Genomic DNA, 72,089 nt, shown 5'->3' on the forward strand with positions numbered 1-72,089 from the left:
ATTAATTTTTAGTAATTGTATATTTTGATGCATTGAAAATATAATGATATCTATTGAAGCATATATATGAATTTATAGATATGCAATGCTTTTACATTCATTAATTACATAATTTAATTAATATATATATATATATTATACAAAAATTGAGGATAAAAAATAATATAAAATTTATAAGTCATTCAATATTTCTCATCTAAACCAATCCCAGTTATAAAATATTTATTTATGTTCCAAAAAAATCATTCAGAGGAATTATATTATATATACATTAGGAATTTAAATATATTAATTTATTATATATATTACTAGAATATGTATATGTTGATTAATAATTTGCAATAGCAATATTTTTCATAATTGAAAAAATCCCTTATCAAATCCTAGAAATACGTTAGTCTTTATGATTTTTCATCTTGTATAATGACAATTTTAACTTTCTGCTAAAATATTAATTACATATTAATTATTAATAGCTGTATGCTGCAAATTGTTTTTACAACTGATTATATAATTTTGAATTAAGTATTAAATTATTTGTAAGGTGTTCACGTGGTATAATATATACATCAACCTTGGAACATATTTCTTGATAAATTAAAAATCTACTATTTTGTTTATTTTTAATCGTGTGATGCCGGTTTTGCATTTATAAAAATAAAACAATATGGATGTCAATAGAATTGTTTTTTCCCAACGTACTATCAAAATCTTGTTTCAAAACATTACGGGATATTTAAGTAATTAACAACTATTTATTGATAGTTTAGTGAATTTAACTATAACTGTACAAATACTGATATTAATGTTTCAAAGTCTAATTCATAAAAATCAGTCTATTGTACTATTTTGATAATTACAAATTGGAAGTAAAGGAGATTGCTAATATTAAAAATTCATGTCAGAAATATTTCACATGCATATATGATAAAAAATAAATAAACATAACAATTATGTAAATATAATTTGAAAATTGTGGCATATGAGTTTTATATGGGTTTTTATATTGAATTTTAATAATAGTTAAAAGATTTGACTAGCTTGATTCTCATTTAGATTTTTCAATAAAATTTCGAATGCAAACATTTATTAAAGGTACGTATGTGTAACTTTGAAAAGTATTATTTGATTACTTTGTAGTCTATTAGAAGATTGTCTAAAAATACAATACAATTTTCTATTGTATTTACAGGCTGTAATTTGTGACTGCAAATTTATAAATTATATATTAAATATTGTAATAATAAATATAAAGGTATAATTTTTTAAATAACAATCACACTTAAGCTACATAAAATGAGTAAAATTGGTGGTTCATTAATTGATCAGAGCAGATAAATTTCATTTTATCTAATATTTGTCAGTGATATACTGCAGAAGTTATTGGTATTAAAAAGTGGATTAAAAAGAATAAAATTCAGAAATTGAAATTTTTTATAAAATAAAATATTAATGATTAAAATTGGTATTTTATTATTAATTTTGACAAGTCATTTTTATAAATTAATTTCAGTTGAATTCAGTTCTTTTAAAATCTATTTTAACTAATGTTCCAATAATTAAACATAAAAAGAATTCACTTTAATACGTAAAAATGATATTATATTGTAGATAGTGAAGATTTCAGTTGAATATATCTACAATTAATCGACATAATGAAATCAAGTTAATTTATTGCAACATTGTTTAATGTATTAAATTAATGTTTATTTTGTTTCTAAGTTCTTACTTTAACTAATACCTACTGTTTATTATTGCTTGTACTGGTGTATAAAAAAATTCTGGTGAATTAATTGTATATTAAGTCTTATGTTTTTATGTGTTTACTACATATTGTTTAATTATTTTAAGATATACGAAATTATTCTACTACAATTTATAAAATGCTATATAATTTTTTAATAATGGTGCAATTAATACCGCATTCTTTGGTTTGTATTTTATGAACATTGTTGCTTTACTTTAATAAAATAACCAATTTATCAAATTATAAAAATCAATTTATGTGCTGCTCAATAAAATATTTTTTTAATGTTTTACATTTTATTATAATCTTATGAATATACAGTATTTCACCAAGCCTGTATAGTATGAATCCAATTAGTTATTTCAATATAATAACATGACTTGTTAACGACGGTTGCTAACTTTAGACCATTCACCGGTTTCTTCATTTAATTGACCTGGGGATTTTTTATTTTCCTTACTAACATTTGTATCCTGCACTAAATCTTCTTTTCTGAAAATATAAAAAATAAATTAATTCAATTTCTAGTAAAATACTTTAAAAAGTGGCTATTATTTTAAATATATTTCTATGTTTAATATTAAGAATTAAAATTATTTTTAAAAATTACTATAATAAAACATTCTTTTTTATCAATATTTTGCTTATTAAAATTATGTATTAATATTTCTTTTAGTATAATTTACAAAACAGTAAAATAATACAGAAAGTCCTTTATTAATACTTCATTATATTTATATATTACACCTAATATGGATATACTTTTTACGCTTACAAATAAAAAAAATTTCATTTGTAGAAATATATACAGATTAATTGTTACATCTGCTTATGGGTCATTTTAAAATTAAAGTAAATTTTAAACAGAATTAAATAAATTAGGAAAGAATAAACAGGAAAATTTACTTTTCTGAATCTCTTAGAGAAGCATCTTTTGGAATCTCTTTTGATGAATTTGAGCTATTACGCCAATTTTCAACAGTTGGTCGTGATTCAGTTTGATAAAATGCTCGTCGTTCTGTCCCTCTTTCACGGTCTTCTCGACCTCGCTGGAAGTCTGGACGACGTACATCACGATTTTCATGCCACGAACTCGGAGTACTCTGTGAATTTTTAGTTTAATACTTATGATTTTATATTACTCCACATTAGAAGTCTAATTTATCTTATGTGTAAAGATATATTAAATCAAGTATTATTACATTATTACCAATTACAAACATTGAAATCATGAAACAAAAAACTTCTATTTAAATTAACGTTTCACTCATTTTCATACAGACATCTTCAAGACTGAAATATTTATATTTTCGATAATTTTGTATTTGTTTGAAATATTTTTCTAGATTCAACTAGATTTTTAATACTTTGAACAAAAAAGGTCAATTTTTAATTTTAACGGATTAGAACTCAATGAAATTTTATATTATAATTTAAACAAATCTTACAGGATATCCTTTATCAAATTTACGTTGATCTTTGTCAGCAGAGAATTCTCTGCGATCACTACTAGCCTTCCAATTCTCATCTTTTTCAGCATTTGCTTTTGAAATATTTTCTTTTGGAGCACCATCTTTTGAGCCGCGCCATGGAATATCACTTGCTATAATGAATTTAATAAATACTATGAAAACTAGATAATTGAAGTTGTACAGAAATAAAGTAAATGATAATTAAAACCTTTAAGCTCATAAATTATTCATAAAAATAAAATAAATTGAGAAGTTAATTTTTACAACAAAATAAAAACATTATTTATGCAACCTATATATAATAAATTCTAATTATAATAATTATACAGCTTTTATTTACAAATGTATTTACATTTAATATACAAGTATCATAATTTAATTTTTTTTAATATACTAGTATTAAGTGTATCAGTATAAGCACTTTATATTTTATGAATATTTTTAAAGTTTTAATTCATAATTTTGGTATTCATTCTAACACCTAAAATCAAAAATTGTAAACTTTAAAGTATATATCTTTATCTATATAATACTGATTTTAAATTAAATTAATTCAAATAATTAAATAGAAAGATAAAGAAAAATTAATTTAAAAAATAATTCATTTATTCTAAATGAAAAGTTAACACTTGATGCTGTTTTATTTTTTAGATAATTATTTAGATAATTTTTCATTTTAAAGCCTTATAATATTATCTTCATACATTATATTTATAAATACTTGATTCAAATAACTTTTCCAATTTTCTAAACTAATTTTAAAAAATCGTTTCAATTTATTACATACATTTATTTTTTATTATATTTATTATAATCTACTAATTAGAGGATAATTTTTTTTTATTACTGAAAAAATAAGTACGTTTCTTGTTCAAAAAAGAAATTTTTTAGATCAAATAAATGAAACGATTTATGAACAAAACAGTATAACGATTAGTCAGAAAAATTTTTTCTGTACAAATTTCAATATTAATTGTTTCAATATTGATTGTTATATATAAAAAATCTTGATGAGATTGATTTTATCAAATTAATAGTTCTTAAAAATTTACAATTAATATTTCATTTCGAAATTCAATATTTTTATTCTAAAATAGAAATATTTTCATTATATTAGGATCCTAATTAAATTACTTAAATTCAAATTATTTTTATTAATAATAAAAACATAATTTTAGATTCTTATTTTTTATAAGTTGATGAAACACAATATTACAAAATTAAATAAATCGTGTAAATAAATCTTTAAGATTATTATTATTATAATATACAAAAATTGTGCATTATAAGGTTGTTTAAAAAACAAATAAAATTTCACATTTCCAAAGTTAGCTAATAATTATTTATAAATGCAAAATTGCGAATAATTATGAATAAGTAATTAAATAAAAATACTAGAACTAAATTAAAAAGACTTACTCCTTTTCCTCCAATTCGTGTACTGCATAGGTCTATCCACACTTTTAATTCTTTCTTCTTCTAATTTACGTTCTATTTCTAATTCCTTTTTTCTAATTATTTCTCCTTGTTTCTCGAGTTTTGCTAAACGTTCGGCTTCCTTTGCCTCCTCCTTTGCGCGTCGAATCTTTTCTTCTTCTTCCCGTTTCGCTCTTTCTTCTTCCATACGTTTTCTTTCTTCTTCTTGACGGAGATGCAATTCTTCTAAATATTTCTTTTCAGCTGCTTCTGCTGCCTCTTTTTCCCATTGTAATTTTCGTTCGACCTTCCGTTGAAGTTTACGTTTTAATAAACGTTTGATACGTTCTTGATTTAACATAGATTCGAAATCTCGCAGCTTTTCTAAATATATACTCTTACGTTCAGCAAGAATTTTTTCAAGGAAAGTATTAGCATCAGCTTTCATTCTTGTTAAACGTTCACGAGTTGCAACAGCCTGATTACGTTCTTCTACTGCAGCTTGAATTCTTTCACACTCTTGCTGTTCCCAACGTTGTTTAGCAAGTTCCAACTTTTCTTCCATTGCTTTTTCTAGTAATGGAATTTCTTCTAATCTCTTTGCCCTTTCCAGGTAATCTACTTTTTTCTCTTGCGATTTAAGTTTTTGTTGCATCTCTTTTCTTTCTTTTTGTAATTCTTCTGCTTCACGAGCTGCTATTTGTTCCGCGTCTAATTTTTTAATTTCATCTTCATCTAATTTTTTCAAGACCTTTTGCCCATGACTTGTTTGAGAAATTTGTTGCATTTTTTCTTTCAACGTTCTATCTTTAATTTGTTGGATTTCAGATTGTTGGCGTTTACGTTCACGTTCTTCGCGTTCTTGCTCAAGACGTTTCTGTTCTGCCAGTAATTGTTGACGCAATAATTCTTCCTGACGTCGCATTTCTTCTTCTTCCCGAACAAAATTCATGTGTTCAATATATTCTTTTCGCTCTTCAATTATTTTATGTCTACCAAGAATACGCTGATGTTCCTTCACCTTTGTTTCATGATAATGATTTACCATCATAGTTCTTAATTTTTCTCGTTCCTGTTTTTTTTTGTTAGGATTTATTATATTATTTGCACGATGCAAAACAGTAGCCATATTAACTAATTGACAACGAATTTGTTCTGATGGCATGGCTTGTAATACTGGCCCATCAGGATTATCCTCTCTTTGTGCTTCAGATAAATCAACTCCAAAATGTATACATTTTTTTCCATGATCTATTCGTATTTGCATATCATTATATCGAACACAGTCAACTAACAGACGTTCCAAGTGAAAATCAGTTGTAAATTTTGCAAGTTGAAGTAATCTCATGAATTGAATAGTTTGATATACTTGTGAAATCTATAAAAGATAATTGGTGAAATATAATTTAATGAATTATTTTTTTTATAACAAAAAAAGTTATAATTATTAAGATCAATATTTTATTGTAATGTTTATCATTATTCGTTTCTAACAAATGTTCTTATATTTAATTATATATTTTACATGAAATATTGCAAAAAAAGAAATTTAAATTAATCGTTTTTTAGGAGAAAAGTAAAAATCTTGTTTGGTAATCGAAAATCAATATGCTTTAAATACATTTTCTTATTGACTTTATTAATATGTAAAATTTTCAATATTACATATAACATAAATATCAATTAAATTAGCATAAATAAGATTAATAAATTTTACTAAAATTGGTTGATAAGTTTAAATTTAAAATTGTTTGTCTTAAATACAAATTTATTTGACTTTTCATAAATGTTTAATATTGGTAATGTACTGCCATAATTTTATATTATAATAAATTTTTACTTGTAAAAACATGAACCAAATACCTGATGTACTAAACGAACAAGTGTTACATCCTGCAATGCGGGAATGTATTGAATAAGTGGACCGGTTTCATCTTGTTGTAAGCCTTGAACAACTGAATGTACTCTTTCACAAAGCTCAAGTGGATGAAATTCTATTTCTAGCCAATTATATAAATCCTGAAGTTGTGGTGAAGCTAATGCTACAACATTAAGACGTACAATGTCTTTAAGTAACAAAGCTCTAGAAGGAGGTTGTAACAATCCTAAAAGAATTGCTAACTTCTGAGCTTTTTCTTGTGGACTCTTATCAGTTTCAATAAATCGATCAAATTCAGGGTGAGCAGAGGGTAAAGGAATGGACAATGTTGCTAAAAGAACTCTATTAGCCATACGTTGTTGTTCCTCGGAAGACATATTTTTTTTCATATCACGAGAAAGTTGAAATAATTTAAACAATGCAGCTGCATGAAATAAGTAATTTCCAGCTTTCCAAAAAACCATTGCTAACTTTTGATAATAATTGGCCATTGTTTTTGGTACAGACATTTTTTTTGATAAATTCATTAATCCATGAATATCTTCAATAGCTTTGTAAGCTTCTTGCCATAATTCCATTTGAATAGCAGAGTCAAGTTGATTTAATCTTGTTTCTAAATTTAACTGCTGTGTTTCAATTTTGTTGATTGAAACATTTGATACCATTTGGGGCAATTTACTAATTTCTTCTAAATGTTTACGAAATTTTTCACATAACTTACGAAATTCCGTTTTTCGATTATATTCCAAACAAAATTGAAAAGCCATTCTAGCTATATCATGATATAATGTTTCAACATGGGCATTTGTTCTTAATAATTCAAGACACTGACAATAAGATTCCCATAAAAATTTAACCCATGGTGTTAAAATTGTTCTATCACTTCGGTCTTGTGCATCTTCTCCACTAACAGCAGATAATAAAATACTTTCAGGTGTAGCTAAATTATCAAGATCATCAATATCAATTACTGCTTGCTGACTTTGTTTCCTAGCAGCATCTGTTTTTTCTTCAGCCATTCGTAAATAACCTCGAATAACATTTTCTAAACTACCTACATTGACTGACTGAAACATGTTTCGATACTGAAAAAGACCTTCCTTTGCAATATGAGATTTTTTTAATTCCACACATAGATCTAAATATTTGAACATTATAGGCTCTAAAACTGATTCTGACCAACTGTATGTCCATTTTTTATTTCGAAACACTTCTTGTAAAGTATCTAAAGCTCTAGCTGGCTTACCAACTTCAATAAATTCTGAAAACGAAAATACATTTATGAAATAAAATTAATTTTTTTTTACATATTTGAAGTACTTGTATAAGCACCATAAAGTACAATTTCAAATTGAATAAAAATATTATAGTATATTAAAAAAGATATTTTTTGTTCTACTTTAACAATGAAGTACATTGTAAAAGTATTACAACAATACTTAAAGTAATTTTTAATTTAAAAAACGGTAAAGTGAATAATAAACTACAATCAATAATTAAAAAATATATTGGTAATTATGAGAACATAGAATATAATTGCATGCATTTTTTTATTTGAAATTGTGTAAAATATGTACATAGATTTCAACATTTATTATTATTAAAATTTAGAAAATCAGAATACTTAGTAATTATTGAATTGATTTAATATGTTAAATACTAAATTTTTATTTCGTTAATAATTGTAAATAAAACAATAAAATTAAACTTAATGTTACTATTGAATAATAGACTTCACTGAAAAATTTTTTTATAAATATCGCAGAACATATTAAAATATTATATTATTAAACTTATAATAATTAGCTTTTCTAAAAATATTTGTGACATTTGCATTAAATTTTATTAAATTAAATGATTTTAATAATTTTTATTAACTTTTCAAAAATCAGTATTTACACAAATACATCCATATTTCATATAAAATTATAAGGCAGATTTAATTTCAATAATTAAATATTTGTTAAATTCAACAAAAATGAAATTATTATATTTATAATATTTTATATACCATAAATATAATAAATTCTAATTTTAAATTACACAGATATAACATTCAATGTTAAAAAATAAATAATGAATTTACGGCTAATATGCGAAAAGAAACTTTTAGCAAATATCTATATTTTTTAAATTTAATAAAATTAAAAATGATATTTATTTTTACTAGTTCTAATTAAAATATTACAAAAATTATAATAAAAATTTCTGTAGAATAAATTATAAATACAATTATCATTTTACAATTAAAACAAAATTAGAAAGTATTTTTCAATTATAATTTAAATACAGACAAAACTTTAATATAAGAATTTTCTTAACATATATGAATTATTATTTACAATAAGTAGTAATTATTATATTTTATTTACAAAATAATTTATAAAATTAAAAATTAATAAATATGATAATAGCAACAATAAGCGTCTTATATGAAAAGAAAATGTTTTTAGGAACAAAATATGTTATTTATTAAATATTTTAATTATTGTATAAAAAGTCATGTATTCATTAAAAACAAATTATTCATATATAATTAAATAATATATTGAATAATATCTTCATCAATATATACCAAGAATTTCATTTAAAATAAATTTGAAAACTATTGATACTTACAACAAATTTGTGTAAATTTCTACCTAAAAGTACTTTTATAACTTATATTGAATAACTATTTTATTAAAATATTAAGTTTTTAAATTTAATTGGATATATATACATAAATGCATGACATTGTATTTTAAAAATTGTATTATATATACAATGTATATAAAATAATTTAAAAAGTAGAATATTCATCATAATCTAACATACATGTATTTAATCTATAAAAATATAAATGTTAACTCTTATCTTAAATATTAAAAAATAAATAAAATAAAAACAAGCTGCTACTATAATAAAATTACAAATTTACTATTATAATTAATTAAAATACTAAAGTTAAAATTAAAAACGAAAAATATAAATAATAATATTAAATATATATATTGTTTGAATATCTGTATGTACGAATGCAGATTTAACTTAAATTTTAATAGTTCCAATGTAGATACTAAATTTTACATACCATTAGCTCGTTTTAAAGCATTTTCAGGTCTTTGGACATATCTTGCCATTTTAGAAAAAATAAATTAAATTGTCAAATAAAAACAGCAGTCACTTTCTATAATAAAAGTTCATTGTTATTTCAAATCAAAATTAGAATTCATTAAATTACCCACATACAATAAGATATAAAATTGATGAATCGTTTACCTTTGCGTATAAATAATATTAAAATGTCTCGTGGCGAACTCCTACACTCCCTGAACTTACAATTCCATGAGAAATAAGATTATATACCAACTAGAGTAGAGACAAAATATAAAATAATATAGAAACAGCGGTAATAAAAGTCTTGACACGAAATTAGTTACACACAAGAATATACGCTTATAAGTATGTCCTCAAATATTGAAAATGCATTATTTAAGTCATGCGCAATATAAATATGAAAATCGTTAATTGTTTTATATTATATTTTTAAACAATATAGTATATTAGTTATAAAAAAATTACACACTAGATTAATAAACTAATTTTTGTATTATTTTTAATATCATATTTTAATAGATATTACCAAAAATATATTTTTAATGTACATATATCATAACTAAAACTAAACGAAAACTATTTTATTATAATTTAGGAAAACTATTCAAATAAATAATTCATTCATTATTGCAATATAGTGACACAGTATATTAAAAATAGCAATAATATATTTGTATTTTTAATTGGTTTTTAATAAACTTGAAATTGTGTAAAATTTATAAAATTTGTTTAAAAATTAATATTACTTATCAAAATAATATAATTTTATCAATGTAATAAGATGTTATATTAAAAATGAAGAATTTGTAAGCACTTATAAACAAATATAAAATAAATAAATGACATCATTCGTTAAAAACAAAGATAAAATATAACAATGACAATTTTCTGTGTAAAATAAATTCACAAATTTAGTACTTAAAATATAGTGAATATAAAAAAATTTAATCTTATACCACTAATATATAATTTTCAGAATTATTTGAATTTACAATAAATTAAGGGATATTATGACAAAGAACTTTATTCGAAAATAATATAAATATCAAAAAATTGTCCGAATAATTTTTATTTCTTTAATTTCTTCAATTTTTATATTTGAAACTATTGTCGCGAAAACTGATAGTTTTTTCAACATTAATTGTAATTTTCTAAGTCCAAAACGGACAATAAAACAGTGAAATTTCATTATATATGATTAAAAATATATTAAAATCTTCTTAATATAAATTTCATTATTAATATTATTCAAAACTGTCAAAACTTTTATTTTCACCAATTGAAATTTATTATTAAAATTGCATAGTTCTAACTGAGCATAAGATAAAAGAAAGAGATAAGAGTGATTCCAAACAGAGCATACTCAATGACGATTATGAAATTTTTTAAGCTCATTCACCAACAACGGTAATACATCCAGATATTCTCAAAAATACTTGTTTTCCATTGTATATCTAATCAAGGTCCTGTACCAAAATCTCTTAATGACACAATTTGTTTCATAACTCCTTAATTTAAACAAAAATATCGACTAACCCTTTTCAAATAAGTTGACTCCTTTCTGTGTCTTCCCCAAAATTTCATGTACTCTTTAATTAAGTTACCTTTTTCATATAATATTTTAGTGTTAATAAATCTATTCAATAATTATTCTTTTAATGAGTACCACATTTTCTTTTTGATCTAGTTCACATTTGATCACATTCTTATTGATCTAGTTATAGACTAAATATAAAATAAATTTCATTTTAGTTGTGAATATAAACTACACTACTTATTCCATTTTTTTTTCTTTTATGTGAAATCTTTTTTCCTTATTAGTATATATAAATTTTGAATTATTTTATGGGAAGCACAAGGAAAGACCTTTATTGCAGAAAGAAAAAATTTGGTTAAAGATTACTTTTATAAAAAAATATATTTCTTACAGAGATTATATTTGATAGAATAACAAATAAAATTTGATTTTCAAATATTTTTAAAATTATAAAAATGATTTTTCTTAATATCTGTTTTAGCAAATGCATAACAAAATTGAAAAATTAATCGACTAATAATTTACTATTTTACCCACATTTTTTGGTGGTGTGTGTTTAACAAAATTATATACAATAATTATAGTCTATATACCAGAACATTAAAAGTAATTGTATTTAAGCATGCAATACCTATAAATAGTTCAAATTGTTATTAGTTCATTTATAAAATTTTAGCATAAATTTTGAAAATAAATTTAATCTATCAAAATATATAAATATTTTAATCATTTTTCAAAACTCAGTAATATAATTAATTTTACTTACTACTTTATAAAAACACAACTCTTTTTAATTTAAACGTTATACTATGATATATTTTTGGTAAAAATATTTCTTATTAAAGATTTCTTATGATAGATCGATAAAATACTTAATTAATATACTCTACGAAAATATATTTTAAAAACTCCATTTTTATTAAAAACCAAGCATTTTTTCAAGTAAATAAATAGAATAGAAACATTGATTAGAGACAAACTTATGCAAATGGATTTCAATATAGTTATCTTACAAATAATTATACCTAATAAATCATCTAACATGAAGACTTATTCAAATATTTTAATCTAAAATTTTAAAACAGATGGATAGATTTACCGAATTTTGTATAAAAAATACTAACTTATTTTACTTTTATACAATGTCATATATATATATATATATATATAAATTACTAAAAAAACTTAATTTTTCTATCTTATAAATCATTTTTTAAATGATATAAAATTAACAAAATTATATTATTTATTACATTTATTTAAAGTAAACATTAAAATTAATCATAAAATCTAGAAAAGTAATTTGAAGTTAAGAGAGCTTTTTTTCTAATCGTATATTTTCAATGATTGCCTAATATTTCGTAGCCATAGATCCAGCTGGATTTTAATTTCAACACGCATGAGCCAAATTAATCACCGTATATCTATAGTGACACTTCTGATTGGTTTTTCTTTACTAAACATATCGCCGATTACTTTTTCGTTTTCTTTCAATAAATGTTTACATTTAATCAAAATAGATGTCAACTTTCAATTTATTTATTAATTAGATATTTTAATGTATAAATAGAAAAATATTGCAATTAGATTCTTTTTCAATTTAGATATATATTTAAATTTGTATTAATATGATAAAAGATATCGACAAATTTTTAAGTGATTTAGAAAAAGGAGAATTAGAAGTAAGTTTGGAGTTTTTAATTTAATTGGATTTTATATATTTATAATTTTTATTCTATATACCCTATAAATAATATGCTGGATATGAAAATAATACTATTTTGGTTAGGTTTTCTTTTAACGTCACTTAGCATTAGGACGATATGTTTTGAAAATAAAATTTCATTTAGAATATAACTTTATATTTTTAATAATAAAGCAGAATTATAATATTTATATTTGAACTGTATTAATAATATATGTATATTTCATTGTTACTGTTTAAAAAAAAAAAAAAAAAAAAAAAACAAAACATTTTTAGTTAAGAAATCGTATAAAAAGTATTTAAAAATAAAATCAAATTTATAATCTTTGTGTTTATCAATTTTCCTATAATTAAAAATATATTGAAATTTTATATTATATTAACATATGTAAAGAATATTAAAATTTTAGAAATTCATGGTGTTAACTTTTTCATAAATTTTATTCGATTATTGTTCAAATCATGATTTTTTATTGAATAATATATTTTGATATAGTCCCTGTTTATGTCATGTATTGAGATTATGCAGTTTGAATTTTTATTTTAGAATTAAATATGTATTTATAAATAAAATCTGTTATAGCAATAAAAATTTTATATTTAAAAAATTATTTTAATAATTATATAATTAAATTGTAAATATAACAATATAGATAGATATTATTTAGGTAATAATATAATATAATATAGATTGTAAAAGATTGTAATATAAAAACCTAATGTTCCATTATTAACAAATACTTTTAAAAGTTATAATTATAATTCTCAATAAATAAATTTAAATGTATTATTTTAATATAAATATACTTATAATTATGGATTTATAAAAATTCATTATTTATCATACATGATTCAAAATTATTTAATATATCAACATGTAATGATTTGTATTATAACTTATGTATATTAAAGCAATTCCTAATAATCTTAATACTTACGACACTGTTGAAATATTTGTACTAAAAATATTATATAAAACTTATGAAAAATATAATTGTACAAAAAAGAAATGTTTTATTAAAAATCTAAATTAAATGCTATTGAACTACTATATATTAAATATATATTACATAACTCTTATTTGCATTATTATTTGTTATGACGTAAGATTTATGTTTATCATTTAAAGCTGAAGTATTCAAAGTGCTCTTCGTGTAATAAATTTTCTTTTCAAAACAAAGTAAATTATTAATAGAAAAAATTAACTCAGTATATGTTCCTGTTAATTAAATATAATTATATCATACTACGATATAATCATTTAGATTAAAAATATGTGTATACAATGTTTATATAATTAAAAATATTTACAGTGTGAATTTCAATCTGATAGTGTTGTCTTTTATTTCTTTTATGACATCTGTTACTATCTTACACCACCAGATATTAAAAGATTCATTCTTATCATTTTATGCTTTATTATTATTTTATATAAATGCCATATATATTTAAAACTTAATTATTTATAAATTAGAGTGTTGTAATCATTTTGTAATTGAATAGTACAATAATTATTTTAGATATTACTTTAAAATATAATTTGCTTTTATTAAGTCATGTAGAAAACCTTATTCTCTGAAGAATAATACAATTTTTCTTAAACTTGCTTATTTTCTATTGACTAATATAAATTCAGTTTTATGTGAAAATCTACAAACTTTATGATCATAAAAATTAATCTGTCTTGACTCACCATCAAAGTAATGACTTGCTTCAATTAATTTGTTTTATATTAAAATTATATATTGAAACCTCTTTTTATATTATGTTTTTATCGTTTAAAAGTTATTACAAATTTCTGTGTAAGAATTTATTAATATAATGTTCCTATATAGATAAACTTATTAAAAATAAAAAATATATTGAAAGTATATTATAATATTGTAACTGAAGTGGATATTGCAAATAGATGAAAACTGATCAAAATTATGTAACTGACTTGACTAAAAATAATTAAAATATTAGAAAGGCTTTGTACATAAAATTTAAATTTGAAACATGTTTTGATTTAGCACCTTAAATTACTTAATTCACTAATAAATTGAAGACTATTAAGATGGTTTAAAATACTTATGATCATACACATTTCTTGAGAATATATGATTTAGATAGCTATTTCCTAAATTATCTAAACTGCTGAAAAGTAGCAACTCATAATTACTTTATCAACTATGTTAGTTTATTATAGTTGTATGAGAATTAAATTATAGTTTAAATGTTTAAATATTCTTTAGTTATGAAAATTACTAATATAAATATTCAATATTTTATTTAATACAAAATATTTCTAACAAGATGTATGATTTAGCATATTTATAAAAAAAACTTCAGTTATTACAAATATGTTTATTTAATGATGTTTTGTTTTATAATCTTCATTGTTGTACATTATAATTTACATTATATTACATTAAAATACATTTTAAATAAATAAATAACAGTATTAAAATAAATATCATATGTATCTTCAAACAATGATTAACAAAGTGTCTAAAATTATACTTTTTTCACAGACTGCAGATGGACTGCCCCATTCTCAGATGTACTCCCAATTACTTGCTATATATCTATTTCAAAATGAATTGTAAGTGTATCCAAATTTCTATTAATAAAAGTGTCAATTTAAAAAGAAAGATCTTAAATTACTCCTTCAAAATAAAGTTTTGCACAAAGAAAATTATATAAATAAAGAAATTGGAGGAATAATAATTAATAAGTTTTTATAAATATGATACGAAATAAATATGTATTTGAATGTACAGTATAATATGTATATTATAAAAATCATATTTCTTTTTTCAATATTTTTTTATCTAATTATTGCTGTAATTTTGAGAGTTATTTAAGGTATTTTGAGAATTAAACAAAAATTTAATAAGCCAAATCTATGTACAATACATTTATTTTAATTATATTAATTTTAAATTTTTATTTTATTAATTTTAAATATCAATCTGTTAATTAATTTTTTAATTAAAAAATATAAATTATATTGTCGAAGAAAAATAATATATTAAATGGTTTAAAAATTAAAAAATTCAACTCATTTAAAAGACTATTAAAAAGCAGAGTTATTAATGCAATATAACATGCAAATTTAACCAAAATTAAAATAGCATTTTTTATTATTAATTAGCCCATTTATCTTTATATTTAATTTATGATTTTAATAACAATAATGTAAGTGCTAATAAACTCACATATTTACTTCTGAACATTCTTTAAAAAATAAGATCTATATTGAATTATCTGCTTTAACTAAAAAATTTTAAATTAAAATGTAATGTATAAAGTAATATTTTTATTAAAATTTTTATAAAACTACTTATAAATTTGTGAATAATTAATCAAATTTATTCATGTTTCACTATATTTTAAAAACATTGCTAAAACAATAGTCAATAGATCATTTCAAAATTAAAAATAAAAGTTTTACTGAAAAGAATATAAATCTCATGTTATATTTCGATTTGAAATTTATATACTTAAACAAATTTTTTAAATTTGTGTCATTTTTGAATATGTAAAAGATGTAATTTTTTAAGTTACTTTTATATTAAAAAAGTAATTAAACCGACATTGTGAAAAATATATTCATTGCGCAAGTGGAACTAAAATTGAATTTAAACAGTTTTTAATGATTGTAGATGTTACGCTAAATATTTATGGAAAAGAATTCCAATAAATATAAAAAATAGTTGTTCTGATGTAAGAAGTATTTGGACTGTAGCACAAAAAATGTGGCAACGTGATTGGCCTGCAGTTCATATTGCTTTAAATGTTGAATGGAATAAGAATGTAGCAGACATAATGAATGCATTAAAAGGTAAATTTTTTTTCCCCTGAACAATGATACTAGATATATGGAATAATATAAATATTAGTAAAAAAATAAGATGCATTAATTATACTTATAGATGTATAAATTATTTTATATTTAAGGGGATAACTTAAATCATTTTAATTATTTTATTCTAATTTTTTCATAAATAAAAGATAAATTTATTAGTATTTTTGATGAGATATATTATATTAATTGTATTAACATTCCTAAATGAATGTTAGTGCATTCCATTTAATAGTGCACGCTATTCATTTTGTAATAAAAAAATTAACACGAAAAAAACATTGCGCTGCCAAATAATAGAATAAAATCTTGTTTATCTGGCATCATTTTCAATTGATAAATTGAAAACAATAACGATATAATCATTTACAATTACAAAAATTTAAATCTTATATTAAAATATATTATGTTTTAAATGTAGAAGCTTCTACTAAATTTTAGAGAAAAGCTCTGCCATGCAATGGAGAACTCCAAATTTATTATTTCAATTCTTCAATATTATTCAATTTCATTATTTAGTTTAGTATAAAAAATAAATACCAAATATATTAATTTGGTATAACAATCTTGTTTTAGTGTATTTTTTCTTCTATGGTACTTAAATTACGTACGGGATTTTTGTGGTTATAACTTTATGAATTAATATACTTTAAAATTGATTTTTTTTAATTAATTTGAATGAACCTGTTAACTCTGTTTTAAAAAAAGAAGAACCAATGACAGTCATCATGATTGGTATATGCCGTTCAGATTATTCGTTATTAGAACGAAAACCAGATTATGATTTTCGTGATAAAAACAGTATTATTTTCCACCTTATTTATTCCACCACATTATCACCATAAGGGTGATCATTATTATTTAAATATATCTTCATATTAACAAACTTAATATAATTATGTTTTATCTCTAATATTCTAGTACATTGATGAATGCTGGAAATATAAACTTATATAAATTTATATAAAATTATGATTTAATACTTCATTTTCTTCAGGATGATAATTGTTGTACATACATACCAAATATAAATATTTAAGTTTATGAACTAGTACATGTATTGTGGCTTAAATTATTGAGTACTGAAGTGCTGACTTAATGTATCAAAACATTTGTCTAAAGCAGAGAATGAGAAAAATTGATTAAGAAACTAGAGGTATGAATTTATTTTAAAAATAGCAAAATAATATCAGAGCTTGAAGTTATATCATAAATTGTTCTATAGTAATTTATGCAAAACTAATATTCAAAATATTTTAAGTACTATCATATTACAAATTATTTGAATTAAAGAATTCAGAAATAGATTAATTTACAAATTAAATAAAAAATCTGAGATAAACTGAAACAAAGATAAATTTGTATATTAAAAAGATATTTATGTTATTATTTTAAACTATTTTATATCGCCATATTTTATGTAACGAGACTGACTTTTTTGTAATATATATAAGTAAACAATTTGTAAAAGATAACCATAACATCGAAATGTGCCATAATTGAAAAGGAGAAAATTCTAAAGAAAATTTTAATTATTACATTGAAAAATATGAAGAATGTGATAATTTAAAAACTTGTATACTCTAAATAAGACAAAATGCTATGACCGCTTATATAAAAACAAATAATTCTTATCAGGGTTAAAAAGGCCATCTACAATATCTTAAATCGTTAACACAAGAATAAATTCTTAGCAAAAACGATGAATCTATATATTCTAATAAGAATATAAATGTAACAAAAAAGCTAATAATTAAGAACTGAAACTACTACATGCATATGAAAATTAATTCTTTTATACTTGTAATCTATTAATTCAGTTCTATAAATTCGAAGATGAATTTGAGAATTGCAACAGTAATTATACAGTTAACAAATAAACAGATTCTTATGACCAAACAAATTTATCCTGTTACAATAAAAACTATTATGCGATCTATAATTTTAATGTTATCCTAAAATCCGAAAAAAGAATAGGAATTTATAAAAATCAAGCTACGATGTAATTCAATCGATGAAAACGGATAAATAATTAATGAAAGTAAATTTTGAAATAAATTAAAAAGATTTTCACACAATTATGCAATTTAAATAAATTTGAATAATGTCAAATGCATCTAAGATAATTCTGCAAAAATAACAGTTCACATAAGGAAGATTAATAATATGCATAATTATGAGCAATAATATTAAATGATGTATTAACAAATAACTAAGCATCGTTCATGGGATAACCGGTAAATGTATAATATATGAAACGAGTAAAATAATTTTAATATTTATTTTTTTACCAAATTACGAATTGAAAGCTAAAAAAATACATGAAATTATTTTTATATTTATTTTCTCATTAATGATTCAGTTTTAAGAGGTAAATAATAAATTCTATATTTTTAATCAATAAAATGCTTCAATTAAACGATGAAAATTTTACTCGATCTGTAAAAAGTTTATTTCCTTAATGTATTTATCAATATTGCTGTAATAAAAAGTGTATATGCTTTCAGAGCGAATTCGAGAACGTGCTATTATTCTTATTAGTGAAGCTTATTCATCCCTTGATATTACTACACTTGCAAAAATGATTGGACTATCGCCAGAAGAATCTCGAAAAATAGCCATAGAAAAAGGTTGGCATGTTGTTGGAACAATAATAAAGCCACATAAAATTTATAAACAACAGACGTCGTCTACTGTAGAAGCAATAACTGAAGAACAATTATATAAATTAACACAGTTTGTATCTTTTTTAGAAAATTAAATTCAAAATTAAGGCCTAAAAATCTTTCTTTATGACATATCATTAATTTATGTAAATAAAAATAATTGTTATATTTCATAATTTCGTCCTTTTGTTTTGAAATAAAAAATGTTTGTATACTTTGTTGGTTTTAATAATTATATGATTAATAAAATAATGTTCTTATTCTTTAGAAAATAAATACTTATTTTAGGTTTAAACAAATATTTTATATTTATTTAAAGTATTTTTAAAATATATAAAATGCATTAATGAAATATTTTAGAATCATTAAAAATTTTTAATTTCGATAAAGATTATTACTTCTCAAAATACTGCTCGTTATTATTTGGAATAATAGACATCTGTATCATTAAAAATTTTAAATTTAAAATAAATTACTAAGTATATTAATGAATGAAATAAAATTTGAATGATACTTCATAGAAGAAATATTTTTATTTTAATAATTGTGTAAATTTAATCAAATGAATAAAACTGAATAGTATTTAATATTAATTTATATATATTAATAAAAAAGTCATTAAATTTCATTGTCAAGTTATATAAAATAATTAGACCTTATGATATAAAAATATTTATTGTTAAGATACTTTTTTTTAATATAATGTAAAACAATATCACTGACTTTCTTGCATAGCTACAGAACATTTAACTTACACAAATAATGATATTCACTTTATGGTTTAGATGTATTACAAATTTACCAAATAGCGATTATTGAAGCCATCAATCAATGACAATATAAGACAAAATTTTAATTCTGAGAAAAAGTTAATGGTTTCAACCGTAAATAAAAAATCATTGCGATTTTGGTGAAGGATATCAAATTTAAATTTCTGAACTTTCTTTTTGAATAAAAGTATTAACTTGTGTTTTAACCTCTGATGTTTTAATTATGTTGAAACAGTACTTATCACGAATAATAAAAAAAAATAAGTATGATGTATTGCCTGAATTACGAAACAATGTTGCTTCAACAATAGCGAAATGGCTTCTTTTTGTATGGTAATGAGAAAAGTGAAATGGGTCAAATTGATACCCAAATATTTAGATTAACATTGCTAAATTTTTATTCTTTTTAGATTTTTTTTTAATAAATGTCTTAATTTCCATATTTTTATAACTAGTTTAATAGTGAGCACACTTCAACCTATACTACATAAAGCAAAATAATATTAACTTACGTTGGTTAGTATTTTGTATATTTTAATTTTTTTTAAATTAATCGATATAACAGGAAACTATTTTTCACTTTTATAAAGAAAGGCTTAGATTAACTAGTTAAATTAAAAAAGTTTAGTTGATATATTATTCTTAGCACTTACCTTTTAGATCATTAATAATTTATTTATTACAGTGGAATGAAAAAAAAACAAATTAAAAATGAATTGCACATTAACTTTACATAATAAAAGTAAATGCAAAAATTCCTTACCTATAAGTACACTTATTTTATATTTTTATAATTCGGTAGTAAATTATTGTTGATAAATATCAAGTTTTACTCTATACTAAGTAGGCACCAAATATATATTTTCAATATTAACGTTATAGTATTTTTTGCTTTATTTAGACAAATATATATCGAATAGTATTTTTCTTTATATTTAGTAATATTGCAAAAATAGAATCAGGAAACGATAGCATATTGTAAATGTGGCTGTGATTTATTTCTACAAGTGATTGATTTTACATTACAGTTCTTGTAAACTTTTTTATATGTATAATTTGTGTAATTCATTTCAATATATATTCAATTTTTGTTATTTTTAATTGAATTTTATTTGAAGTCAATATAATTATTTAAACATTTTAGTTTTATATGTCAAAAAATCATCGTATTGTAACAGAATATATTTTACACAAAATGAAAATTTCATGAAAAAAACTGAAATTATTTTTTTTATTAGCTAACATTTTATCAAACTTATCCCTAGCTAAAACAATATTTGAAATATGTATTAATTTCTTGGATTATGTTATTTTTGTTATATTGATTATAGTTCTATTTATTTTATATACGATAATAATTTATTTAAAGAAATTAGTTAAGAATTACTATAAAATAATAGTTTGTATTTCCATAAGATATCGTCTATATAAGTATAATAATGTTTAAAAAAATGCGATTAAAATAAATCGTCTTAAGATAAGATCTAGGTATTTATTATATCATGACTACATACGATATAACATTTTCATTTATTTAATTGATTATTAAACTTAGACCAAATAAAACGAACGTAGACAAATTTAATAAAGTAAAATTTCTTTATTTTTTAATAGTTGTATAATTTATGTTATCGTTGAATATAAATTATATTATTATTAAAAGGCAGATAACAATGTACCTGACAAAAATTACAATTTTCTAAAAATAAATAAAATATATAATCAGAATTTTAAGAATCAAATTAATAACACATTTATTTTTAAATATAAATATTAAATTGTATATATAATATGTGTAATATTATAAACAATGTATTAAATGATAATTTTATACAAATAAATATCACGAAAAATTTTTCTGTCTTTTAGAATATTTATTTTACATACATTGCACAATGTTATAATTTTGGCCTATTTACAAAGAATATTTGGTCATTAAAATAAGATTTTTAAAACATTTTAAAAATAATTAAAACTCTCCCAGTCTTTTAAATAAATTCAAAATTATTTAGATTAAAATTACAGATTTTGTACAATTTATTTAGTTTGAAGCTTTCAAAGAAAGCTATTGCACTGTGTTAACGACTTATACTGCTTATTCCAATGTTAATTTGATGATTCAATGAATTTTCATATTCTAACTGTTGATTTGCTTCCTGAAAATATATAAATGATAAAGTACACTTATTTTATAATTACACAACTAAAAGAAAAATAACGCAAATTAGTGACATGTCATTTATTGATCTTTCGTGTTTAAATGATTAAAATGAATTCTATACATTAAAAATAATATTAGGAAAAGAGAAGGGGTTATTTATAAACTTTTTACATACAGGAATATTATTTTATGATTATATGATGATAATATATGATTATACTCAGTGCTCGTATCTTTATAACCTTATATATAAGATCTTATATACCATTAATATTTATTAAAAAAAATTCTAAATAAAATTGTACATATAAATATAAACATTCCCTGATTATAAATAACTGATATTGTTGATACTTTTTCAATACATAATTATTTAAAAATCAACGATATAATTAACTGATTTTTTAGTTAAATATGTATATACAAGTTAGAGAATTAGAACTTATGTTATTAAAAATTTATTTTACCAATATCCAAGGATGATCTAAAACATCCTCTGCACTAAAACGTAATTCCGGTTGCGCTTGTAGCATGTTTGAAATAAGTTCTTTGGCTGAATGTGAAATATTATTCCAATATGGAGAAGTAAATTCGTATTGCCCAGTAAGAATTCGTTCAAATAATTTTTCTTGTAAATTTTCGGTAGATATAAAAGGTGGAAAACCACACAAAAGAATATATAAAATAACTCCAGCGGCCCAAACATCAATCTGAAAAAAAAAATATATTTAAAAAATAATTTATACTTGAATGAATATTATTATTCTTCTTAACTTCAAATAAAAATTTATTGGAATGGATACTTAAATATTAAACATATTATACAAATATCGGTTTTTGTATAATAAAAATTAATTTGCCATACGTACATAATTAGGCTATTGATTAATAAAAAAAAGTTATGCACATTTCCCAATGCGGTTTTATGTATTCAAATATATATGTATATTGACCTTTACATTCTCTTTATTGCTATTTTTATTATTTTATTCTTTCATTTATGTTACTTATTTATGATTTTATACTCGATTCTTTCGTAATTTTCTTGAATCCGTGATATGAACCACTATTTTACAATCTTTTGACAACATTATGTGCTTTGTTCATTCAATAGATAGATACAATTATACCAAAGTTCCAGATTTATTATCAACATAATCATTAAAGGCTAAAAATAGTACATTGCCTATTGAATATATTTTGACATATCATAGTTTTGTTCACAAGTATAAATTTCATATACGTATTAATATGTTTAGAGGCACATGCCAGTGTATATTTTTCATTAAATTCATAATTTCTGATATGTTATTAATTGACTATTGACTGACTCAAATTAATTATTAAATGTAAAGATTTGTTTTTTCAATGTTTCAACATATTTAGCTTTTATTTTAGAATTACATTAATTATTTGCAATATTTTCATAATTTGATATTCAGTATATAAAAACTCACTAATTTTACATTTTATTATTAGATTTGTTTACTTGTATCCTTTTACCTATTTAATTAGATACTCGCAATAACGTAACTCTCAAACTGTTATGATTTAACTTATAATTAATCTGTTATCACTACGGATTACTAAATTCTAGCATATAATTCCATATTTGAGTTTATATAATTTTTTCTCTTCTGCTGTTTTACTTATCTTTTCTACAAATATTACCACATTCTAAACTTCAAATTGTTATTAATATCATTCGATTAGTACTAAATTTATGTTACTTAGTTTTGAATTCTTCCTTCTACCTATTTAGAAGAATATTATTACTCTTTTTTTAGAGTAATATAAATTATCGTTTTTAACACATTCACCAACTTTATTTTTTTGAGTTTTTTGAATTTATCAGTATGTTAGCACCTACTAATTATTTAAATATATATTTATATTAGACTGATTGTGTTTTTCAGAATAATAATGTATTATGAATTTAAATGATTTTATAGAAAAATTGTGGATAATATATATTCCAAACTGTCATGACTATTATAGATAATCCTTTTAATTCAACGATCTTTATAAATATTTTATTTTCTATATTTTTAAATATTTTATTCTTGATACTTCATGGTTTTAGTTTTTCTTATATTCAATCTGATGAATGTCGACGTGGATATAGTCGATAAAAGTATCTATTTCAATATATTTTTATTAAAATTTTTGATACTTGATTTAAAACCCTCAAAAATTGTTTAGAACTTGATTTATGATTAAATATAAAAAACTAGCAGGTATTAATAATCGTCGAATTTCAAGGAAAATGGGAATTTTTTCTGAATTTATATTTACATTCGGATTATAAGGAATTTACAAAATTTGTACCTTTATATTGGAACAATATATTAGTATTGCTCACCAGTAATAATATACTAAACTGTATAAAAAATTAATATTTTAATAAATTCATATCGTTATTCATTTGGAAAAATAAAAAACATGTACAACACCTTTAATATTAATAAATTTCATACAGATATTAATTAAATGTACCAATGTATTATGCAATACCTTTAACCCATATCCTACTCCAGCAAGTATTTCTGGAGCCACGTAAGTGGGAGTGCCGCAAATAGTATACAATGGTTCTTGTACAAATTGAGCAAGTCCAAAATCAGCAAGTTTAAGACAATGTATTCGATGACCATTAATTTGAACTAATAAATTTTCAGGCTTAACATCTCTATGAACTATTTGATGAGAATGCAAATATGCAAGAGCATAACACAAATGACTTATCATTGTACTTGCATCAGCTTCCGAAAATTTTGTTGCTGTAGCTATTGCATCGAACAAATCTCCACCCTGTATTAAAATATGGAAATTATAAAATAATTCATAAACCATATGATGTACTAATTATATAAAATCTTTTAAATATTTTGATTACAATACATACAATATCAATTAAACATGATTAAACTACAGAAAATAGTTGTCATAGATTGTAAATGAAAATGAAAATCTTTATATTCGAACTTAAATACTTCCATTTTTATAATGTTCACTTCGAAAAACTTTAATTTCTTCCAATTTAATAAAATTCATAAGTTTTCAATAAAGTTATTTTCAATAATGGTATAAAAAATTTAATTAACATATTCTTATAAAATGTAAACACCTTCCTAAGTTATATATTTATAACTGGATATGACTATATTAAAGATTTTCTAAAAATCAAACGGGGCCAGAAGAAAATTCTAAAAATGAAAACGGACATTTAAGTTTTCGATCCGATTTATAAGCGATTGATTATTTTAGTCAAATTAATCTCAATAATCGCTGAAATACAATTGTTCTTGATTAAACAAACTTAAATATCTCTTTATTAATAGAAAAATATAACCATTTGAATAATTAAAAAAATTATTTATCATAAAATCGAAAATAAATAAATATCTTTACAAATGTCTATAAAAAAAAATATATTCAACACATCATTTAATTTTTTCTTTAATTCAATCAACTGGAAATTGTATGATATATACATTATATATAATAATTATTCTTAATATACATTTAATATATATATATATATATATATATATATATTTAATTTAATTTCGTTTAATTATATCTATATATTTACAAAGTTTCTGCAAAATTCTGTAATGTCTCTTACCATAGAATTAATAAATTCTATTACTAACGATGTTATTTATTAAGATGAATTGAAAATAGCTTTTATTTTGTAGGCTAACCTATACAGTAAAACTATTGAAGTTTTTTGACAATCGTCTTTTCTAATCCTCTATAATTATAAATATAAATTTTTAATTTTCTGTGTAAAAATTAGCATTAGCAAAATATATTGTATTTAAAATTTGACAAACTAGTTTCAAATATTTTCATATATTCAGCTTTATTTATTAGACATGTAAACATACTTGAAAATAATGTTATAAATATTTTTTAAAAGAATAATTTAGACTTAATGCGATGGTTTAAAAACTTTCTCATATTTATTCATTCATAAACAAAAGTCCACTCCTTTAATTTGCTTGCTTTGTAAGACGATTTCATAGTGATAATATATAAAAGTTCCTACATATGCTTTAGCTGATTTTTATCTTATATCATTTAATAATTCTTTTTTCTTAATAGAAATATTAAATGTTGTCTAAAAGTTTTATTAATTTAATAAATAAATATTAATATCATCAATATGTAAATCAGAAATGCTTAAATAGTTCCTAGGTCCTTTATATTGTTATTCAGCTTAAACTCTAACTCATGCATACTCATAAGTTTATTACATCCATTTAAATTTCTGATTTAACTAACTTTTGAAGGAACATTTATTCATAACAACTTATAAAACATGTAAATCTTTAAAGATAGATATACTTATACATGTAGTAAAAAAACAACTCAAACATTATTTCTATACTAAAATAGGAATGTTACTATTAATATTAATAGTAAGTAAAATAAATAATTAATATTAATATTAATTTACTATTAATATTAATATTACCACTATTCAGGATTATTTGCTATGAAATATTGATAATATTATTAATATACATTTATATTTGTATATTATTATATAAAAATCTATAATTAACCTCGAAGGAACTAAACGTAATTGATAAAATTTACTAGTTTCAAGACCATATAATATTCCTACTAAAACAAATATCTATAATTTTAAGTTTCCAGAAAGATTATAGATTAAATTATTATGAATAAATATAAAAATTAATTAATTAGATAATTGACCAAAATTGTTATTGTAGGAATACCAAAATCATTAATTTTCAATTAATGATTTTATTATAGTAAATAGAATAGAATTGATTTGGAAATATAGTCAGTTTATATTAATAAATAAATGTAAAATTATGAAAAAAATTTCAATTTATTTAAATTTTGAATGTATATTATATTATTATTTTTAATTTTATTATTAATTATATTATTATATTATTAATGAAATATACAAATGTTTGATATAGTATTAGTATAATATAGTAAAAATTTATTTCGTTTTATGTAAATTCAATTAATTTATATATTACACATAATAATTTCTATTCCACTGAATATTTGGTTGAAAATTACAATTAAAAATATGATATTAAATTAATATTATAGTACAATAATAAAACAAATTATAGCGTTCTTCTAAATTTATTTAGAGGATTTAATACTTCCATGACTACGTACATATTATAAAATTGTTTTTGATATTCTTGCGCAAAGCCAAGGAAAACCTGAAGTTTCTTACAATAAGCTAGATAAAAGATAAAGAATTTATAATGATATTTTATATTTCTTACAAGGTATAAAAAAATACCCAATCGTACAATAAATGTAGGTATATAAAATAATAAAATCAATATTTAAAAAATTTTAATGTATAATTCACACAAATAAATATTCTGTTCTTTAACAGTTTTAAACTTTTTATGAAATTTCAAATAAAATTAAAAGTCAATATCTTCGGAATTTATTGGAATTGAATTTGAACTATTATAATATTTACTAATCTTAAACATAAAGTAATACAATTTATATAAAAAAACTCCTAAATAAATTAGACTTGCAAAATATAATGAAACATATCTTACACGATATGAAAAAAAATCTACAATCATAAATTTTTTAATTCTTTAATTTTTGAAACAATCAGTGCCAAATTAATAACTTAATAAATTCGACTAAAATCGCATATATAGATAAAATCTATTTTAACATAAATACTTAATCTCAATTTGGGGGCTACCTAGAAAAATGTCCAAAGTTACATAATCATTCTTGTACATATAATGAATTTCAACTGTAACAACTTATTACAAACACATTATACAGAAAATTGTAGTATTTAATTTAGATAATTTATAAAACATTAAAAATATTGAAATCATAAATATATATAGAAATATTGTATACCTTCATTAGTTCCATTATTAGAAATAGATGATCATTAGTTTCTTGCTCTTCTATTAAACTAATTATATTTGGATGACAAACTTGACGTAAAATTGCTACTTCTCGTGCCAGCATAGCCTCTTTTCCTTGGCATTTATATTTATCAATAATTTTTAAAGCATAGCAAATTCCAGTAACTCTTAAATATGAAATAAACTCTTATTATTTGACAAGCAACGAATTATATTAAAAAAAATCCATTTAAAACAAGTTAATTTTTACATATTTCAAATTCAAGCTAATATAACTATAAAATGTAATTTTTTTATTACATTTAGTTGTAGGTAAATTTACCATCAATGTATTAAGGGGTGTATTTTAAATCCCTATTAAAAAGATGTTAAACTTTATATATTAAAAGCTTATACCAAAAACAATACATTTGTATATGTTCATATTTGTTTTCTAGAATTTTTTAATAAAGTATAAAAAATATCAAAATAAATAAGCTTTCTATTTTACATATTAAATAAAGTTATTATACAAAATTTTAAAAATCATAAATCAATAAATTATAGAATTTATTAATCTGGTCCAAAATAATATTTAATAAAAATGTATTTTTGACATTAGTTTATAGCATCTTTATCGATGTACCTAACAGATCTTGTTCATAACACGTTTGACATTATCCTCATTATATCTATTGTATAATCAGAATATTAATACGTGCCTAAATTTTCATTTTTAAATTGAAATTAAAAAATAATGTTTTATAACACTTTCTAAAATAATGAATTATCTTAGTATATGAATAGATGATAAAAAAGCATTTGCGTAGATATTCAAACACAAGAATTTTTTATTCTGTTAAATGTTTATAAATGACTAATTTTAACTGTCATTACCAAATATAGAAAAATTATAATATATATATATATATATATACATCTAGCAACTTCAATTATATACAATTATATTAATTCAAGTTAAATTTACAGAATTGGCTGACATAATATTTACAGTAATAGTAACGAAGACAAGTTTTATAGTAAACTGTTTTAGTTGGCAAATTAAAAATACAGTACAAAGCGTAAATTATAACATACAATATAATAAATTAATTGTCGTGGTAGTAGCAAAATCTTACGCCTTGTAACGTATTGTCACAAAATAACTTTATGTTATTCTTAATTCTTTGTTTTACTAATTAAATTTACTCAAATATTATTTGCATAATACTCAAAGTATTATTTTTTATGCTATTTTTCAATTTGATCCAATAATACTTTAATTACGAATTTCTTAAGATTGCTGTAAATTTTTTTATTTAATTCTAATAATTGACACTGAATCATTAGAAAACATGTTGGTGTATTAAATTACTTATAAAAATGTTATATATATTTATATAATTTCTTGTATTGTATGATTTTGTATACTTAATATCTTTAATGTAGGTTGTTAACTAATAAATCTTATAAAATATTTTATTTATTTAAATAAATTTTATAGGTATTATATTATTACAGATTATTATACAAACTTTTATATATTAATATAAATTATGTACATATTTACTAAAATTATAAAAGTATTTATATATGCACATCATTTTAAATAAAAAATAAAGCTTAAAAATCATTAAAATTATTAGTAATAATCACTATCGGTATCTAAAATAAAATAAATTTATCATATATGAAATAAAATTTCATTATATTTTCAAATATTTTAGGGATTTCTATTTTAATGTTACAAAACCCAATAATAAAATTATATGGCAATCATAAATTAAATTTATACGAATTTAAAGGTTTAATTCAATTTATTTTTCTCTTAATATAATACTAGTAACTTTAATTCAATATATCGTTTGAAGTAAAAGTTAAAAAATTGATTGTTAAAAATACTAACTTGTGAGTACATTGTCTAACTACAGCAAAGTTTCCATCTCCAATAACATGTCCAATATTATAATGCAACTTTAGGGAATTAGGAAAATTTAGTGCTGATGGACTTGGTGTTCTAACTTGCAATGTATATGATAATCTTTTATCTATCTTACGAGCTGGCATTTTTGGCATTGGTCCATTGTGCTTTTTAATACATTGACCTCTACGAAACCCTTGAACACATTTTGATTCTTCAAGATCAAGTTCAAAATCTTCATGATTTGGTTTTTCAGGACCGTAAATTATAAAAATGTCTTCATTGCCAAAAAATTGCTCTAACAGTGTTATTTGATTACCAGATAACGCATAAACTTTTCTAGCTGCACCTGAATCTAATTTTATAACTTCCGTTATTGCTTCTAATACATGCTCGATACTTGGAGAGTTTCTTTTATTTAATAAAAGCCTTACAATCTTTCTTGGTTTTATTCCATTTCGTATTAAAGTTATAATTTTTGCTTTAATACATAAAGGACTACTAGTAATTTGTCTTACATTAATTGCCGGTGATGATGGTAATCCAGACATAGAGCTTCCTCTTTTTACAGTCGAAGAAGAATAATCTACTTTCTTAAAAACTTCACCTTGACCTGATACAACATAACTTTTACCGTCTTCTAAATCACTTATATCTTGAACTTTTTTTCCATCCATAGTATATATAATTCGTACACCATTTGGTAAAGTAACATTAGAAATTAATGCTCTTGTCAAATCAGAAATAAGACTATCAAAACTCCTATATCTTTCAGGGGTAACTGCAACAACAACTCCGTTATAAAATTTATCACCATTTCTAAAAAATCGTATTCTTTTGGCTTTTTTCGTTGTTGAAATTTTTATACAATTAAAGGAATGTCGATTACTGTTATTCAACAAATTTTTATTTACAGATGTTACAATATTAGAATGATTTAAATCTTTGTCACCAGAATGATTATCTGACTTAATACACAGCATTGACATTTGATTCATTGTTTCTTCCATCTTTCTAAAGACGTATCTATTAACAATTATAGTCTATTAAAACAATCGTCTAATAATAATGAAAAGTAACAAAAAATAACAAATAAGACTTACCAATACCAGGAGTAAGGCTCCATTTATTGAAGTTTAACACAATTACTTTATTTTGCAGTAATAAAATAGAGTAATATGTTCATTTTAATATTTGTTTTTCAAACTCAAACTAAATTCTATCAATATTGTTTTTATCATTCGTTGAATTTTTTATTGATGTGGTGTAATAAATGGCTAACATATGTTAACACCTGAATATAACAAATAAAATTTTAATAATTTAATAGCATGTTTACATATTTATATTTATATTTACATGAAAAATGTCAAAACTTGGTAAGAATCACAAAGATTTGCTCGATTGACATTCAAAACTACAGCCTATGATTTTTTCTTATTTTTATATGATTATCATATAAAAAATGCAAAACTAAACCTGACACTTGGACTATATCATAAACATGATGACGCCAGGGCCATTCCGTTCTATCAAACAAAACCAAACCAATAACTTTGACTACAGAAACGCGTGGTACTTATCAACAATAAATACTTAAAAACGAATTATATACTGTCAACAATACGTTCGAAATTTTTCATTTTTAAAATGTATTAATGCTAGATGTAAGTCATTGTATTTGGAAGATTATTTTATAGATTATTCCGTAAAGCATTATATTCATTTCCTTAATTAAAACTTATTAGTGTAAACAAATAAGGTAATAATCAAAACGAATATAATTTTTATAAAAGCTTTAAAATATAATAGTAAACTTCCATGGTACTTAACTATATAACAAGCAAATAAAATATAAAATTATTAACAAAATTTTTAAGAATTTTTTCTATCAATTATTACAATGCGAAAAAGTACTTTTAAAGCTAAAAAAATAGAAATAAAATGTGAATTTTAAATATTTACTGTTAGTTCAGGTCATTAAGATCATATATGAAAGTCTTCCTGTATATTATTTTTTTAAGAAAATATACTGCAGAAAAATAAGTTTTGTAGGGCAATTATAAGAAAATAGTACATAACTTTATCAATAATTTGACAGATTTTAATCAATTATAGTATAAACAAATGCACATAAAATAATTACCACCGTTATTATTATTATTATGTCCTGTAAACTATAATTAAAAATGTAACCACAATATCCATAAGGTTTATTGTAAAAGTTAATAGTATCAATAATTTTAATAGAATGGATTATTTATATATGTAAATAATACACGACTATTTTTAGATAAAAGTAATGCAATAAAACTGTTTAATATTTTTTGAATTGTTACATTATTAAAATTGAAATTTGATGATATAATACAATGCACATTTTTAATTTTTATATTTACTAACTTATTAATATAACATTTATATATCTATACATGCATAATTGAATATTTTTCGTTCTATTACATTAGAGCACGGCTCAGAATTGAAAATTTTTTAAATTATATTCTCATGACTTTAAGCAAAATAATCTATATATTTAAAATAACATACATTTTTAGTATGGTGAAATATTTAAAATATAATATTAACTTTTATTGTTTTTGTAAATGCTTTATGATTGTTTTAGAATTCTACTTTTGGTAACAGAAACCACTTATATTACTTACTTTATTTATAGGGAGGATTTAACTTCGTCAATAACAACCAATTTTCGGCTAAACAGCTGATAAATGATTTTATGTTATAAATCAATAAAATCCTTGAATCCATACAGATATATTAAGATTGATTCTTCCTTTCTCAATAATTGAGCATATTCCTCGATTGATTTGTGTGCTATAATTATGTGTTATACTATAATTACTTTTTTCGTTTGTAAATCATTTTTACAAATGCTTATGGATGTGATTCATACATATATGCACAACAAACTCTTTATCATTTAAACCAACATTAAATAGTTGCTTTGCAAGTGTTGATCAGTAATTAATTTTGTATATATTTTTAATATGTGCACAATTAAAAATTTCACTATGTTCAAAGTTCAAAAACATTAACTGTAAAGAGTATTAATTAATTATAAGCCACAATTAGCTATTTGAGTAACTAATTTATTAATTTTACATTTTTAGCATATTATTATATTATTTAGTATCACATCATATCATATGTAAACCACTAATAAATGGAGACTTATTGAAATACTAATTAATTAATAGAATCTTTGATTTCTATAATTGCAATTAATTTTATATAATTTAATTTTGTTATACTTAAATTTATATTATATTTTATATTTTACAAACATAATTCCTTATTAATTTTGTAAAATAAATAATGCCTTGAGCTTTTTCTTTAACAAAATCCATATATTTTTTTTAATCCTCTAAAAACACAATTTGTTTCAATACTAATTTTCTTTAATAATTTATAATTATTTATCACTTAAACATAATTTTTAATATTTATATTTAACAACTATAAAAAACATTTTATTTTGATAACTATACTGACCTAATGTATAATAAACCTTGTTAAAAGAACTACTAATATCTAAAATTTATTTAAAAAGCTTTTTAGTTATTGATTAAGTGACTAAATTAAAATAAGTTCAAAAATATATTGTACAAGTTTTAAACTGAATTCCTTAAATTTATGAAAATGTTAATACACGAAATATAAAATTGTAACTGCAGTATATTAAATGTAATAAGAAATAAAATTAAAGATTAACCATACAATATTAAGAAGTTAATTAAGATTACTACGAACTTGCCATTTCCTATAATTTATGGATAATTTACGGACAACAACCATTGAAGGTAAAGTATATATTTACGAAAACCTTTAAATAACATTTTAGGTTTTATACAATGTCATATGTTAATTTGTAAATGAAAATAAAAATATTGACAATAAGATCTAATATAATTTTTCAAAGGTTACAATATTTGCTTAGTGGTACATTTATAAAAAAACTTTATAAAATTAATTAAAAAGTAATTCTTGTTATGGAATTGGTTAGAGTTGGATTAAATGGCATAAAAGGTTTTCCATTTTATTGGATTATCTATAGTCAATTTTTCAATAGCTTATTTCTAAAGCTCATATTTTTTATTACAACAGAGACTGTTTATGAAATCAATATGAAGAATGCAGCCAAAAGACAATACTTAGTCACGATTGGCGAAAGAATGGAGTAATAAACCCTAATGATGCAATATGGAAAAATACGGCTTTTCATGGCTTTATAGTTTAATCACAATATATATCATTGGTTAATGTTCTGAAAAAGTGGTTAATTTCTTTCAAATACTGTAAATGAATTAAGAGAAATTAGTCAGAGAAATTATTATAATTATTAAAGTTTAAACAAAATTATTAAAATGTTTAAGTATTCTGAAAGTTTACATTATCTTAAATATAATTATATTGACAACAGTAATTAAAAAACATTTAAAGAGATATTGATTAGATTTTCATCCATGTGACAATTATACGATACTCAATAAAGCATGCGTAATACATATAAAAATGGATAAGTACATGTTTTGACAATGTGAGAAAAAAAATTGAAGGAAAGGCAAAATTTCTGTAGATAATACAGTATGCGAAATGTTCGGTTGAAAATAAATTCATAGTGCTTGACAATATGAAAGCCACCATATAGTTTTGTTAACTATAAATATAAGCCAACAAGTTCTAACAAAATTTTCAATACCCACTCATGATTAGTTGACCAGATATAATCTTTTCACTTATTATGTAGATAGCTTTATTAAAATCAGCAATGAAAGTCTCAATGCTATTTTATAGGCAATAATTCAAGAATTTAATTCCTGTGATTAAATCATATTAGGTCTTAATATAAATATTTCTATTTCCATTTACAATAAAGGTTTCACATCTGTATTGAAAATAATGAAGCTATCAAGTATTAATATTTGTCCAAACTGCATTTGTTATAAATCTGTAACAAATTTTTAGTTTAAAATAAAATAGAATATAATTTATTCAGAATATAATTTAACTATTAAAGATATTAATGAATTTAATAATAATTCAAATAATTTATAAAATATAATTTTCAAATGCATATATAACAAAACTCCATTATGCAATTCATTTTATATAGATTTTATAAAGATTTATACTAAATGAATAAAATATTTAAATTTTAATATTTTTCTTTATACATTTACTTACCCACCCATGTGCTACCATTTTGTAATTCATAGTATGGCATAGTCTTAGATTGGCAATATAACAAACTACAAGTATAGTGAAAACTACAAATTTGTTAATTAGTTCACATAAAGCATTGGAATATACCAATTTTTTTTATAAATAATGTTTCTTAAGCTATTAAATAATAACTCAAAATAAAACTTCAGGTAAGACAGGATTACATTCAATATATGATGTTGGTAAAGTTATCTATTTTGTATCATACGATAATATATAAGAATATAAATTTGAACTTAAAGGAAATCAATATTATGTATATAATGTAAAGTTATAAAATAAATATTAAAAGCTAGAATTATAAAAAAAATTGATATAAGTATAATAAATATGTTTTTTTCTGTACATATCTTTATTTTTGGTTTAGTTAGATTTTAATGAATATTAATAAATTAAAATATCTAGAATTAAATAAAAATTGCTTAAAAAAATTTATATTGTCAATGTTGAATATTTGTAATAATGTTATATACTTAATTTTGTATATTGCTCCTATATCATTAATTTGATAAATATAAAAGCAACAATTTATATAATTTGTTTACAATATAAGTGGTTTCTGTATTATTTATTACAAAATTACTATTTGTTAATAAGAATATTTTAAATGAATGCATATTTTATACATCACAAATATTTTAAAATTAACATAAATAAACATTCTAATATATAAAAATTATTTCTTAAACAAAAATTGCTTTAAAATTGCTTATTTTGTAATACTGAAATTTAAACAAATATTTATAATTAACAGTTGTTAAAATGTTTTAATCCTATACTTAAAATTATTTGAAATTCAATTTTATTTAAAATTTAAATTTTTTCAAAGGGACTATTATACAATTATAAAAACTGTTATACAATACTTAAATATTAAAAAAGACTATTTGATTTTATATTTTAACTAAGCATATTACATAATTAATGGTATTAAATATGATTTTAGTTTTTAATTTTTTGTCATAACTAATTTATATATTGTTATAAAAAATAAGTAAAAAATATTGGTAATGACTTTTAATATAGGTATATATATATATTATTTTAACAACTTTCAGAATCTATCAAGTATAAATTGGAATTTATCAAGTTATAATTTTTATTTTGATTAAAATATAAAATACTTTTTAAACCTTCAGCTCAAAAATTAACATAAAAAATTAAAGATTTAAATCTTGTCAGTTCATTAAACTTATTAATAATACAAATATGACTACTATATTATTAATATCCAAATCACTAGTAGTTAGAAAATTCAATAATAATAGTTTTTATTGACTTACCCAAAACAAATATTTTTGAATCCAAACAATTTGTTCTTGTTTTCAAATAAAATTACAACAAATATTCTTATAAAAACATTTCCTTTAAAAAAATAAAATAAAATATAATTAATTATAAAACATAAGTAATTTCTAAAATTATTACCGACTCATTTGATGTTATTTTTCTAAAAGACTTGATATTGACATTGATTATAACCTATAATAGTTACAATATAAAAAATATATTTATAATATTAATAATGTACATATTAAAAATCAAATATTTAATAAAAACAGACTTTTAATGTATTTAAAAAAAAAAATTAATTAGAAATTTTTAAGACATTTTCTTTTAAATAATCCAAAGATTACGTACAAACAATACGTGTCTATAATTAAGATCTGTATACAATGAAAGCAAATTTTGTTTTTAAATTACGATATATTGTGATGAAATACACGGTTAGAAACCCGCGTGTCTTAATCTGGAAGTTATGTAAATTTTGTCTATTGATAAGCTCTGAGAATTGGTTAATTTGTAAACATTGATTTAAAATTTAAAATAAACGAAAAAATTAAGTAGAAAAATGGAATCCAAACGAACTAAGTAATGGCTTAAAATATTTGACTATTATGTATTTTTATCAGTTCTATATTATATTATTATGAATATTAAAAAATTATTGAAAATTTTACATGTAAAAAAAGAAATCTTTAATAATAACTTGTCAATGCATGTTTGCACGTGTATGCATTGGAATCGATTATTAAAAAATTCATACGATTTCGTAAAATTTTTAATGAAATATTTAATATAAGAATCATTTCGTTCTAGGACATTAAACAAATTAATACGAATAATATTAAAAAGTAAGTATTAATAGATAGATAAAAATGATCTAATCAATTATAAATTTTAAATGTCGCAAATTTCTAACGATCTACATTATTTTTGAATTTGAAATTTTTTTTTGTTGAACTCATAGTAAATAATTCTGTTAAATACAACACTTTATTATTTGATTTTCTTAAAAAACTTTGTGTTTAATATTATTATTATTTTAAATATGTATTTGTATTAGACCCTATAATATGTTAGCTTAGTATAAAGTGATGGATTATTCCAATATGAGTACTATAAAAAGTTTAGACTGAAAATATATTTTAAATGCATTAAATTCTAAGGGATATAAATAAAATTACAAAAACAAAACGATATTCAATTATTTTAAAATTATAATAATAGATGGTCTTTACTTCTGCGTTTTAGATTATAATATTTTTTCTTATTCGAATAAAGTTTCATTAGAAAAAATGATGTCTTTATTCATGGTTTCATGCTACAAATGTATAAACGAGGCAGTTCTTGAATGATTGGAGGACGCAAGTGTTTCTACCTAATAAATTGTTGATAATAACTACGTATTACTCAAATCATCTCAGATAAAAAATATTCTTACATTGTAAACATTCAATTTTTATATTAATGTAATATTTTATTATTCTTAATAATATTTCTCTAAAAAATTGTTATATAAAAATTAATTTTCATTAAAATTTATTCTAACAATTGATTTGAATACTGGCGAGATAATTATTCTTGTGTTGCTAAATATATTTGTTATGTAAGTTAAAATTCTATTAAATATTTAAATTTCTTTAATTACAGTACATTATGCAAATTATGATTTATTATTATTGGTCGTTAAAATATTAATTTCTATATTTGTGTAGTATAATTCCATTGTTTCCAAAGTAATTTTGTATATAAAAATATTGGGCTTCGTACAAAATGCAATTCGCCGGTTCGACGGATACAATTTGATGCCGTTGACAACTCAGAGACCACGGGTGTTGTGTGGTAGCAATGACAGGTCACAAGTGCTACTATTATTGCTATTACTACTACTATTAGTTATTATTATTACTTGTAGAATTAAATTCTTGGATTGAAGTGATGCGTTGCGGAGACAACTGTACAGTATTCTATGGCGTAACAGTATACGAATGGCGAATGGCGCGCAGTTTCGTTCGTCGACACTAGCGCCTTTTGAACGAGCACGTGTGTGGTTGAGGTTATGAATGCAGCTTTATGATTGAAAGATATCGCAAAGTGGCGCGAAACTGGATTGTCGACACTGGCGCTGGGTTTTGCTTACTTTCGTAAGCTTCCGATTGAACTAAGGTGAGGTTTGCCAAAATGAGACGCCCCTGGCGGGCGCGAAACTTGATGACGCGTACTGGAATTTATTCTACACTATCGTTTTAAGAGTAGCTTCCTCGTTCTTAGTACTTGTCGATATAATACTCTGAATCTCAATATATATAATTATTGTAGTAGATACTACTTACAAAGACTAATCTTTGACTCGTCTTCGGACTCTGATAAGCGGATCGTCGCAGCTCCCTTGAAACAAGTAACTACGGTTTCTTGATCTGCGTTAGTGGGCATACGGGTTTATGACGTAGTTCTTCCGGGGTAGTAACTACTGTTCCAGTAACCGTGTTAATAGACAATCCGAAGAAGTGTAAGTCGTTCCCGAAATAGCGCTAAATGGACTTTCACTAAAACTTAACTGAGTATGAAATGTCTCAAAGTTTTAATATATTGAAAGAGTATTACTAAAAGAGAGATATCAAAAAAAGGAGAGATACTTCAAAAAAGAGTAATATCACGAGAATACTACTAAAGAAAAAACTATCAAGAGTAAATATCAAGACAGTTAAATATCACGAGTGATAAGTATTAAGAGAGTTAAATATCGAGAGTAAATAAGTATTGAAAATTGCGCCCCTTAAATACATTTGCTGACCATGAATTTTATTTGAAGCCCTTCCCTTATTTTCTGCCCAATCAGAGACTCCTCCCTTATAGTATCCCTTATAGCAGCGCCTCTTTTGGCTTCAGAGTTAATTAAGGGCCTAGTCGTCTCTGGGTCTTCATGATGAGCAGATCTCTCGTTGCTGTTGCCGCATGAGACAGCATGTCGGCAGCGGAAAGGGGGGGGGGGCATCGCTGACACATCTGGTGACAGCATTGCAACTTGTTGACAGCGGGAAGGGGAAGGAAGGTCCGCTGGCAGTAATGCTTGATGTAGTTACCGAGCGGAATGAAAATGCAGATGTCTAAGCTATAGGTTTTCCCGTGTATATGGTATTGTTTTTCCAGATGTTTTATGACACTAGTGCTTGATAATTTTGAGCAAGCGAAGTTTTGAAATCCAAATACTAATTTTACGATGTTACTTGCCAGATGTTTTATTGCACTGACAAAAAATAAAAAAATGTTCTCACATTCTCGAGCATTCCGCCCGCCATCAGCACTTCTAGTGATGAGTATTCTTCATTTTCCGAGATTGGGAGAACTGCTAGCTTGTGTATGGGCCGTTTGATGATCATTTTTGCTGTTTTACAGTGACTACTCTGGTTAAGCCGTCCTTGCCGAGGTGGATATTTATTACCCTTGCCAAAGGTCATTTACATGGTGGAAATCGGTTATCGGTGATAAGTACTAGTGAACCAACCTTTATGTTGTTTTGTGGATGGTGCCATTTAAATATTGATTGCTGTCGTTGTAAATAATGAGATGACCAGTGTGACCAGAATTGCTGGACACGTTGAATAAATTGCCAACGGCGCAATCCTGATATTGACAATTCGTCTAAAGATGGTTCAGGTATTGTATTAAGTGGACATCCGATTAGAAAATGACCTGGAGTTAAGGCAGCGTAATCATCTGGATCGTCACTCAAGGGCTCTAGTGGTCTTGAGTTTCAAATTGCCTCAATTTGTGTCAAGAAAGTCGTAAGTTCTTCAAACGTAAGTAGCGTTTCTCCAATTGTGCGCCGTAAATGAAATTTTGTAGACTTCACTATTGCTTCCCATTTTCCTCCCATGTGAGACGCAGCTAGTGGGTTAAAATTCCATCGAACATTGTCTTGTGAGGCTTTATAGCGCTGCAATTTTATGATGCTCTTCTGATCTCCGTGAGAATAGCCTTTTTAATTCCTTGTTTGCTCCTGCAAACATGGTGCCACAAACTGAATGCAACGTGTATGGGATGCTTCTGCGAGAAGAGAATCTCCGATAGGCGGCTATGAATCCATCTGTTGAATAGTCGCTGAACACTTCAAGGTGTACAGCAAATATGGCGAAACATACAAAAACACAAATCCATGTTTTTTGGGTCTTTGCGTCTCTGTCCTTCCATGTTTTTATGGTTATAGGACCAGCTTAATCGACACCCGTATACGCAAATGATCTCGATGGTGTTACTCGCGACAGCGGTAATTGTTCCATCATCTGCTGAGCACAGATTCCTCTCTGTGGTGCACATATGGCGCATCGCAGAGTGTAAGATTTTACCGCTTGTCGGCCTCCAAGAATCCAATACTGCGGTCGTGTATGCGCTAGCGTGAGTTGGGTGCCTCCATGCAGTGTCCTTTGATGAGCCTGGGCTATTACAAGATCCGTAACTCGTGATTGGCGTGGCAAAATTGCAGGGTGTTTTGGTTCGTTAGCGAGAGAAGAATTCATTAGCCGTCCTCCTACTCGGATGATTCCTTGCGAATCGATATAAGCTGTTAAGCGTTGGAATGGATGTCCATTTTGCAGTTTATGTTTTGACGCAAACATCTTGATTTCATGGGAAAAATAAACAGCCTGTGTTGCCTTTATCCAGAAATTTCGTGCATTTTCTAACTCCTATGAATTTACGGGCATGTCGAGAGAAGGCTCACGCCTTTTCCTTAGACGTTGAATGAATCCAATACATGCAGCTGTGATTCTCAATATCTGATGTAGTTTTAGATACTTATTAATTACATCCCAGTGATAGTCAATGGGTTGTATGGTAGCTGCAAGAGAAATGCCAGGACGTGCTTCTTGTTCACACGCTTCGTCATTCTGTGTTGGCTGCTTAGCCCACGATTTTGGTGACTGCATCCATGGTGGTCCCGTCCACCATAAATTATGATCCTTGAGTTGTGCGGTGGTCAATCCTCGCGACGCACAGGCAGCAGAGTTGGAGGGTCCGGGAACATAGTTTCATTGAGAATCGGATGTGATCTCTTGAATTTGTGCTACTCGATTTCTCACAAAGTCCTTCCAACGTGATGCGTGGGATTTTATCCATGCGAGGGTTACTCTCGAGTCTGTCCACAAGTATGTAGCGGTTACCTTCATGTTTAGGGTATTCTTAACATAATGCGTGAGTTTTGATAGTAGCAGTGCTGCTGCTAGTTCCAGCTTGGGAATGGTAAGTCTCTTTAACGGGGCTACCTTCGTCTTGGAGCATACGAAGGCAACTTTGTAGGCTGGATTGTGGACGACAAGATAGATGACTGCTGACATGGCCAATTGAGAAGTATCAGGGAAACCATGTAGTTCGACAGTTGATGTCTTCTCTGTGTTGAACCATCGTGGTATCTTGATATTGTTTAACTCTGACAGATTCTTTTTGATGGTGCTCCATCTATTGAGATTTGGTATGGCAGTAGATAGTCCCATTTGATAGTGTATAGCCATAATTCTTGCAGCATCATTTTGGCTCTTATTACCACGGGTGAGACGAAACCTAGTGGATCAAAGATTTAGCGATCTTTGACAGAATTATTCGCTTTGTTATCTGGTTTGTCCATGGACACTGTTGTTGTAAATGTGAAATTATCATGTTGTGGATTCCATTGCAATCCGAGAATTTTGGTCGTGCAGTCATCGAATATAATAGTTTCTGGCTCTTGACTGGGTTCTGCCCGCGTGATAGTGAGGACGGTCCTGTACGTCGAATGCCATTTTGTTAAAGGGAAACCGCCCGCCTTGCAGAGGTTTGTTCTTCTGCGACTGATTGTCAGTAAACGAAGGTCTGCTGTAATGCAGTGCTATCTAAACGAATACTCAATATGGTCTTGGCAGCCTCACCTGTTAGTGTTTTTTGTAAATAATCGAGTTTTTGTGAATCGTTATATCTTTTGTTATCAATAACTATGGAGACAAAGATCTCGAAACATAGGCCATTCTGAAATTTGCCTGAGAATTTTGAGATGGGAGTATCGGGGAAGCAATGCATATCTATGCCAGGCCTAATTCCAGGTGACCATTCATAATGTGGTTTTTTGCATTGTGACGATTCTCTTGCTTCCTTTAGTTTAGCTATTAAGTGATCAACTTGAAGCTTATATCCACGTAGAGATTGAATTCATCTAGTTGGATATTAGTTGTGAAATATTCATGCGAATCCAGTGTAGTTGACCATGTTGACCATGTATCTAAACCTAATGAACAGCAGTAATAAAAGTATTGATACCTTTCATTCGAAATTCCAAATCTTATAATTATTTATTAATTTATTAAATTCATCTATGGCTAGTTTTAACGTTGATGACTTCTATAATTACTTTGAACGCTTCTTTAAATCACTCAAGTTATGTTTGTGAAGCATTTCTAATTTGAAATTAATTTTTATGTTTTCATTTTGTACAGTGTATATCAAATTATTAAATAATAATACAAAAATTATTATTTTTGTAATTGTATTTAATATATATTTTTATAGATTCCCAGAATTTAAAGTCAAGTCAAGTGAATTGTTTTCTTAGCTCTGTGATATATTCAATACTATTAAAGATAATATACTTGTTAATTTTAATTCGTTTACGGCTGTACTTTGGAATATACTATAGTGTAATTTAATTTCTATTCTGTGATATCTTTTATTATTATGTATATCCAATAATTATTTGGAACCTTTTAATGTTTATAATTAAATTGTGAAAAATTGAGAAGATGTTATTATTTTCGCTCATGAATATTCAATACTTGTATTCATTTATGAATCATACCAAAATTATATTAAGAACTCTAAAAAAAATTTATATAAGTATAAATTTTATTATACCAGATACAATGTGCGAATACACATTAAAAATCATTTTTATTTAAGTTAGTACTTATTTAGCTACTCAATTGCAGCTTATACTACGTATTTACGAATATGAAAGTCTCGGCTCTTAATAAAAAAATTCAATATTCATAGTAATTTATTATATATTTTACAATAACCTACTTACTAATATTCTATTGAAAAGTTTTCAAAGAAATTATACGTAAATGTGTAAATTGAATAATGCAATAAATATGTTAATTGTGAAATTTTTAATACAACATATGACAATATTCTTTAAAAAAAATTTCATTTTTATTACTTTAAAATTTTTACTATTGTATATTGCATATACAATTTGGCACTGTATAATTATTGTATTGCAATAATGTAATGTTATTATATGGTACATTCTATAGTATGTACATACAACTCTTTCCTCTTCTCAAATATGTAAATAATATAAAAAAATTTCAAATATTATACAAAATATTTTACATATAAAAATTATTTATTGATTTTATTTTTCTATTATATTCAAATAATTATAAAAGATTATATTACAATTTATTTCTATTTCATATATTTTCAGCTATCAACAAGGTACATTTGCGCAGGAAAAACAGTTTGATCACTATGTACTTAAGTAGTTTATGAACCACAATTTTTATAGAATGGCTGTTATTCTTCACTAAGCAGAAACATTTTTCGATATAAATATTTTATCCCTTTTAAGTACTGTTTGTAGGCATAAAATAATAATAGATAGTATAAACGTGAAAAATTTACTTTGTTTAATTATTATTGTTTTAAATAAAAGCAACCCTCGTGACATAGTGTAAAACCAATTTTTTACTTAAAATAATTTTAGTGTTTCATCAGACGTTTAATAAGATTAATTACCACATAAAATCTATTAGTTTATCATTAGTGTAAGTATTTGTTATTGATATCTAAGAAGCTTTTTATTTAATACATTTATTGTAATTTACAAATTACAAATAAATATATCTTTTTATTGATGAGTTTAAAATAAATAATCTAATCTGAACAAATAAAAAATTGTTTAAAAATATATTTTCGAACAATAATCAATATATATATATATAAATAATTGTAACAAATTAATAATAAAAATTCAATAATGATTCTTAAAAAATAAATAATTATTTGTTTGTAAATAAAATATTTTTGTTTTACATAATTTTTAGAAAAAAAAAGAAATATTTATCATTTATTATATGAATACTTATTTTGATTCCATTTCAATTGCAAATTGATAAAGTTAAATTATAAATCAATAAATTGTTCTTATCTATAAATTATAAGCAAAGATCTATTTTTTTAAAACTTGTATTATTTTATGCCCAAATTAATTTTATAAATTTAAAAGTCCATCTTATAGTTTTTCTATATTAATTTTATAAGCTGATTATTATACATAAACTATTTCTGTAATAAATTAATACCTAATATTATAAAATTGCTAATAAAAAATATTACTTCAATTTACATATATAAAAAAAACTCATTTAAAAATACATTATATAAAATTGTATAATCAACTATTCTTGACATAAAATTTTAAGTAGCAAAAATATTTAGTGTAAACTTATATTTTACTGATTTCATACTCATATTTTACTAATAAGTAGCTAATGGTAAAATTTTTTTAGATTAGAATATGGAAAATATTACACATTATTCATTATGTTCTTATACATTTGGTATAATATAGAATACATTAGGATAGTTTCAGTTTTCAAAAAACCTTTGAGACTAACATTAATGAATTTTAATTTGCTTTAAAATGTAGTTTATAAATATATAGGTAGGCAAAATAATTTTTTTATAAGATGTATAAATATATAAATTTAATTATAAAAATTATATTAGGACTCACTAGTTACTAATTTTGAATATCTTTAAAGAAACATTTTTTGTTTGTGAGGAGAGTGTGTGTATGAGAGTGCGTATGTGCATACATATATGACATACGCATGCATAAATGCAAATGAATTTTTATTAAATTTTACATTGTACGCTAATTAATTTATAAATTAATAATATTTTGACATTTTATGTTATAAGTGTATGATTTTTATTATCATTTGTTAATATAAGTTTTATCTTAAATCATAGTTAACAGTTAGAATAATATTTATTTTTAATAATAATGCGAATTTGTCTCATTATTGGGAGCAATCACGCGTCAAAATATGCATATTGTGGATTCATCAATCTATAATTAAATACAATTTTTTTAATATTAGGAAACATGTTAATTGATTTTTTTGTTAAAATTAGATATTTATTATTTTCTTTTTCATATAACAAAACAACACTAATATTAAATATGTTATTTATAAATAATTGAATTAATCGAATATTTTTAATTAAAATTTAAAATTAAAGAATTTATTTGTATTTAATTTTGAAATTTTAATAATCAAGTGCTAAAATGAAAATATAAATTTTTACATTTTTAATTTTTAAGTTAATATAAATAAACTATTTCTAAATAAATGAAATGTAAAATGTAAAATTTACGAAAATTATGTAAAATGTAAAATTCTTTGTCAACTTATTGCTATTAGATTTTAGTTAGTAATTTTCTCATTTAAATTCATATTTGTTTTCTATATACATCGTTTCTATATAATTTATCATTACTTACATGCAAATAAACTATTTTCATAAATATTATATTTGATAAATTAAAATGTACTATAACTTAGTATACTGCTATAATGGTGCTAATTAATTGAATTATATCATATATTTTTAGGAACTGTTTTACAATATATAAAGGAGGTTTAAATATTTAAAAAATGCAACATCAGTACTGGATAACCAAACAAACACTATCCCGAAAATTAGGTCGTAAAGAAGATGAATGCATTGTATCATCTGATGCACAACTAGATGCTAAATTAGAACTCTTTCGAAACATCCAAATGTCTTGTACTCTTATACAAAGAATAATCGATAAATATCAAGAATCTATTTGTTGTAAGTATCAATATCAGCAATATTAATAATCGGTAAGTAAGAAATTAATATTTGACTTTTGAAATAGTATCTATGATTATATATGGAAAAATTACAGTTGAAATAAAATACCTGAATTGAAGCTATTTAAACTCTTCATTTTTTATGCCTATATTGCGATTTTGCCTTTCATTCCATTTTATGGAGTTTTAAATATAATTTTATATTGTCATGTTTAATTATTTAACTTTTAAGAAGATACGAATATTTCACTTGTGTATGCTTATTCATTTTTTCAAAACATAATTCATAGTTTTTACAGATTCTAATTTCAAAACAACAGTAAAGTAATCGTCCCGTTTAATATGTCTATTTATTATTATACTAAATTTAATTTGTAAATGGAATCCAAAGAATAACATGCTATTGACTCACATATTTAAATATCTTTCAATAAAATTAATTATTAAATACCAAATATTGTAAATAAGTAATAAGTCGTGTTATACAAGTGTAATACAATCTTGTGAATGAAAAATGTTCTATGAATATTATAGAAGAAAGTTTAAAATAAAATTTATTTTGATAGTAAACTCATATTTAGTATTTGAAAATGTGATAAATAAGTTGTGATTTAAATAGTTGATAAATTGTCACATCTGATATAGTATAGTCTTATTCTTAAAATTTCTATAAATTGTTACGCAAAGTTACAAAGTATGTTCTAGAAAGCAAAAGAACTCTCATTTACTCTGTCACTGAGGAGTTTTCATGATGGTTTGAGGACGTTTGAATTATATGCAATAGTTTTCCTTTTTTTGCATTTATTTCATATATTTTAGTTATATTATTTATATCTACATTTAAAAATTTTGGTCAAATTTTTATGTTTATTTGGCATAGAATAAATACTTAATTGTGCAGTAAAATTCAATATTTTTATATCACGCAAATTTTAATTATTTTTATTTATATTATTACATCATAATCTAAGGTATTTTTAGTAACTTTTTTTATATTATTATCTTTATTCATATGTGCAAGATAACCTTCTTAAAATTCTTTTGGCGTTGTTGCCATTGGTCTTTTTAAATAAATAAACATAATAACTATTTAATAAAAATACTATTCAACAAGCAAATTGTTGCTTAATTACAGCAATAGCGATTATCGATCAGATAAACACATGGAATTATTAACTATAAAATTCACTCGAACTACCAAGGTGTTTTTATTTTATACAATAACTTGAGCATTAGTTTTTATAAAAATTTGATCCTAGTAAAAGAATTTTTTTTAATTTTTAAAAAAATCGAATGACCACTTAATATTGGAATAACCACAGAATTTAAATGCAAGATATTATATAGTATACATTATATGTATTTATATGGTATTGTATTAGTTATTATTATGTAGTAGTCCATGAAAATATTGGTAAAATATACTGCAATATAACATGTAACAACCGAACTGAAGAGTGAACCAACATAATCAACAGATAGAAAATATAAAATGAAGTTCCGACAAATGTAGAAAGTAGGTGGTACTATTTACAATATAAATGCGGACATATTTTTTAAATCGGTGTACGTAAATAATATAACTTAATTCATATTTTTATATAAATCAATATTTGAAGCCGTACCACTTTTTAAATTTTATCTATAGTAGTAAATTAATAAATAAACACCTGTAAAAAGAAAAACATCTTCACTCTTAGTTACAAATAGAAAAAAGGAGAAATAAGTGTTATACTATTAATTATTAAAAACTATAAACAAAGAAAGGAAGTTTTATTATTAATTAAATTACTTACATTATTTAATGTATTATTATTTTATTAACTGTATATTTATATTTTTTAATTTTATTGGTTGCCATTCATAAACGAAAAATTAATTTTGATTTATTAAATTTTTAAATGTATTTAAAAATAATTTTTATATTATTTTCAAGTAATCGAGTATTTTGATTAATGTATTATTATGTTTATTTGAATTATTTTAAGATTTATCACAAGAAATAAATTCAATGGGAAAATTTCTTAAAGAGAATACAGATGAAGATAAGTCACGTACTGGAGATATTATGCTAACTATAGGAAAATCTCTTATTTTTTGTGCTCAACAACATTTAATTTTGCACGAACCTTTAATTAGATTTTATCACGAACTTGAAACTTTTCGACAACGAGCAGTTGGTGACACACTGCATAATGTTTTAGCTATGGAGAAAGCTCGAACGGAATATAGGGCTGCTTTGTCTTGGATGAAAAATATATCTCAACAACTTAATCCAGATACAATAAAACAGTTAGAAAAATTTAAAAGAGTACAACATCAAGTAAGAAGGTAATATATAAGTTGTATTCTCATTTTATTTAGAAATACTCATATATACTTAACAACATCAAATGAGATTAAATAATTACTTCATCTAATAATTAATCTTTTATTTAATTAAACATATTACACTATAAAATTCATGTACACACTCTAATTTTATAATTAAAAAATTTATTATGATGTAGAAATAGGATATGTAATATATGAGATTTATATTTTTGTGTCTTTTTTTGGAATATGTTGAAATAAATAAAAGATTCTTATATTAGAAACTAGATAAAAACTTTCAATAAAAAAGTATACGTAACAATTCTAAAAAAATTTGTATTATAATAAATTACAATTCTTTACAAAAATTGCTTCCCTTCACCAAAAAATATAATTATCGTGAGAAACACTATTTATTCCAATTTCCGTATTAACATCTCTTTAAATTTTAAATATTGAATAGATTACAGTAATGTTGAAATTTCATTTTATTTTTATCTATTATTTTAAAATTATAAAAAAAAAACGAATTAACTGTCGCTAATTTATATAATTGTATTCAGGGGTAAATTCAACTTTGACAAACAATCGCTGGATTGCTTACAAAAAATAGATTTACTCGCAGCTGCTCGTTGTAATATGTTTAATTATGCATTGAGTTTATATCAAAATAAATTGATGAATTATATTGAAAAAACTGCTAGGACATTTTCTACAATTTCAGCAAGTTTTGAACATCAAAGTAAAATATCTGATAAAATTGATATAAAAAGATTAAAAAAGAATGAATTAGATTCTAAAGAAGATAAACACATTAATCAAAAGTAAGTATTTATTATATTTCAAATAATTGTCAGAAGAAAAATATAAAGAAAATTTTTAAATGTTTCTTAAAAAGCTTTGAATTTATTTTCGAATGTTTTAAATTTTTTTAATGTATTTATAATATTTCATTTGTGTACTTGTTATCAATTACATATATTTTTATACAAGATTATACTAATAACTAGTTTTCAAAATGCTATTTTTAATTTTGTACAACTGTTGATCTTATAAGAGTTTTCATATACATATTAAAGCAACAATTACATATTAACTCAAATTTAATTTATGTATAATTGCGCTATATGTCTAAAACAAAAAATTTCAAATATGAAATACAGAAATACTTTAATTTTTTAATTTTTAACAAGTTCATGAATATTTCCATTTTACATACAATTATAATTCGTTTTTTAAATCAAATATGAAAAAAAATGATACAAACAAATTTTGATAATATTGATAAATATTCTAAATAAATTCTGAAAATAAATATTATACATATTGCTTACATTAAAATGTTCCATTTAGTAAGAAAAAACTCGATCAAGAGACTAAAATAATAAAATTATAAAAATTTTATGACCGTAAAATAGACAAATTGAGTTCTCTTTATGTATGAGTATGTTTAATATGTGCTTCAGTAATTAAAATTCATATTTTATCCATTCATCCAATAGTGATATTATTTCTTTAAGTATTATAATGATAGTATTAAAAAATGATAGTAAATTAAAATGACACAGTTGTCTGTAAAAGTATAAACTTCCCATTGTTTACACATTATTCTATTTTGAAAATGATTACACGTAAGATTTTTTTCGTCTAAACATAAGGAAAACCCCAAACCAGAAAATTACACGCAGACAAAGATATCCTTTTATTATAGTTATATCTTTCTAAATACTTGTTTGCATAATATAAATTTCAAATTATTCATTTAAAAAAATTTACTTTGTTTTCATTTATATTTTTAAGATTCATATTTTAATAAATTACTTCATTTTATAATTGTATATTAATATTAATAAGTTTTTCAAATAAAAATTTTCTAATTTGAGTATATCTTACTGAAATATCTTGATTTACATGAAGACAAATTTATTTTTTAGAACAGCGTTCATGTTAAGCATGTGCCGCTTTTATTTAATATAAATACAGTATATGTAATACTTTGATAATTATAATGTTATATTCATACAAGAAATTTTCATTCAATACAACCAGTATATTTATATGTTTATATTTTTATATATGTAAAAATAATTTTTAATGTTTGATAATTTGAGACTAATATGACAAGATAATTATTAAACATATATAATTATAGAGTAAAAATTAGTTTTTCAAGAGACTTATGAATTAATATAAATTTTATAAGTTTTTATAATTACATGTAATATATTTGTTCATATGTTAATAGTTCAGAATTTCTTAAAGATAAAGCGTCATTAATAAATAATTCGTCAATCGGTACAAGTATGTTTGGTACGTATATAAATTAAAAATAATGTTGAAAAAGGTATTTGAATAAATCAATGTTAATATTTTTAGATGAATTCACTACTGAAAATATAAAATGTAATCAAATGGATGTAAGTAATATACAAGATTCTTTACTACGATTTTGTGATTGGGAAATACCTAATAGTTCACGCCACTCGTACACTCAAGAACAGAGTATTGAATTAGAGAATGTATCAATATCTAAGTACAAAAATAAATACAATGAAGTTTCTAATACAGAAGTTTTAAAAGGTGAAGATATTTATGAAAAAAATTATAATACTGAAGATGAAAGTAACTTTCTCCCTTCAGCATTTTTGAAACAAAGCTTAGAAACTGCCCTTAATAAATCGAAGTCATCAGAAAACAATTTTCTTACAGATAAGAATAATGTTAATAAAGCCGAGGTAAATATATCAATAAAACTTGAACATTCGTTTAATTTTATGAATTTATAGAATTAGTTTATATATATATATATATATATATATATATATATATCTGAATATTTTAAATTACTTTGATTTTAAGAATATATATCGTTTTTTATATCTAATATATTATCTTTTATATCACTACATATTGATTTAATGTAGATTATTCATGCAAAATAAAATAATTTAAAATTTCTATAATTATTTTTAATTGATTTAAAAATTCCGAATAAATTAAATGTCTTGTTAAAGAGAAATTAAATAAATATATTTATTATTCAAAGATGTTTTATTGATAAAATGGAAAGGATAAACAGCAGCTAGCCTTTTTCTAAGACTTTTAATAAGTTTCTCGTGATATAAAAACAAATTTGTCTATTTTAAGTAGTTAAACACCTGTGTTTTTGTAAAATTTACTTTGAAGTGCAACATTATAGAAATTTTGTCGAATCTCGTGTAATTTAATAAATTGTTAGCGTTATACAGATATTTTTTTACATTTTATATGTTCAATATGACTGATTTGAAATTCTATGATTATTTTTGCACTTGAACAAAGTCTATGAAATATAACATTTTTAATATCTTGTATGCTTTGTCCTTCTTTTGTTCGCTATTTGAAGACGTTGTTACTGTGATTAAATATGATTATTTCTGTTAATATTCTGTAATCACTACAATCGCATTTCTGTTTCGAAAATGGAAAAAAATGCTATATTGTGATTTTGCTGATATATTTATTGAAAATATATTTGTTCCAATGATTTTGATTTTAATTTTATAATTCAATTTTTGTATTTAAGCAACTTGGCATTATTAAACAGATATATTGTATTTTATATGCTATATAAATGCGATTCAAATACGATTGCAAATGAAATGAGCAATGGTTTGAAATTTAGGAACTGTGTACTCTGTGCTAGAGAAAAGTAATAAATAATAATAAAACTCAGTTTCGCATGTATATATTTTCAAATAATTAAAAAAAATTATGTTAAACATTAAAAATATTAAATATACTAAATACACTATTTCATATGTTACTGCAGATGGATTGTTTGAAAAATAGTGACAATACTAAATCTTGGATGAATTTATTCGAAGACTTGGACCCATTATCAAGTAATTTAAATGAAAAACTTACGAAGTATAAAAGTCCATTTGTTTAAATATAAATGTTTGAGAGAATATTTATTTTATTTTATTAATTATGTTATAAAAATATTTCATAATATATATAAAAATAAAGTGTAATTATTTTATTTAATCCTTTATTACAAATGTGAGTCTTTTTATTATAATAAATTATATGTTTATTTACTATATTTAAAATGGAATAAAAATTGCAACATGTAATTTAGTTATATTTGACTAATGAATTCGAAAAAATGTTGTAAATTTTATATTAAAAATGGTGACTTATATTTAGTAAATAACAAATATTTCCAATTTAATAAATTTATAATTTATATTAGCAACAATTTTAACAAAAAGCAGTTAAATATTATTTAGTGCAGTATAATAAATAATTATAAATACTGGTTCAATATAAAAGTTATTACAAATTGAAAAGCAATTTAATAATTGCTTTTATAAGAAATAGACATTAAATTTTGATGCTCAAATATATACTACGTTAATAAATTTACTATGTTTTAATTAATGTTTAAAAATATGATACCATCAACATAAAACACTATGTTAACACGAGTTTATAGTTTGCATACATGTCTTGTACCTTTAGGATATGATATTTTGGATCTATTATTGAAATATACATTTATTCTCGAACATTTTAATTTATTGCAAAATTACCGATTTTTGTTTAAAATTCTTTTAATTCTAACTATTTTAAGCCATAATTGGAATAAAGAATGTAGCAAAATGATCAAGCTTATTATTTAAGAAACTGAGGTTTACCTTTTTAATATAATAAAACATCTTCAGATATTGGACAACATACTGTGGAAATAATTGACTTTTGAAATATAAATATTCAATCACAGCTTCATATTCATCACTATTTGATTGTTTAATTAAAATTTTGTGCCTATATATTTTTTTCTTTGTAAGAAAATAATAGAATTAAATTATTTTAGAAGCAAAACATGTAATTTAAACATTATTTTATGAACAAATGTAGGGATTAAACGAAAGACATTTTGTAAACTATCTGGATGTTGATAAATACATATGTTATGCTTTGTGGAGAACGTTGACAATACATTTTAAATGATTCAGTAATTTTCCATGAAATATATTTAATCTTCAATCAATTCCGTATATTTTTAATCCCATACATAAATATAATAGCTGAATATTACAGAAAGTAGAAAAGAAAAAGCATTTCTGAATCTTAAGTGTATTTTAAGTTTATTTAACGAACTTAATTATTTATTACACTAATGTATTTTAAAATAATACGTTCTTTTATAACAAACTTTCAAAGTATAAAGCTTAGTGCAATACAATTATAATAATTAGAAATATATAAATAATATTTTGAAAAAAATTTTTTTTATAAAATATAATAAAACCATTTCTTGTAAACATATCGTTTTTCTAATGTTTTATGATTGATAAATGTATCTTATTTTATTTAAATAAGTTCGAGATGCTTCGGGTTTGTTATGTAGAAACAGTTGAATAATTCATTGATGATATCATTAAAGATTGCAAAAAATAAAGTATTTGCTCAAAAGATATTTCTACGGAATACTTCATTTTTTGGCACGTTAATAGACCAGAATTTATGTAATTATTAACTTGAAAATATTTTATTTAATATTGAATTAAATTTGCAACTGAATAATAATTAAACATAATATAATTATTTAAAAAGTCATAGAATGCAAATGAATGAAATACATTAAACATTCCGATTTTGAATGCATATATATGAATGAAATATGTTTATTTTTTAAGATAAGTGCATTTGTGTAACATTTTATAAAATAAATATAATTTACTGTTCATGTATACAGTTACTATTAATGCAAAAAGAAAAAATAGTCGCTATAAACTATTTTTCTTTATACGGTTTAAGAGTCGTGTATTCACTTTTATTTTAACGTATAATCAACCTGTTTAATGAATAATGTAAAATAATTATAAATTACAGTGTATAAATTCAATGCATACGCATACATTATAAATTATTTGCATTTTTTATATAATAAAAATTGTGTATATTAACTATTAAAGCAATGATTTAAATAATTATTATATACTCGATATTCTTTTAATAAATACGCATGCGTATTAAATATTTTTCGTTATTTTAGGTTAGAAAATCATCTTTATCACATTTATAATTATAAATAAATGATTTAAATATTATGTAAATAAAACTATGGAGCAAATTAAATTAATATGTAAGAAATTTATTGATGTTTGAAGGAACTATGAAAAGTAATATTCTAAAATAACATAAATAGTTAAAATGATTAGTATTTTTATTATCTTATATTAAATAAAATTTTAAAAATTATTTATTTAGTTATCAATTGATTAACAATTGTAAATAAAATTGTTATATCTAATTAATACGGGTTAACCTATATGTTTAGTATTATTTAATTTACTGTTTTATAAACGAGTTTAGATGGAGCATGTAAAGGCAAAACTATTGCTTATTTGAATGTCATTAAAGTTTTTCGTATCATTTCTTAAACAATTATTGTTTATTAATAATGTTCCTGTTAAATATTTAGTCATTTGAAGTAAATGATAGAAATATTTGTTATGGTGTTATAAGTTCATGTTTAAATGTAAATTAAGTATTCGTGTTAAAAATAAAAATTATTTGAAAAATGTCTGAATTCGTTGATGGGTGGATTCTCGGAGATATATTAGGAGAAGGGGCATATGGAGAGTAAGAAATTAAAATCGTATAAATTCGTTTAAAATGGATATTAGTTTTTACATATAAGAAAGGGATAAGGTAAACTCAAAAATTTTGAATTAAAAACACTTGCCCTCAATATAAAATTTTATGAAATAGTTATTTATATTAAAATGTCAATAAATATTAATATTATTCTATAGAGTTATAAATTTATAATTGAATTGTTAATAAAGATGCAAGTAATATTTTCTTTTGTTGTGAAATATTTCAGTCCTATATATTTCAAGCAATTTTTACTTTAATTTATGAGTACATTATAATACATAAATTCAAAGTTATTGCATTTTATTATGTTAAAAAAATCAGTTTATGTTTAAAAGTAAATTTTGATTTGAAACTTTATTATCATTTTTTAAATTAAAACAAATTGAATAAATTCATATGAGTTTTACAATCTTCAATTATTAAAAAAAAAAATATGTAACAGGATTTTCTTTGTAAATGTATTATGATTATATTATTATTATATATATTATGATTATGAATCTATTATAAGATTAAAATACAAATAATTATAATGTAATAAATTAATAATATAATTACATTACAATATATAATTTTCAAATAATTTACATTAATAATATGTAATGTTAAAACATATCAAAATATTGATTCTTATATTTATCTTCTAAAGTACTATTTTTAAATAAATAATAACATTAAGTATAGTTTGCAGAAGAGGTAATATTAATAAAAGTATTACATAGTAGTTTTACGTGATTGTAATATATTCAATATTTTATTTTAAACAAAATAATTTGCTATGCTTTATTTTTTGAATTTTCAATATATTATATTATTTATTAAAATTTATCTTATAATTCATTTAGAAAAAATAGAATATAAAATTTTGTTATATTATGAGAATATATATAAAATTGATAAAAATATATGTAAATATATTACCTGTATATTTTGTAGAGTATATATAAACTTATTTTTTTGACCTTAATTATAACTCAATATGTTCGTTATCATCATTTTGTAGAAAAAAAGTATTTAACACTTTCTTTGTTTATCAATTTATGCCTTAAAAGATTGCAGCAGTATAAAAATGTTACATAATATTTTCAATAAAACCAACTATTATTATAATTCTTTGTATTTCTTTTTATATTAATTAAAAAATAATAAATATAAATTTTTTTTATATATTAATTCATAATTATGTTACTTGAAATTTAAAATTAAGAAATAGCATATTAATATTTAAACATTTTTTTGCTTATAATTACATAATAGTTCAATTAAAACTAAATAAGTAATTTAATCATTTTAATAAATGTATAATTAAAATAATAGTATTTATAAATCATTGATATAAAATAGTAAAATATTTAAACCTTAATTATAACAAATTTTTTTGACAATGATTTGAAGATCTATGTAATAAATTTTTTAATTTAAATAATATATTCTAAATTTGAAATTTAAATAGTCTTTGAATGTAAATTTATTTTATAATGTAAATTTTTAAATAGTCTTGAAATGTAAATAGTCTTTTAGATATTGATTATATAGAATTATAATCTACTAGTTTTAAGTGTTCAATTAAAGTTGGAATTTTGTGCTTTAGGAAATTAAATGTAATTATTAAATTAATTTATAATTATTGGATATTTTGTTTTTTGGATATGTTCTTTTTTTAATTATTAGATATTTTTCCATTCTTAAATAATTTTGATATGCTCGTAATTATTATGTCGTAGTAATTCTGATATTTTTACTTTATTTTAACTTTTATTTTTACTTTCATTTTTACTTAAATATATATTTAGTATTTCTTTATTAAGAAAAATATAATAATTAATTGTTTAAATAGTATTTGTTTGAAAATTAGATAAATTTTAAATCAAAACATAATGGCATTTAACATTACAACCTATAGTCTTAATTTAGCCGTATACAAGTATTTTTAATTAAAAACTGATTCAGATATTCAGATAAGATAGAGTAAAAAAAAAATAATTATTTTCTAATATATAAATTTATTTTATCTTTAAATTTTTAATTTTATATTTTCTAAGAAATATGATTTTATATCTATTAAATAAATTTATACTGTAAACAATCAATTATTAAAAAGAGTTAAGAGTTTTTACTAATCGACTACAATTTTTAATTAATTTATATATTTTTCTAAAATTATATTTATATACTTCTAAAATTATATTTATATATACTTCTACATTTATTATTAAATTATATTTATATATATTTCTAAATTGTATTGTCATATATTTATAGTAAATTGAAAATTACGTATAGTATTCCATTCAACTCTTGAAATTTACATCTTATCCAATAGACGTGCACATTTTCATGAAATTTTTATAAATCAATATATTTTACTACAAATATGCAGACATTTTTTGCATACTATATATATATAATGTTATCTAAATATACGTTTTAACTTAATTGTTGTTTTACTATATTCTATGTTATAGTTGTACATTTTAATAGTATTATTCAAATTTAAGTCTTTGATTATCATGTCAATTTAATTTTAATTTATTAGGTTTGTGACAGAATATGAAAAATACTTAATTTAAAAAAGAAATGTTTATATACTAAAAATATCTTACAAGAAATTTGTTTGTATAATAGAAGAAGAAAAAACGAAATAATATAAAAAATATTTTCTAAATATACAATCTTTTTTTGCATAAGTATGTTTATATATCTAAACACATATATTATTTTATATACCATAAAGATAAACTGATTCGGAACGAGGAAAAGGCAATCTAAGAATAACATAATATAGTAAATAAGATTACATCTGGGATATATGATTTCCTAGCGTATACTTTTTTATACTTGTACAGCTTTTTGGTACAAACCTAAGTTAAGCGATAAAAAAAATTGACGAATGTTAATTGATGTAACAAAGTATGTTTATCTCGAAAAGTGATAGAGAAAATGTCCTTCTTTTCGTTATATTTTAAATATGAAGAGCTATTATGTCGAGAAAATTTGAATGTTGTTACAATTTGGTTTAACACCATTGGGTGATTGCATTTCATTTTAAGTAGTACGAAAATGATATAACACTCCTATATATATATATATATGTCTATATATTTGAAAGTATCAATGTAATTATTTCTTATTTATAATTTCAAATATGAAAACAAATATAACTAGCTGTATATGTAATATATTATACGAATGTATATTAGAATATGTTCTCAAAACTACATTATGTATAACGGAGTTATATAAGTATATGTATTATAAAAAAATATTGTTTATTAGAATTAGTATTAGTACTAGATTAATCGGAATTATCAATATTAAAAGTTATTTAGATATAGTCACGTTATAACGTTACAATTATAATTGTTTATGTTCTCTAGATTATTAATTATAAATAATTACATTAAATTTTGTATGCGCATATGTGCATATATAAAGATAGATAACATTTTAATTACATTATTTTAAAATGTTACTTAAATATAGAGTTCGTCTTGTTGTAAATAAATCGACTGGAGAAGCAGTTGCTATGAAAATGGTTGATCTTGGTAAGCATCCAGATGCTCGTAATACTGTAAGAAAAGAAACGACAATTCATAGAATGCTTTCTAATCCTTACATTATTCAATATTTTGGTCAACGTAGTGAATCAAATATTGAATATATTTTTTTGGAATATGCATCTGGAGGAGAGCTTTTTGATCGAATAGGTGATTTTGTTTATTATATACTTACGTAATTTAAATTGAATTTATTTTTCATAATTTTATTAATTTATGCAAATGAATGCAGAACCGGATGTGGGTATGCCGATTGAAGAAGCACGAAAATATTTTCGACAACTTATAATTGCAGTTGAATATCTTCATAGTCGAGGTGTTGCTCATAGAGATCTAAAACCTGAAAATTTATTGTTAGATGCCAATGATAATTTGAAAGTTTCTGATTTTGGCTTAGCAACTGTATATCGATTGCATGGCAAAGAACGTTACTTGAATAAAAAATGTGGAACATTACCGTACGTTGCTCCTGAAGTTCTTGAACGACCTTATCATGCTGAACCAGCAGATATTTGGTCATGTGGTATTATATTAATAGCATTATTAGCAGGAGGTAATTAATATTTTTGTAAAATTCATTAATTATGTTCATTTATCTAAAATACTACAATTGATACAACAATTTTATAAGAATTACCATGGGATCAAGCTTCAAAAAATTGTTCAGAATACTCTGCCTGGAAAAACAATAGCTATCATTACTTAACTCCATGGAAAAAATTAGATAGATTATCATTGTTACTTTTAAAAAAGATTTTAGTACATGTACCATCAGTTAGGTCTTCGTTATACGATATAAAAAAGCATGATTGGTATAATACAGGATTTTATACAGGTAAAATTTTTAATATTAGTATTACTATTTTTTTTACTACAAAATGAATATTTTATATTATTAAAAGCTATATATTAATGAAATTTAGGCTTATTATTTATCCAAATTTTGTATTGTCACCTGAATTGCATGAATTAAATGCATTAATAATCCTTGCATGTGTATAAAATTAAACATTATTTAATAGAGTTCTTCATGATGTATTAATAGTAATTGAGCTATACATATCTAAAAATACTTAAATTTTTAATATTTAAGAAATTTATATGTTAATAAGTATAACTATAATAATAGAATGTATTCGTATATTACTATAGTAATTATAATAATTCAGTATTCAATTTAGTGTTTAAATGCCTATAATGAATATTTTTTCTTAGCTTTTCACTGTACATTCATAAAATAAAATGATCTAAAATATTTGTGCTATAAAGTAGCAGCTAATAAAATTAAAACAAAACTTTATATGAATTTTTTATATTATATAAATTAAGATAAAAATAATATTTTTAAATTTTGTGAAAGTTTTTAATCCAACTTAGTATTCTTATTGAATTATTTTACTTAATGCGTAAGTGAACTTATAATTTTTTTGTCATATGGTTCATATTTTTTATAAATCAATTATTTTTAATATTTATTATTACTTAATGTAAATATATTTTTATTAAATTGTAATTTGCAATAATTTCTAGAAAAAAAATCCATTAAAAAAAGTATTAATATTTAATTACGATTATTTACAGATGTAGAATCATGTAATAAACCAGCTTTGGAAAATACACAATTAAATAATATAAAAGAACAAGCCTTTTGTTTTTCACAACCAGAGTTACCACCTGTTGGAATAAGTTTAACAAATATGAAATTTGAAGAAAGAACGGGTTTATCCTTTTCGCAACCCGCGTCTGTTGAGAATCTCTTAGTTTCTAGTCAATTACAAGCTATTAATACACAAGCAAGCCAGGTATTATAACTAAATAACTTAATTATATTTATTTAAAATTAATATAATTTAAATTTTGTTTAATAAAAGTTTGAGTTTTTCAGAATACATTTCAAAATTTGGTTCGTCGAATGACTCGTTGTTTTGCTTCTACAAGTTGTGAAGATACTGTAAAAATAATAACACAATGTTTAGTGAAGAAAAACTACCATTATCGTGTGAATAACTTCGGAATAGTAAGTGTAAAATGAAAACTAACTATTATTAATAGCTATTTTGTTTCAGTAACGGAGCATACTTTTAAGAGATTAAACAAAATCTATACAATATTGTATCTATTAAATGATATTCATAAACTAAATATTCAATTAATGGTTGCATCTCCTTATGTAGTAATTTGGATTAAGACCGTTATTAATAAATGAACGAATTTATTAATTTAATCATGAACTATATATAATAAAAAAATTAATATATTTTAATGTCGATGTAATTAATATTATAAATAGTAGCGAAATTTGTATTTAGGGCTCATTTATTGTATATAAAATCTCTTTCAAGTAAAAGCGATTAACATCGGTTTATAATATAAACTGGAACTTGGAAGGATCTACTTAAATAGATCTATTCTAGCACTATAAAAATTGAAAGATATTCAGTACTCACGGAAATTTAATAATCAGAATTACAATTGAAAATCATGATTTTTGAAATATTGTTTAGATTATAGAGAATCATGCCCTTATAAGATGTACACTTATGGTAACTTTAACATCGTATTTAATTTACAATATCGATATGAATTTTATTCCCCTATTTTCTAAACTCATTAATCAAATTTTTTATCAATTGTATATTCTTCTTCGATGTTGCCACAGTGCTCATTTTTATGAACAATATTATCTAACTAAAGCTTAGTGAATATCCATATATAACTTATCAAAATAGTTAAATGAATGTGTCATTAATATATTATTCAGAATAAAAGAATTCAACTTTTGTAAGAAATGCATTCTAAGAAAATAATTAGCTTTCAGAATTTTTAAAACGACATTCTTATCAAATGTTAAATGTCAACTTTAATAATAAAATGAAGTTGGCAATATAAATCCAATCTCATATTGAAATATTGAGAAAGTTTTTTGCTTTCAATCAATACTGTTTGTAAATTAATTGGTCTTAATATTGTACAATCTTTCTAATCCAAAATTTCCAGAAATCAAATATATGGAATCTATTAATACAAACAATTGTACACTATTTTGCAGAATTGTTTGACATGTTCACTTTCTGTAAAATTACAAATACATTTCCAATTTTTTTCACAAAGAAAATGAAGCTTTTATAAGCTGGCGATTAATTAAACTTATTCCATTTATATTTAAAGAAAAATAGACAAACTATAAATCTTTTAATTATTATTTTTCTTTTTATAATATATATTAAATATAATCTTAAGCAATTAAAATAATATATTATAAACGAGGAGCCTTTATTGTATTATATAGATATATTTTTTAGACTGAAAAATTTATGGAAAGTCCATTTATTTATGCACAGAATATACATATATTTAGAGCTCCAATTTTAATAATATTAATTATTATGTAGATACCAATTTCAAAAATATAAATTCATAGATTATACTAAAATTAATTATTTATATACATAAATTTGTTATTTGTATTTTTTAATGTTAATATCATTGATATATTTTTTTTCAGATCACAATATCAACTGTGGATAAGAGAAAAATGCCATTGGTATTTAAAATTAATATTATCGATATGGATAATAAAACCTTGATAGATTTTCGTCTGTCAAAAGGATGTGGTATTGAGTTTAAAAAGGAATTCGTAAAAATAAAAACTCTTCTTAATCATATACTTTTAACGAGTAATAATATATAAAATTACAAACAAAATCATGCAGAAACTTGTATTTATTAAAATCATTCCATTTTCATTTTTATTTGTTTCAAAACATTTATATATATTTTTACTTACAGATAAATGTGTATTTTGAATGATCTATATTATGTATATTTATATATATAATATTTAGAGCTAAACACTAACTTTAATGTTTTAATTTTTGTATACGTTCATTTAATGATGTAATATCACAGGCCATTACTTCCAAATTACTAGCGAAATTTTTTTGTATTCCTTCTAATAATGTTTTATTATTTATCAAGGTTCCATTTATAGTTTCTTGTAAATTTTCTAAATCTTTCAGTTGATTTCCAAATTCGGCAGCTGAAAAAAAAATTAAATTATTAATATACGATATAAATTTAATTGTTATACATCAAAATATAATTGTAGATGAATATGAAATTTGTAATTCATAATTTGACTCACTATATTAATGTTACCAAGTTTTTTGTTGTCTAAAATTTGTTGCTTAATTTATCAAAGGTAAAGAATGAGGTTTAAATTGGTCATATATAAGACTTTAAAATCCATTGTGAATTTATTTTTGCAATTGAAATTTAAATTTTATTAACAATTACTCGTATAAAAAACTAAAAACAGAACAACATCAGAGGACAAATCTGGTCAACTTGACTTTGATAAGGACAGAACCAGTTAAATAAAAAATATATAAAATATTAAGAATAGTATAAACAAATTGATAATATTTAAGTTAAATTGCTTTCTTGCGATTTGTGCACTTCAAATTTAATTAGATAATTTGGTGGTGCTCAATGATTATATGAAATAGTTTTTAATGGAATTTTAATTCTGACATGCGCTTGTTCACTTGACTGAATATTTTTATCTATTTATATTGTAAAAATTGCTACAGTTAAAATGTGTGATTACTTGATATAGACAAATGGTAGAAATAATGTGTAAATATAGATTAAGTTAACATTTTCAAGATACCAATGAATAATTATTCTTTATATAATATGTCTTATTTGTTTGTGTAATTAATGGTAAAAGTAAATTATATTAAAAAGTGTAATATATTTTTATTATACTCTATGGGTATTCATTATATAAAACTGCAAGATGGATGCCAAAAGCTGTTACATAAGATTGAATTATTTCAATAAGTTAAATTAATAATTACATTAATTTTGAAATTTCGAGTTATAATTATATGTATAAGTAGATTTCAAATAGATTTGTTTGTACTTTATTTATAAAAGATAAATTATTTCAATAATAATTTTATTTTATTTTATTTTTCATTATAAAATATTAAATTAATAATATAAAAAATTCATGAGTTTCTGCATATCAAAGTTTAATTATAAATCAATAAAAACAGAACGGTAAATTAAAGAACTAAAAAACCGTTAATTTAAAATGCCTGAAAATGAAATATTGTAATGTTAGAAAATAATAATGCTCAAAAGAGAATAAATAATAAATGCAAAACTTTTTTATAAAAAAACCGTAAGTACTAGTGGAAAAATAAAGTTCAAATACCTATTGTCATTCGTTTTTTAAACTGCATTTGTAAAAAATAAATACTTTATTAATAAATGGACTGTATTATTTGTGGAATAACTATTATATACCGATGTCCTTTTGTGATAGCCTAATTGTATAATTATATAAATAAATGCAAATATAGTGTTTAAATTGTGAATAGTTACAAAATATATTTACTATTAAATACTTAAGTTTATATATAACATGATAGTATACTCATTACAATAAAATAATATTGAAATAAGAAATATACTTTGATTATCTAGAGAAACTTTGGATATGTTGTAAAAATATTGTATCCTTACCTTTTCGATGTAAGCCATTCAGTGATAGCATGCGATCAATTGTTTGAGGTAGTATTTCAGAGCAATTTTGAGACTTTTTTACTAAATCATATAATTCTTCAACCTAAAATTAGCACAAAGTTTATTACATATATTTATTATAATATTTTTAATTTATATAATTCAATTTTTTATTATGTTATAAATTAGATTCGTAAAAATAAAATAAATATCTGTGTACTTATAAATAAATTAATATAAATAGTTTATTTGAATAGATCGTTTTTTGGATACAAATACATTTTTTTTTTAATTTTATAAAAAAATGTTCGTTTCTTTAAAATTGAACTTATGTAAAATAAATTTGCAAATCAAGTTGAGTAATATAAGTATTTATGACTTATATACTATTTTATATAATAAATATTTAAATTATAATATATGTATAAAATTAGACAAAATTGAAATATACAAAAAAAAAAGAATAGGAATTTCCTATCAAAATTGTGTGATTATATTTTCTTTAAGGACATATCTGCTTCTTATGATAAATTAGATTTTTTAAATATTCTAAAGAAATTTTTAAAAACACCAGTTACTAATTGAAATATACAAAAGTACTTATATTGATATTACTAATAAGTATGTATCAATGATACGTGAATAAATTAAAAGGAATTTAAATGTTTCTTTCTAAATATGAATACATTTGAAATAAAAGTTTATGTATTATAATGTAAAGTAACTTAAATACTTACTATTAATTCATGTTTCGAATCTTGTTTTATAGATGTTTTCTTTAATATGACTTTATCTATTTTATCAATCAATGAAGTAACTTTATTTTCTAAAATATCTAACTGTGTACTATTTAATAAACAAGCACTGGCCATTAGTTTTTCAATTGATTTTGTAATACCTTTCGATTTTAGAATCTAAACATGAATTTTTTTTTAATTTTTATTTTAAAAATAAATTAGAAAAGTTATGTGTGTATGTATATGTATTTGAAGCTGAAGTTAGGAATATTTAAATTTCATACAATAAAAAAATTATTTAAACTTGAAGTTTCTTTCGAAATATCATTTAAAATATAAAACATTAAAAAAATAAAAATTAAATGCATGCCACACATGTAACTTCTTAATAGTATGAAATATAAAATTTTATTTCACATATAATTTACAATGAATTTATATATGATTGAATGTTATATCAACCAATCAAATCTGGCAAATCAGACATCAAAATAGTTTTGTCAACTAAACATATATAATTAAAAGTTACAAAACTAATCAACTATTAAGTAATAAATAATAATGTATTCATTAACTTACTAAGCAATATTAAGCATTATGCTACAACAGAAAATTAACCTTAAATTATAACTGTTACTTTTTTGTAAAACCTATGATTTCTACCAATTATTAAGAATTGAAAATACTAAATAATTAATGGTACCCCTTATGTTTGTCATGGATCAAATAAAATTGGTCTGAAAAATAAAATAAAAAATTATCTTATACTAAGTTCTATGAAGTATTATGCTTAAAATTGTTAAAATATGGATGAAATAAAATTAAGCAATAAGGAATACAAGAAAACAATTGAAATAGAAATATTAAGTAAATTATGATTAGCAAGTAGGTTCGCATGAACCAAATAAAGTAAATTATTAGCATTTCATAAAATGACTGTTGACAGTAATGAAATTTATCAGCTATTGTTATACTACATGTATTTAATAAAATCAACACTGCTATATAATCGGCATCTTCCGAATATAAAATAAAGATTACTTATTCAATAAAATAATGACTTATGATCTTAGTTTTCAAATACTCAACATTGGTCACAGTTGATTAAACAATTATTAATTTTGTAGATGACTGATATTGAAATAGTACTAAAATCTTATACTAAAATCAAACGAACACTGAAAAGATAATTTAAAAATAAAAATAATTGACTTATTTCTATAACTAATCAAAGTAGACTCCATAATTTATTTGGAATAATCAGAAACTATTTTTTAGACAAATTTGACTATTTGATAATTGTTTGAAATGTTTGAGGTCTATTTTTATTTCACATAGGACTTAATCTGAACGGAATACTGATCTTGCTGAAATTAATTTAAGCTACGTTTAAGCTAATTATTAAATTTTTCTGTTAATTTACGTTGGAATTTAATTGCTGGAATTCAATTTCAAAAAATGGGTAACAACCTGATGTAATTATGACAATACAATTACATATTTATTACATTATATATTATACAATAATATTAAGCTAATGACAGTAAAGGTTGGTTTTAACAAATCTCTAAAGTAATGATCCATAAGCTATAGCATTGGATACAAAATTAATACGGATAGTTTTATTAGTGTAAATTAGTTGTATTAAAACTTTTGAAGTTTCGTTAACATTTATTTTTGTTTTTTACCGGTGATATGACGTTCATTTTTCACTGGTGATACTGACAAATCAATAGTGTGATTGTTTAAAACATGTTCAATTAAGATCTATATATTATTTCTAGAATAAAATACAGTTGTTAAATTCAATTTAAGAGATGTTTTAATTTTTTTAAAAATATAAATTTACTATAATTTATTGTCTTACGTAATATTTTAAAAGAAATATTTGAATTAAAAGAAGTCATTATAATTTAAACGTTTTCAACTTCAAGCTTATATGATATACATACACACATATATAAAAATAAATACCTGCGAACATTTGGTAGTATTATCGTTAGAGATTCCTATTATATTTTCTACATATCCAAGTCTTTTTTCTAGATGACTAATTCTCGCCAAATCTTGTATTTTTGCTTTATCAGGAAAATAAGTCATTTGATATTTTAATGTTCCATATTTTGTTGGTCCCTGCGATTGTAAGTTTATATCTTTAACGGGATAGCTGCTCTCAATATAATTTTTATGTTTAAATATTTCTATTTGAGATGCTAATTCTCTAAAATAAATCATTAATTATCAGAAAATTTATTTGACCCAATGCAAATATGTAAATAATTAAATATTATATCTACTTAAAACGAACTTCTTGAAAATTTGATAAATACGTAATTGAAGTTTCACTTAAACTATCTAGATTTAAAGAGTCCAATTCTTTCCCAGTACACTCAATTTGATAAACTAAATCTGTCACCGATTTAGAATCTTCATTGTCTTTAAGGTTTCTCTATAAAATAAAAACATAATATCAAAAATAAAAACAAACATAAAGTAATTTAGATTCAAAGAACTTTTACATTGGTTTCTTTGTGTTTCGAATCAACATAAATAACAATTTTAAGGATCATCAATTTTATTAAAATACATTAATACTATATTACAAACAGAATATATATATAAATGATTCAAAATTTCAATATATCTATATTATAATAAATATCGTATATTCCACTTTATTGAGCGATAAAAACACTACTTTTACGATAATAATATTGTAGATTGATGCGACTATACAGAATCGTTTTTTTACGATATTTTAGTATGAGAATTATTTAACAATAATTAATGTTCATATTCAGTAAGAAACATAACTAATAATAAAAACAATTAAAAGTACGATTTTTATAGAAATATTTTTAATACCTGTACTGTTAATATTTGATCTCGTAATTCTTGCATTTCATGCTGAATTCTTTGATATTTTTGAATAGGTGCTTCATTTTCACCATTGCTATAATATTCCCACTGACTATTGTTGATAAAGAAAATAACGAACATATTTATAAAATATTTCATATATAAATGTGAATTAACTTACTTAATTATAAAAAAAACAAAACGAATTAAATGTCTTTCATCGAAATATATGTATTATATTATATTATATTATAATAAAACCAATAAAAATTATATAATTTATAAAATTAATATAAAAAAAATTTCTATAGGAAAATATATGAATATATATTAAAAAATGCAATTTATTATAGATATTTCAATTATCACAAAGATTATACAAATAATATTTCTTAATTTATAATGATGTTAAATTATAATGAGATCATGTTTTATAAAACCTATATCTTTTAAAATATATTGATTAACATATATTGATAAGGAATAATGATGTTATTGATGTGAAAATATATTGATAAGAAATAATGATGTTATCTAATATAAATTTAATGTTATTAATTTAACATGAAGCTAACTTATATTATTTGTTCTACAAATTAAAATTTTTTATTTTATTATTTATGATTTTATGATATTTATTAATACAAGGAAGACATCACACGTTAATGTAGAGAAAATAAAAATGGATTTGTCACTAATTTGACATAACTAGAATATAATATTTATAAATATAAATGAAATAATTTAAATATAACATTATGAATAAATTTATTTATTTATTTATTTACATTGTGAATTGCAAATTTTTTTTACTAAATATCTAACTATTTAACTAAAATTCAGCAAAATTCATCAATATAAATACAATGAAATATTAACTTTAAAATACTAATTACAAATTACTATTCTAATTCTATACAAATTCTAATATTTTATATTATCTTGTATTTTTCACTCTTAATATATATAAAAGCAATGACACATGCATAAATCTGAACTGAAAACGGATAATAAATATATAAATTCAAGGCATCTTAACAACCATTTTTTATTATATCTAAATATTAATCCAATCGTTGACTAGGAATAAAATGTAGCTATATAAGACTAATATTTACTTTTTTTGTGATGGAAATTGTTTAATCTTGATTTTTAAATACATTAATTCACAATATAAGTTGAAAATCATTACTCTAAAAATTTGAATTGAATTGTATATCATTTAATTATTAATTATTAATAAATATATAAACAAAATATAAAATCCTATCTTTGTTTAATTTTTAATTAATTTACGTATTAGAACGATACACTTAGTAAAATTGTTGAAATGGAATTATATATTTCTACTTACCATAAATTATAACCTACTTTAGATTTTGATGAAATTCTATCTGAAAAATCAACATCTTTAGAACTCACATATTTGTCTTTAAATTTATTAAATGCATCTGTGGCACTGACATTCACTTTCTCAATTGAATCTTCATCTTCCTGAAAATTTATATTTAAATCATCATCAAAAATATGTAATCAAGAAAACTGGTGCTTATTCATATGTTCGCATTCATGCCTGATGGAAGTTTAGAAATTTTGCACATGTATATAATTTCAATATATGACTCTAGTATTAAAATATAATAAAAATAGTGATACATTATTTTAAAAAATATATTTTTCATTCATAAGCCATAACAAACTTAAAATAAAAAATCAGTAATTTTCTTACAATATATTTACTAACTCTTTGTAATACATATTTTTTATTTACATATCAAAGTTATTTATGTTTTTATTTGCTATTAATATATGCTTATTATATTAATGTGTATTGTAATATAATTGGAAAAAATGTTATTTTAATGGTGATGTAAATTCTTAATTTAATACGCATTGTCTGTAATAATACATAGATTGAAATATATTACGATAATTAATATTGATAAAATTTTAGCTATAAAAATTTTTTTTAAATCATATTATATACTATATATACTATATTTTAACATAATTATAATAATACAAATTCGTAACGAATGTTTTAGAATTTTGAAATTATAAATTTCGTGCAAGTCTTTTATCGAGACTTATATTTCCAAAATTTATTTCAATTAATCATTTTTTTCAGATCCTTATTGTGGTAATATATTTGTTAAAATTGAAATATTAACATGTAATATAATCACACTATAAAATAAAAAAGATATAAAATAAAATAAGTATAACGGGTTTAAGTAATTTTATATACTAATAAGTTTTATTAGTCATTGCAGAATAATGTTCATATTCTATAAATATAAAAGTAATATTATTCTATAAACATAATTTATAAAAGCTTGTGTATATGTTGATGTAGTAATAATCAATTCAATTATAGGATATTGAATTTAAATCCAATTTATTTTCTACTTATTTTATAATTGTATTTATAAAATAATAATATTTTATATATATATAAACAGTATCAAATCACTAGTTCTACAAAATTAAAACTACTCTGTGATTAGTACTTTCCCTTGTGTTCATAAGGTATAACAAATATATTTAATAGAATAATTTGTTAATGTGTGTAAAAATAAAAATAAAGCAAATATAAGTGTATAAACGTGTTTATTATTAATTTTTTGAAATTAAAAACAATAAAATTAAATAATACAAAAACATGATTAAACTTACTTGTGTACAATCAGTAAACTGATTATTTTCAGGTGGGTCATTTGTTTCATAAATATCTGGTTGATCGTATGCCTAAAAATGAAATACACAATTTTATATTAATTATTTAAAGTTCTATTTACTTTTTACAAATAAGATAATATTTAAGAAATCACAAATTGATAATATAACATCAATTTATTTTTATATTTTTATATTTGTATATTATTATTACGTTATTATTAAATTTGTATCCTATTATTATAGTTAAGTTTTAAAACTATATATCAGTTTACAAAAATGTAATATCTGTACTCAAGAAAATTACAGTTAATAATTATTATATATAAGAAATAGAAATGGTTGTGAAGGAAACTGATTTATTAAAAAAATTTATTTAATTTTGTTAAGAAATACACAGATTATTTCAGTTAATTTAATTAATATTTTTAAAAATATAATTAGAGCTAAAAATAACTTAGAGCTTATAAAACAATTCTCATTTTTCATTTTCTAATTTGATAATTCTTTTTATGAAACAAATTGTATAGTAATTTAATTTTAACTCATTTAATGTTACAATTCCCATTTTTTAAATGATTAAAAAAAAAAAATTTTCTATATAAGCTATTTATAATTATTTTTGGGACAATTAATGATCATGCTTTTCTTTAAAAAATTTTTAAATTTTTATTTCCAAAAATATTTTTACAGCTATATTAATATTAGTAATAACTATTAATAATATACGGTTATAACTATTGTTGCTATGGTCCTCAAAATTGTTACATCAACTGATAATCGTTGCCTACAACGTCGTTCTAGCAATCTTACCTCTATATACATATCATTTTCTTACGAGATTCTATTGTATAAAGTTTATTGAAGAGAAAACTTTCATTTTCAAAGTTACTAGATCGATGGAACATTGTTCCGTCTGTTAAAACCTATGTTGTCAAATATTCAATTATATATTGTCACAATAAATAAGTATCTCTTGATTAAATATAATATAAATTCTTATATTATTGTGCTTTAATTTTTTTATAATTGCAAAATATTGTTTTTTTATTTATTAATCATTAACTCCAATCCTGTAAAGATACACCACAAGAAACTTTCATTCAGAATAAATTTTTAAAATATGTATTTATTTTGTTTAACTGTACAAAATTTAACCAATTATTTATAAACTAATTTTTATAAATTGCTACTAATATTTATTTTATAATCGTATACAGAGTTTCACACTCCATGATTTTTTATTA

The 72,089-nt window shown here is 22.0% G+C and overlaps 6 protein-coding genes across 8 annotated transcripts in view; 3 read left to right on the forward strand and 3 right to left on the reverse strand.

Moving 5' to 3' along the window:
• Window positions 1-2,006: 2,006 nt before the first annotated feature.
• Window positions 2,007-9,682, reverse strand: eIF3a (eukaryotic translation initiation factor 3 subunit A). Its single transcript, XM_011497352.1, has 6 exons — window positions 9,588-9,682; window positions 6,499-7,775; window positions 4,639-6,013; window positions 3,196-3,350; window positions 2,654-2,850; window positions 2,007-2,239 (listed from the first exon to the last, which is right to left on the reverse strand). The coding sequence occupies exons 1-6, from the start codon at window positions 9,634-9,636 to the stop codon at window positions 2,131-2,133; spliced, it is 3,162 nt and encodes a 1,053-aa protein (XP_011495654.1). The 5' UTR covers window positions 9,637-9,682; the 3' UTR covers window positions 2,007-2,130.
• Window positions 9,683-12,754: 3,072 nt separating this feature from the next.
• CSN8 (COP9 signalosome subunit 8) lies at window positions 12,755-19,476 on the forward strand. Its single transcript, XM_011497341.1, has 4 exons — window positions 12,755-12,832; window positions 15,369-15,439; window positions 16,503-16,681; window positions 19,210-19,476. Exons 1-4 carry the CDS (start codon window positions 12,779-12,781, stop codon window positions 19,461-19,463), a joined length of 558 nt encoding a protein of 185 aa, XP_011495643.1. The 5' UTR covers window positions 12,755-12,778; the 3' UTR covers window positions 19,464-19,476.
• A 2,644-nt stretch (window positions 19,477-22,120) lies between these two features.
• Window positions 22,121-31,315, reverse strand: LOC105360480 (serine/threonine-protein kinase GD17699). Its single transcript, XM_011497389.1, has 6 exons — window positions 31,212-31,315; window positions 30,094-31,134; window positions 28,198-28,375; window positions 24,814-25,107; window positions 22,767-23,009; window positions 22,121-22,294 (listed from the first exon to the last, which is right to left on the reverse strand). Exons 2-6 carry the CDS (start codon window positions 31,116-31,118, stop codon window positions 22,217-22,219), a joined length of 1,818 nt encoding a protein of 605 aa, XP_011495691.1. The 5' UTR covers window positions 31,119-31,134; window positions 31,212-31,315; the 3' UTR covers window positions 22,121-22,216.
• A 13,024-nt stretch (window positions 31,316-44,339) lies between these two features.
• ICA69 (islet cell autoantigen 1-like protein) lies at window positions 44,340-52,756 on the forward strand. The gene is made up of 7 exons (XM_011503236.1): window positions 44,340-44,429; window positions 46,286-46,509; window positions 48,500-48,842; window positions 49,388-49,648; window positions 51,070-51,134; window positions 51,201-51,553; window positions 52,621-52,756. The coding sequence occupies exons 2-7, from the start codon at window positions 46,329-46,331 to the stop codon at window positions 52,753-52,755; spliced, it is 1,338 nt and encodes a 445-aa protein (XP_011501538.1). The 5' UTR covers window positions 44,340-44,429; window positions 46,286-46,328; the 3' UTR covers window position 52,756.
• Window positions 52,757-55,341: 2,585 nt separating this feature from the next.
• grp (serine/threonine-protein kinase grp) lies at window positions 55,342-62,730 on the forward strand. Of its 2 annotated transcripts, none has more exons than XM_011497400.1 (7): window positions 55,342-55,460; window positions 58,962-59,185; window positions 59,268-59,588; window positions 59,667-59,870; window positions 60,617-60,837; window positions 60,921-61,052; window positions 62,541-62,730. In XM_011497400.1, the coding sequence occupies exons 1-7, from the start codon at window positions 55,399-55,401 to the stop codon at window positions 62,724-62,726; spliced, it is 1,350 nt and encodes a 449-aa protein (XP_011495702.1). In that variant the 5' UTR covers window positions 55,342-55,398; the 3' UTR covers window positions 62,727-62,730. The 2 variants fall into 2 exon arrangements, with proteins under 2 accessions (XP_011495702.1, XP_011495709.1); XM_011497407.1 differs by lacking the exon at window positions 55,342-55,460 and adding an exon at window positions 55,510-55,529.
• Window positions 62,731-62,812: 82 nt separating this feature from the next.
• The window catches only part of DCTN2-p50 (dynactin subunit 2), a 10,957-nt gene continuing 1,680 nt past the window's right edge, over window positions 62,813-72,089 (reverse strand). Inside the window, exons 2-9 of one of the 2 annotated variants that reach the window (XM_011497420.1) lie at window positions 70,843-70,914; window positions 69,521-69,660; window positions 68,173-68,278; window positions 67,605-67,756; window positions 67,282-67,528; window positions 65,308-65,484; window positions 64,571-64,673; window positions 62,813-63,074 (exon numbers count right to left, since the gene is read on the reverse strand). In XM_011497420.1, coding sequence (XP_011495722.1) covers window positions 62,896-63,074; window positions 64,571-64,673; window positions 65,308-65,484; window positions 67,282-67,528; window positions 67,605-67,756; window positions 68,173-68,278; window positions 69,521-69,660; window positions 70,843-70,914 — 1,176 coding nt within the window. In that variant the 3' untranslated portion in view covers window positions 62,813-62,895. The remainder of the gene's footprint in view (window positions 63,075-64,570; window positions 64,674-65,307; window positions 65,485-67,281; window positions 67,529-67,604; window positions 67,757-68,172; window positions 68,279-69,520; window positions 69,661-70,842; window positions 70,915-72,089) is intronic. The other variant, XM_011497429.1, reaches the window with a different exon arrangement.

Source organism: Ceratosolen solmsi, unplaced genomic scaffold (genome assembly GCF_000503995.2).
Source record: "Ceratosolen solmsi marchali unplaced genomic scaffold, CerSol_1.0 scaffold10, whole genome shotgun sequence".
Taxonomy (NCBI): domain Eukaryota; kingdom Metazoa; phylum Arthropoda; class Insecta; order Hymenoptera; family Agaonidae; genus Ceratosolen; species Ceratosolen solmsi.

Bases quoted from the DNA above. Each gene is read 5' to 3' on its own strand.
- eIF3a (XM_011497352.1), bottom strand. From the start codon at position 9,636: ATGGCAAGATATGTCCAAAGACCTGAAAATGCTTTAAAACGAGCTAAT. The intron at 3,351-4,638 runs GTAAGTCTTTTT...AATTCATTATAG, and splicing joins CACGAATTGGAGGAAAAGGA to CAAGTGATATTCCATGGCGC. The intron at 2,851-3,195 runs GTAAGATTTGTT...AAAAATTCACAG, and splicing joins AATTTGATAAAGGATATCCT to AGTACTCCGAGTTCGTGGCA.
- grp (XM_011497400.1), top strand. From the start codon at position 55,399: ATGTCTGAATTCGTTGATGGGTGGATTCTCGGAGATATATTAGGAGAA. The intron at 59,871-60,616 runs GTAAAATTTTTA...GATTATTTACAG, and splicing joins TAATACAGGATTTTATACAG to ATGTAGAATCATGTAATAAA. The intron at 61,053-62,540 runs GTAAGTGTAAAA...ATTTTTTTTCAG, and splicing joins GTGTGAATAACTTCGGAATA to ATCACAATATCAACTGTGGA.
- ICA69 (XM_011503236.1), top strand. From the start codon at position 46,329: ATGCAACATCAGTACTGGATAACCAAACAAACACTATCCCGAAAATTA. The intron at 48,843-49,387 runs GTAATATATAAG...AATTGTATTCAG, and splicing joins GTACAACATCAAGTAAGAAG to GGGTAAATTCAACTTTGACA. The intron at 51,554-52,620 runs GCCGAGGTAAAT...AATACACTATTT, and splicing joins ATAAGAATAATGTTAATAAA to CATATGTTACTGCAGATGGA.
- CSN8 (XM_011497341.1), top strand. From the start codon at position 12,779: ATGATAAAAGATATCGACAAATTTTTAAGTGATTTAGAAAAAGGAGAA. The intron at 15,440-16,502 runs GTAAGTGTATCC...TAATGATTGTAG, and splicing joins TATCTATTTCAAAATGAATT to ATGTTACGCTAAATATTTAT. The intron at 16,682-19,209 runs GTAAATTTTTTT...ATATGCTTTCAG, and splicing joins CATAATGAATGCATTAAAAG to AGCGAATTCGAGAACGTGCT.
- LOC105360480 (XM_011497389.1), bottom strand. From the start codon at position 31,118: ATGGAAGAAACAATGAATCAAATGTCAATGCTGTGTATTAAGTCAGAT. The intron at 25,108-28,197 runs GTATACAATATT...ATTTTAATACAG, and splicing joins TAATAATGGAACTAATGAAG to GGTGGAGATTTGTTCGATGC. The intron at 23,010-24,813 runs GTATTGCATAAT...TTTTTTTTTCAG, and splicing joins GAGTAGGATATGGGTTAAAG to ATTGATGTTTGGGCCGCTGG.